General features: G+C 39.5%; 5 protein-coding genes across 5 annotated transcripts; 2 read left to right on the top strand and 3 right to left on the bottom strand.

Annotated features, from left to right (window-relative positions):
* Window positions 1-4,229: 4,229 nt before the first annotated feature.
* Window positions 4,230-7,265, bottom strand: LOC131967757 (ecto-ADP-ribosyltransferase 5-like). The gene is made up of 3 exons (XM_059328697.1): window positions 7,200-7,265; window positions 5,659-5,775; window positions 4,230-5,550 (listed from the first exon to the last, which is right to left on the bottom strand). The coding sequence occupies exons 1-3, from the start codon at window positions 7,263-7,265 to the stop codon at window positions 4,531-4,533; spliced, it is 1,203 nt and encodes a 400-aa protein (XP_059184680.1). The 3' UTR covers window positions 4,230-4,530.
* Window positions 7,266-23,660: 16,395 nt separating this feature from the next.
* On the bottom strand, window positions 23,661-30,454 carry LOC131967756 (NLR family CARD domain-containing protein 3-like). The gene is made up of 8 exons (XM_059328696.1): window positions 30,342-30,454; window positions 28,501-28,579; window positions 28,021-28,246; window positions 25,996-27,793; window positions 25,555-25,728; window positions 25,186-25,359; window positions 24,558-24,604; window positions 23,661-24,353 (listed from the first exon to the last, which is right to left on the bottom strand). The coding sequence occupies exons 1-8, from the start codon at window positions 30,407-30,409 to the stop codon at window positions 23,767-23,769; spliced, it is 3,153 nt and encodes a 1,050-aa protein (XP_059184679.1). The 5' UTR covers window positions 30,410-30,454; the 3' UTR covers window positions 23,661-23,766.
* Window positions 30,455-44,643: 14,189 nt separating this feature from the next.
* Window positions 44,644-46,758, top strand: LOC131967767 (complement C1q-like protein 2). Its single transcript, XM_059328710.1, has 4 exons — window positions 44,644-45,007; window positions 46,010-46,093; window positions 46,172-46,297; window positions 46,377-46,758. Exons 1-4 carry the CDS (start codon window positions 44,824-44,826, stop codon window positions 46,655-46,657), a joined length of 675 nt encoding a protein of 224 aa, XP_059184693.1. The 5' UTR covers window positions 44,644-44,823; the 3' UTR covers window positions 46,658-46,758.
* Window positions 46,759-48,038: 1,280 nt separating this feature from the next.
* Window positions 48,039-56,780, top strand: LOC131967768 (uncharacterized). Its single transcript, XM_059328712.1, has 6 exons — window positions 48,039-48,188; window positions 48,667-49,129; window positions 50,400-50,556; window positions 53,227-53,270; window positions 53,423-53,464; window positions 56,575-56,780. Exons 2-6 carry the CDS (start codon window positions 48,917-48,919, stop codon window positions 56,752-56,754), a joined length of 636 nt encoding a protein of 211 aa, XP_059184695.1. The 5' UTR covers window positions 48,039-48,188; window positions 48,667-48,916; the 3' UTR covers window positions 56,755-56,780.
* Window positions 56,781-61,432: 4,652 nt separating this feature from the next.
* Window positions 61,433-63,055, bottom strand: LOC131967765 (uncharacterized). The gene has a single exon (XM_059328708.1). The coding sequence runs from the start codon at window positions 63,053-63,055 to the stop codon at window positions 62,177-62,179; it is 879 nt and encodes a 292-aa protein (XP_059184691.1). The 3' UTR covers window positions 61,433-62,176.
* Window positions 63,056-72,089: the final 9,034 nt, after the last annotated feature.

The following is a 72,089-nucleotide window of genomic DNA, read 5'->3' as shown; positions in this document are numbered from 1 at the left end:
TGGATTTATGTGGTTTGAATTCCTGTTTGAAAAGGCTCTCAAAAACCGAATTGTAATTTTATTTATTATTAATAAAGGATAATACTATCTGACAGAAAAGTCCAATATTGAAAAAAATCTACCAGTCAAAATATGAAGCTGGTCATGGTGAATAGGTCGGATTCACACACTAGAATTCAAGACAAAAATTACGATTAATTAAGATAAAGAATAATAAAAAATAAAAATCTACAGCAGGACAACAGAAAACAAAAGATCTACATTGTTGGTCCTCCTGGTTAGTCAGCCAAGTTGTGCTGTAAGGTCTTGTTTGGTGTCTCAAATTTAACATGTTTAATGTTAGCATGCTACAGACAAATCAAGTGACATTTGTCTTTGAATTAATTTTGGAATATTGTTTGGACAAAAACAAGCAATTTGATAACATGGGGAGATTGGGAAATTAAAATGGATATTTTTCCTCTTATCTATTGCTTTATGTACTAAAAAACAAAAAAAAGTTAGATAAATTGATAATGGAATGACTTGCAGGCCTGTGCACTGAACCTTGCAATTTTAATGTCACATGCACATTTCATATGACGTGTCTGATCACAGTACAATCTCCAAACAACAGGAAGACTGCAGCCATTCATCATTAACAAGCAGTTGCACTTCCTCTTGTACATGACTAAACAAGAAACTTTATCAGACAACACTGTTTCTGCTGAATCACCTCCATGCGGTCAGATATTGCTGCTGTTGATTAAAGGGTATGATTTTTTCTTAATGACAGGCAGAGTGTGACATCCTGGCAGCTAAAGAGGAACAGCTGACCTCTCAGGTTTCACTCTGTGTCTGCAGCTCTGTTGTGGTAAACAGCTGATTTTTAGAAGTTTTCCTCAGTTCTTGCAAAACTGCTGGGTATTTAGTATCATTTAACACCAGCATGATAAAGGGATACGTCAGCATTTTGAGCAGCCACTTAGCTTGGCTTAGCATCACATGAAGACTGGAAACAGGGAAATCACACTCTGGTTTTTGAATGGGTTGAAACAAACAAATGACACGGTTAATTAGTGAGATTTAGAGGTGCTGGTGCAACCCGTTCTCATTCATTTCATTATGACAAAGTTTTATTTTTTTCAAACCTTGGAAATCTGCCCTAACAGACTTAGATTCCCACAGCCCTTTGAGTGCGAGATGTGAAAAAATAAAACTTTGTCATAGAGCTAAACCAAATACATCACCGGAAAGGTCTTGGCCTGGAGAGTAACATATATCAATTTCAGATGAGATATTGACCTTTGAACCTTAACCCTGGGGCATATTTAAATGATTATAACTAAGAGACAAAAAGGGTTACAGACATGAGACCTACTGTTATAGAAAGGTGTTGACATGGACTATAATGTGAGCATAGTCACTAAGGGGTGGGAGTGGGGGGGCTTTAGGATATGCTGAAAAAACAACAAATCCCCCATTGAACAAGACAATATTTAAATTCTGATGCCAAAAATGTGATTGACATCCCCTCAAACTACAACTCCCTAGACCTCTCGTTTTGTAGTTCTTCCATATTAGGGTTGTGAAAACCTATTTCTACCCAATATATCGAATATCACACACTGTCTAATAAATAATTACACTGTATGTATATTATCTATGCTAAAAAAAAGACAACAATGTTTGTTTAATGAAGATATTTTAACTAAAACAGGAGAGCAGAGTCGTGGCCATTTACAGTGAAGCGCGATTCAATGAGATCACACAGCACATCCGCGAGGATAGGACCACATCCGGTATGATCGCGGTAGATTACAAAATAAAACAGATTTCAAAATAAAACACAGCGGATCGTCTTTTTCTGGCGAGATCTTTGCCACAAAGTGATTATGTACATTCACTGAGTGAATATTACGAACATAAAACATATATTTCTCGCTAGAAATGTAATCAAAATCCATTTTTATGCAGAAACAAAGTCAAAATATTTATTTTTTTTCACTAAAAATGAGAGAAATGTCCGCCAGTGGAATGCCGTAAAACAAACGAATAAAAGTTTATTTCTCAGAATCGAAGGAGAAAAAAATGATACTGAGAGCCACAACATGAAGCTATTTTATTGTTGAATTATCAGTGAGACTTTGATGTGTTTGTGTTGAGAAATGTTGACGATGTCATTAAAAGAAATCCTTAAAATAGGGAGAGAAATACTTCCGTGCACAGGGTCCTCGGTTCTCCATTCAGATTGTCGCTGGCAGCATAATGGAGGGCCGTGGTCGGGATATTATTGGAGTGAATAGACGGCTGTAAGCCTCTGCTCTAAGCGTTTCTCATCGCCGCCAGCGGGTTTATATTGGAGTCAATTGAGAACCCAGAGCGTTCCCCACAGACGTGGAAGGGTACCCTTTGCCTCAGTATGATACGTCTAGGGGTGTGACAAATCGTCGGTATATTACGCTTTGGGAATGAGAACGGGTTGGTCCAAAGGTGAATCACCCACAGCACCTCTAAATCTCACTAATTAACCGTGTCATTTGTTTGTTTCAACCCATTCAAAAACCAGAGTGTGATTTCCCTGTTTCCAGTCTTCATGTGATGCTAAGCCAAGCTAAGTGGCTGCTCAAAATGCTGACGTATCCCTTTATCATGCTGGTGTTAAATGATACTAAATACCCAGCAGTTTTGCAAGAACTTGAAATGAGGAAAACTTCTAAAAATCAGCTGTTTACCACAACAGAGCTGCAGACACAGAGTGAAACCTGAGGTCAGCTGTTCCTCTTTAGCTGCCAGGATGTCACACTCTGCCTGTCATTAAGTGAATGGATTTTTAAAAATGTGATCACTGAATGCATTTAGTGTGAAAAAAAAAAGATTCACATTGTGTTTCAGTGACTCTGTGAAGAGTTTTAACAATGTGACTTCAGGTTTGACCAAAGCATGTAAGAAAAAAAGGCTGTGAAACATTTGAAATGGTTTAAAAACAGGATTTGGACTTGAAGGGTTCAGGTTTGTTGATTGGAAGTAAACACAACCAGAGAAAAAAGTCTGGTGTCAATGCAACAGGCCTTTTATTTAGGTCACATGTAAAGTAATGCAGTGCTGGACTCTCTGCTCTCTGTAATAATCCTCATGTCATCTTCAAGGCCCCGCCCCGTACAGCACAACGGGTTCTATTGGTCAGTCAGCCATGACGGACAGGCCAACAGCTGTCTCTGCCTGGTTTGATGATTGTGATACACAAAGCCTCAACTAGATCAAATAGAGCGTGTAGCCACATCTTGCTTCTGTGGGAACACAAACTGTGCTCTCACAGGCCCGACGGAAAGAGATTATATGCGTAGTGGCTAAATGAGCTATCTGCCTTATTATAATAACCAAATTATAACAGACTGAACTCTGATCAGAGTCATTCAAAGTTCCTGAACTCAAAAGCAGGGTATCATTTCATGTTTATTAGGACAATAAGTAAACGCTCCGTGTACTTTTTGCTCTTTGAATTTTTCTTTTAATAGGCAGAAATTGATTGATTTTAATTTCTAAATACAGAAAATAGAACAGAAAAATTTGTAAAATGTCGGTTTATGTCCCTTCATGATTTTTTTGTCTCCTTGTAGATGTTTATGGTTCTCTGTGTTCTCTGTGCACATGCTGGTATAAGCTCTTTCTCCAGGTTTCTTGCTGTACAATTAAAAAAAAAAATGCAAGAAAACTGACTAAAATCCCCAATTTACTTACATCCCAAATGAAATACATATATAAAATACATATATGAATGACTATGCCTCGTAAATTTGCAGTTCTGGTATATAACAATTGTTCTCAATAAAAACTTATTTTCGTTAATTGATTCATATCTGTGCTTTGTTTCAACCTGTTCCACTATATCCACCCACAGCCTGAGAGGCACAAACTCTTCTTTGTTTTAAAATAAAATTCTCCTCTATAATTCTAGCCTCCTCCCTGTCACAAAACATTCTCCAATGTTACCCCCTTGCTTTGAACACGATTATTGCAGTTCTAAATGTATTCTGTCTGTTCAGAGACGTGTGTGTGTTCTTGGTGGTTGCAGTGAGTTTAATGCAGACAGTTTAAAGAGTTTTGAAAAAAAAATCTTCATGATAAATGATAAAATACTGTAAATGTAAAAGCATTGAACAAAGATGCAACTTGAGGAACACGAGGGTGTTTATTTATTCTCTCAAATACAGTTTTCATATAGTAACATGTTAGGACACATTAAAATTTAAATACAGTTCACAATAAAACAATGTATTACTTTTATTGTATACAACTCAACAAATAGTTTATATTCATTCAAACATTTAAAAGAGATCCACTATGACAATGACACAATTTTAAGTTAAATTTTTAGCACTTTCTATTCTAGAACCTTTCAAGTCAATTTGACATTGCTGAATTGTTCAAATATCACTGTCAACAATTACATATTTACATTAATATTGATTAAACATAATTCTCTGAACTTAAAATGATGCACCCTAAATGTTATCTTACATGTTAACTGTGTGTAAAACGTGAGAGTGCTTATTTTTTAAAAAGAGCACAGTTCAGATTGGAAACAGACTTCTTTGTACTATTCAGTGTGTAGACGACCTCACATTTAAGATCCGGCTGCTGAGATCTCTTCTTTATCCCGACGACTTTAAAGACCTCGTAAGGAGGAATCAGCACTTCATTTTCGCTTGGAATCAAAGAATACCTAGAGATCTCTGCTCCCATGCAGGTGTAGATCTCAAAACATGACTTGTCTCCAAATCCTGTGAGGCTGGTATCCAGTGAGGTTGAAGCGAAAGAGCCGAAGCGAATCTCTTTGTTGACAACATCTTGGTGAAAGTAGATGTTGGTTCTCCGGTAGACAGTGAGACACTCATGAGACAGAGCTTGAATGGCGCTGGTCAGGTAAAAGTGAAGTGCATGAAACCCGAACGAGGTCTTGTACTGAGGGCCCTGGCTTCTAACTGCATTATTAAAGTCTTTATACAGATATACTCTGTCAGCGGTGTAAGCCTTAATAGCTACTAGCTGTTCTGTGTTCAGTGGGTGGAGTGCTCGCCTCAATCTCCTGTTGTGCAGCTCCATCTTTTCATCCCAGACTTTCTTGAATTTGCTGTTATTGTCCTTCTCTTTCTGCAGGTACTGTGGCGCTACCTTGGACATTTCTTCGTTGCAGCCTTTGTACATGTCGTCAACAGAGTTTGGAGCCATGTCCAGAATGCCAGATACAGCTCCAGCTCCAGCTCCAGCTCCAACTCCAGCTCCATCTACAGTTCCAGCTCCAGCTCTAGCTCCAACTCCAGCTCCAACTACAGCTCCAATTACAGCTGCAGCTCCAATTACAAGAGATTCAACTCTGCTTCGAGATATGGCTCCAACCCTAGGTCGAACTGAAAATACAGCTCGAGAAATACTTCTTCGAATTATGTATCCAATCACAGCTCCAACCACAGCTCCAATCACAGCTCCAGCTCCAATCACAGCTCCAGCTCCAATCAGAACTACAACCACAGCTCCAGCTCCAGCTCCAGCTCCAAGTCTAGCAGGGTCCTTCAAAGAAAAAACGGACAATTTACGAACACATTATATTTTTTTACGGTTACAGGCATTTTTGAATTTGCTGTTTTTGTTTCTCTCATTGTCCAGGTATTGCATCACCACCTTGTACATTTCGTCATCCATGTCGTAATACATGTCGTCAACAGAGCCATTCGGAGCCATGTCCAGATGAACGGTACTGTTCGGTCCAGTCACAGCTCCAGCACCAGTAGCTTTCTACAAAGAAAAAACAGACAACATGAGAACACATTACCTTGTTTTATGGTTATCTTACTCACAAATGTCAGTGCACAGCAGTCACAACTAGAAAATTTCCTCTGGGGAAATTCTGAAAGGGCCACGGGGGCTACTGCCGGTGTGTGTACACTATGATGAGACTCTTCAGAGAAACAATTAATACTAGTAATGTTATGATACTATATAATATACAAGGAGCACACCTACAACAAGCATTCCTTTACAAGTATTTATTTATACAGCAACCTATGCCCTTTAACCTCAAAATGTGTGTGTGTGTGTGCGCGTGTGTGTGTGCGCGTGTGTTTGAAGCATGTGTATCTGGAGGAGTGTGTGCGCTTACGCGTGTGTGTGTGTGTATCTGTAACTGTAATCACAGCAAAGATCAAAGGCAATCAGAACAAAGCAATCTACAGAATTAACTGACACCTGAATGTTCGCAGCCAGAGATAGACAGACTGGAATTTCTGGTCTCGAACAGAAAGCATTTTTGGCAAAACCATAACACCTATCATTGATCAGACTTCACCTTGAGCGTCCTGAGTTCTTCCTGAACGTCTACATATGGGTTTTTTTTAAGAAAAATGAAAAAAAATAGCTTTGTTAGAGCGATCTAAAAAAACTGTTCCATCTTACTTTTTCAGAAATCTTCCTGCGTTTTTAATATGGGAGCCAATGAGGCTGTTGGTGGTGTTGGTGGATCATCTCTGCGTCCTACGCCCGAACTATAACTCTGACAGCTTTACCAGAGGATTGTCAGGGAGAAGACTAAATTTCCTACGTTTCTATGTATAAATTATTTCTGTAGAGTGGAATTTGCGGCCTGGAGCGCAGTTTTCAAATTTATTTTTTGACAGTTTTACCTCTCCCTCTACACTCTGGGCGATGACATCACACACTCTGACACGAACATTCCGTGCAATACACACCCATTATAACCTCAGAATTTCTCCAAAAATGATCATGGTCATTGAACAGGGATTGATAAAAAACTATATGACCTATCGAAACGTGGATTAATACACCGATACACAAGACTTGTGTCTACTGTTTAAAGTTTAAATGGAGTCTCTAGGTGAAATAATGCCAGAGGAGTAGACGTTTGAAAATTTCCAATTGTTGTTCTTTTTCGCTCATTTCTTTCGGCCGTCCCATTCATTTCAATGCAAAATATTGGGTGATTTCGTATTCAGTAGAGAAAAGTAATAGCACACCAATCCTGATCAAACTTGATCAAATTTGATATATAAGTATGTTAGTAGTGGAACGAAATTGCATCCGGAAGAGGAAGAAGAAAAAATCCACAGTATAACAGTAGTGCTCAGATATTGCTGTATGGAACCAATGCTCGGTGCGATTGCCCCGAGGCCCTAATGAAGCAAACCATCCAGTATAAACTCTACCATTTCATTTCCTGCAGAGACTCCATAAGTGAGCAGCACTGCTGCCCAAACCACCAGCTTCATCATCTTCCACCAAGAACCCTGGAGACACAGCTGTTAGATCAAATACTCTGAGAACCTGTGGAGTCGAACAGAAGGATAACATGAACTGGGTAGAGAGCACTTACTGTATATAGGCCGAAATTAAGGAAGTGAAAGATATTAAGGAGGCTGTTTTAGGAGATAAACGTGACCATATACTGCGAAACACACCAGCGAGGGAAGAGAACCAAAAAGTCTCTTCTGTGTCCAGAAAAGTTGTAACTGGATCTATGGACGGATAATTACTGAATGCACCAACACAGGGGCCCAAACTGTAAGCGTAGGGAGACACAAAATAACCACAAGGAAACATAAGACTTCAAGGAGACACAAAACAACTAAAGAGAGGAGCAGAACAGCTGCAGAGAGACACAAACAGACTCACAAGAGCTATCAAAGAGAAAGGGCTCAAAATGAGTAAAAAGAGACACAAAATGAATGCAAAAACAATGAAAATGGCCACAAAGAAACATAAGACCTGAAATTAAAACTCACAAATTAAAAATAGATCTTTTCCTCTTACCTGTGGTGCTGCTTATCAGTCTAGATTATATTTGTGTGAGATGCCAAGTGTCAGGGATGTCGACCATAGAGATGTCTGTCTTCTCTGGAAACTTGTTGTGAGCAGTTTCATGTGAAAATCACACCTCAACATACAGTGGGGTGTGTCGAAACAAAGTTAAGATAAGATATTTGTCCCAACAGCTAAAAATCCACTTCTTTTGGCCGTCAAAAAGTTCATCAAAAATGCTCAAAAATTAATAATGCATTTTGATCAATGTTGTTGTTAATTATTGACGTATCAAAGGGTCTAATAATCCCCCCCAAAAAAATCCAGTTTGCACTTAGTATATAGAAAATATTTCATATTTTGTGTTTTTTTCATTTAAAACAGGTGGATTTACTTTTCTAAAAGGGCATTAAAGGGTTAAAATTATTAAAGAAATACATGTAAATTGTATAGTTATGATCAGGACTGAAGTTGGACAAAAGATTTAATGCATTGAAAGTGAAAAAAAATTTTTATATATAATATTTTTATAGCACTTTTTAAGAGGTGAACATTTTTTGCACCTAAGGTAATACGTGGGGTACTTTCTGAAAGGGTGCACAAGGGTTAAGGAAGTGAAAGATATTAAGGAGGCTGTTTTAGGAGATAAACGTGACCATATACTGCGAAACACACCAGCGAGGGAAGAGAACCAAAAAGTCTCTTCTGTGTCCAGAAAAGTTGGACCTGGATCTATGGACGGATAATTACTGAATGCACCAACACAGGGGCCCAAACTGTAAGCGTAGGGAGACACAAAATGACCACAAGGAAACATAAGTCTTCAGAGAGACACAAAACAACTAAAGAGAGGAGCAGAACAGCTGCAGAGAGACACAAACAGACTCACAAGAGTTATCAAAGAGAAAGGGCTCAAAATGAGTAAAAAGAGACACAAAATGAATGCAAAAACAATGAAAATGGCCACAAAGAAACACGAGACCTGAAATTAAAACTCACAAATTAAAAATAGATCTTTTCCTCTTACCTGTGGTGCTGTTTATCAGTCTAGATTATATTTGTGTGAGATGCCGAGTGTCAGGGATGTCGACCACAGAGATGTCTGTCTTCTCTGGACACTTGTGGTGAGCAGTTTCCTGTGAAAATCACACCTCAATAAAGAAGAAGACGGTCAATGAGGATTTACAGTAAACACTTTACTCTGCTGTAAGTCATTTTAATTTGCAGTAGAGTAAAGCATTTAGCTGTCATTAATTACTGTATTGTCAAATATACAAAAAGAAAAAGGAGCCGAGGAATCACTGTACCGTTTTTTACAGCCTCTATGACCCGTTGTTCAATACTTTTATCGCTTTTTCAAAACTCTTCACACAGTTACCAACATCAGCCTGTGTGGGCGACACAATTAACACAATTCTGCTTCTTTTGACACAAAATACACACATTTTACACATTTAAAATGAGTTTTAACTCCTTTAACACACAAGCTCAAGCAAGACCAAACACTAGATGTTAACTGGTGAGTTTTCAACTGTTGTTTTCACAGTTTGTCTAAACAGAAAACCTCATGTTCAAACTAATGGATTGAAGATTACATTGATCAGCTTCTGCTCCTTTTTCTTTTTGTCTATTTGACAATACAGTAATGAATGACAGCTGATTTTGTTCCTCTTTACTCTACTGTAAGTCATTTTCATTTGCAGTACAGTAAAGTGTTTACTGTAAATCATTTACTGTCTTCTTCTTTATAAACATTGTGTAAAGCTGCTCTGACACGGCTCAAACACTTTCTGTACTGAGAGTTGGACAAAAAAAAAAGAAGGAAAAAAAGTAGATTTGACTCATGCAAAGTGATGTAGTTTGTGTTCTTCATCAGTGTTTTTTATGACTCTGTGCTGTGACTGACTCAATGTTTCTGTTGAAGACAACGTGTGTCAGTGTTTTGGTAGATCTGGTCAACTATTTTAAATGCAGGTTTTATTCATATATATATATATATATATATATATATATATATATATATATATATATATATATATTAAACATGATAGGCAAAAAGTGGAAGAGCAAAAAAAATGTTAGTCATTATTGTTATTATTATTATTTATTTTATTTTTTTTATTACTACTAGTACTACTACTACTTATTTTATATGCATATATTAAACATGATATACTTGACAATATTAAGTATGAAATGCAGAAAATGCAGAGGAGCAGCAGCTGAAGGTGTTTTCATTTACAGGTCGAGTCTTCCCTCTGCTGGTGGAAAATGAGTATCGCCTCTTCAGAAACCTTTTTAAACTCAATAAAAGAGGTAATGAAGTCATGTAAGAGGCATATAAGATGAAATGGTATGAAGAATAAAATGATATAGAATAAATAAAAACATAATGCATGGTGAAATGAGGCAAGATGATTATGATAAAGTGGTAACACTTTATAATGAGTACACACTATTAAGCATTAGTTAAGCATTACAGTTTTTCACAACCGCTATGACCCGTTTGTCAGAACCTTAAAAACTTTTTCAAAACTGTTAACGCACATCACACCTGATACACTCAATCCCCCAAACAGTTAATTTCATGGTCAAAATCACGCAGTGTAACTAAACACAGACACACACTTCCAAAATACAATAATACACTAACACAATTCACCAGATCTACCAAAACACTGACACAAGTTGTCTTCCAACAGAAACATTTAGTCAGTCACAGCACCGTGTCATAAAAAACACTGACAACTGATGGAAGAACACAAACCGAATCACTTTGCATGTTTCTTATCTACTTTTTTTCCTTTTTCTTTTACAATCAACAGATTATTGTATTGATCACACATTTAAATTAACCCTGTGGAGTCTCCAAAAGCTCCAAAGCATGACTTCTTCATCATCCAGACTAGAAAACAAAGCAGCGTGGAGCCCTACTGTAAATTTACCTCTAAAGTTCTGGCTGTAAACTCCATGAGGCCAGTTTCAGTTTGATGATGATATACCAAGTAAATCTGGAGACAAGCTCAAATAGATTTAGTATCAAATGATAGAACTGGATGGAACCCTCTTACGTATATGTTGTATTTGCGACCTTTGTTCACATTTGCAACATTTACTGTAAAATTCTTTATTGAGCATGATAGTGTTTTGAAAGTAAAAAAAGATTCAAAATCACATTTTATGTTGGACTGAATGACTAAAAAAGACACAAAATGACTTACAAAGACATGAAAAGACATGAAAATGATTCAAAAATGGACAAAATAGCCTCCATAGAGACAATGTTTGTGATGATGTTCTTCATTTTTCATTTGTTGGCCATGAATTTTGGTCCTTTTTTGTACAACACTCAGTACAGAAAGTGAACGAGCCATGTCAGAGCAGCTTTGCAGAATGTTTACGTATGAAAGAAGAAGATAGTGAATGACAGGATTTGCAGTAAACACTTTACTGTATTGCAAATGAAAATGACTTACAGTAGAGTAAAGAGGTAAAAAAAAAATCAGCTGTCATTCATTACTGTATTGCCAAATAGACAAAAAGAAAAAGGAGCAGAAGCTGATCAATGTAATCTTCAATTCATTAGTTTTGAACATGAGGTTTTCTGTTTTGACAAACCGTGTGAATGCAATTGAAAATTTACCAGTCAACATCTACTGTTTTGGTCTTGATTGAGCTTGTGTGTAAAAGGAGTTAAAACTAATTTTAAATGTGTAGAATGTGTGTATTTTGTGTCAAAAGAAGAAGAATTGTGTTAATTGTATCGTCCACACAGGCTGATGTTGTGGTAACTGTGTGAAGAGTTTTGAAAAAGCGATAAAAGTATTGAACAACGGGTCATAGTGGTTGTGAAAAACTGTAATAAATACTCAATTCATCATTTATAAGGCATTTTTCTGACATTACCACACATTAGTATGTAGTTTATAAACAAAGTTAAAATGTTTTATTCATCATTGATAAGCACATTAGTTATGGATTAGTAAATACTGAATCCATCATTTATAAAGCATGTGTCTGCCGTAAATACTCATTACTATGTGGTTTATAATCACAATTATAAATGTTTTACTCTTCATTAATAAGTTCATCTATAATGTCCTAATGATTGTATTTTCATATTTTATATATGATGGATTCAGCATTTCTAAATCAAGTATTACATCACTTACTAACCCGTTATTTAGGATTTGTCAGTAGTTTGTAATATCATTTAAAAAGTGTATGTAAATGATGAACAAAGTATTTAGATGTACATTTCTGCACTTCCACTATTCAGACATGTATGAATGATTAGTGACTGTGTTAGCAGATGCTCCATAAAAAACTCTCAAATTAATTTTCAATGGATGCCCTATGAACAGTTATTAATGCAGGAATTCATGAATTGAGGCTGTTATGAAGCACTTCCTACTCGTTAATGAAGTATTGTGTGTGAGCTCATCTACAGTGAGCACTATCTATGGCTTATAAAGCATTTATAAATGAGGTTTGTTTTTTTTCCTCCCTCATCTTTTCCTGGATCCTGCCCACCAATCTACTCTTTTGACCGCACATCATGATCGCTCCATCTTTCAGTCCCACAGGTTTATTCCAAGGCAGCCCCATTCATTTACATACCTGGATACCTCTTAAAGAGATCTTTTCCTGTAGTTGTGCCATGCATAGATCAGAATCCCAAAAGCTCCTCTGTTACACACAGACTTTAGTCCACTCCATGGATGAAAATCGACAGCTGGGCAGTATCAGAAGTGTGGCTGCTCTCATCCACAGCAAGGGAGAGTGCCATGAAATCTTTCCTCTTTTCCAACAGCTGTTGTACATTTGTAGCAAGCTCACATGTACGATCTGCAACAGTGTTCCTGCTCAGGCTCACATTTGAAAATACTTGCCTTTTATCAGGGCACATGAGCTCGCAAACTTTCACCATGCAGTTTTTGACAATTCATTCTCGGTAAAGGGCCGGTGCTGATGTAACGAAGATAAAACTGGCCTTTACAGCAGTATCACTTTGTGATTTGGCTTTTTTGAACATAGCCTGCTGTGACACTTGACTTTTTTTCAACTGTTCTACACACGCTTTGCTCTTGTATTTCTCTGACTCAGTATACAGTAGCACACACTTTTTCAATCCAGTATTTTTCTTTTAATAACACTTTCCTTAATTACAAATTACACAACTTCTGAAAGGAACTTAATATTTATCAGAAGAAAACTATATTCACCCATCTCCGCATCCACTTGCATGGACCTCCAAGTACTCTATGGGGTATTGAAGCCCACACACTGGACAAGTAGCCTAAATTCAAACACAGAAAGACAAAATTTTTTTTTTTTATTTCCTATCCGATTGCATTACAATTGTACCTTAATTGAGCGGTATTGGATGTTTTCTTACCGATTCTGCGACTTGTGTGGACCCTGATGCTGACTCTGATGCTGGTGCAGTATCTGCTATGGTCATCACACCAGGGAGAGGCTAAAATTATATCAGGGGACACACAGATGAAATCATTCCTTAAAAAAGGAGAGAACCTTTTAAACCTGATCTTGAGGGTTACTTACCTCTTCATGCACAAAGCAGTCATCCCCCGATGAATGCTCCACACACGTCTTTTCATGCACTGCCAGTATTTGTAGAGGCATACTTGCCCCGCAGACCCTGCACTCAGCCTTTGGCATCTTACTAAATTCACATGCATCTAAAGGTAAAGGTGAGACATCCACCTCATCCTGGAGTGGAAGAATGTAAATGAGTTTTTCCCTCCTCCCGAGGAATTTTTCAAATATTGGGCATTGTAGCCCTCAGCCTGTGGTGGAATAACTCGTTTTCTTCGTCCAGATCCCCCTGAAAAAAAAAGTGTGAATGAATGAAGAGTAAAATAACAAGTTATTAATTTAGGGCATAGCTTTATTATGTAGACAATACCTAGAGCCTACTGTGGGAATATGGGCTCATTGAACGAGCTATCCGGTCCCTATAGAACCAAAGTGAGAGCCTGAAAGACACCCAGTCATGGATGGAACCAAACTTTCTGTCAATGAATATAAACAAGACTGAGATCATCTTGGTGTTATTCTGGACTCAAGTTTACCAAACAGATAAGCTCCACAGTCAAAACCAGTTTCTTCCAGCTACGGCTGCTGTCTAAAGTTAAGACTTATCTCCTCACGAATGACTTTAGCGAGTCATCCACACATTCATCACATCACGCCTAGACGACTGTAACCCTTTGTTTGTTGGTCTTGACCAGTCAGCAGTGCGCCGCCTACAGGTTGTCCAAAACACAGCCGCCCGCCTGCTGACTGGGAAGAAACGGCGTCATCACATTACCCCCATCCTGCATCTTTGCACTGGCTACCTGTACATTTTAGGATCCAGTTTAAGGTTTTATTAGTTGTTTTTAAGTGCTTTAATGGTCTGGCACCGTCTTATTTATCAGAGCTTTTAAAACCCCACAGTACTTCCAGAGCATTAGGTGGTCTAACCAGCTGCTCCTGGTCGTACCGCGGTCCAGACTCTGGTCCTGGTCCTGGTCCAGACTCTGCTCCTGCTCCTGGTCCAGACTCTGGTCCTGGTCCGGGTCCAGACTCTGTACTGTTTGGGACAGAGTCTTCTCTGTGGACCAGCCTAGCTCTCCAGGTCAGAGCTGCTCAGTCTGTTGAGCACTTTAAAACATTATTAAAAACCTGTTTTTTCTCCTTGGCGTTCAGTCCCAGCGAGGCAAGAATCCTTGGCTTTCTTTTACTTTTTTACCCTTTTATTTAAATTTTTTATGTCTAACTCTCTTTTGGATTGAGTTTTTATTACTATTTTATTGTTTTACTGTAACTATTTGTGTATGATTTTATTTTAATAACTGTACAGCACTTTGGTCAACTTGTTGTTTTTAAATCAAGTCAAGTCAAGTCAAATTTATTTATATAGCGCATTTACAGACGGCTGAGCCGCACCAAAGTGCTTCATATAAAAGTGCAAAAAGTGCAATAAAATACAGAATTGACAAAGGTAAAAAGAGACTAAAACAAAACAAAACAAAACAAAACAAAACAAAACAATACAAACAAAACAACAAAAAAAAACTTTAATTGTAGGCAAGAGAAAAGAGGTGGGTTTTTAAGTGAGACTTAAAAACATTTAGGGACTGCGCTGCACGGATGTGGAGGGGGAGGCAGTTCCAGAGTCTGGGGGCTGCTACTGAGAAGGCCCTGTCCCCCTTGTCTTTAGTCTGGACCTGGGCACCTCCAACAGCAGCTGGTCAGCTGACCGTAGAGCTCTGGAGGGGGTGTGGTGGTGCAGGAGGTCAGACAGGTATGTAGGGGCCAGACCATGGAGGGATTTGTAGACAGTTAGAAGTAGTTTATAGTTGATGCGGTGACGGATGGGGAGCCAGTGGAGTGATGCGAGGACCAGGGTGATGTGATCATGTTTTTTAGTGCAGGTGAGGAGTCTGGCGGCTGAGTTTTGGACCAACTGCAGGCGGCGAAGCTGCAATTGATCCATGCCGGTGTAGAGGGCGTTACAGTAGTCCAGTTGTGATGTGATGAAGGCATGGATAGTTTTCTCCAGGTCACTCTGAGGCAGGTAAGCTTTAGTCTTGGCTAGAGTTCTAAGGTGGAAAAAGCTTCTCCTCACCACTGCACTAACCTGCTGTTCAAACTTAAAAGCACTGTCAAAAATAACGCCAAGGTTTTTGACAGAAGGCCGGATGTTGGAGGCTAGAGGGCCTAGGGCATCAGTGGAGAAGGCCGGAGAGGTTTTTCCAAAAATAATGATCTCCGTCTTGCTCTCATTAAGGTTGAGGAAGTTTGCACCCATCCATGATCTGACGTCAGCCAGACAATCAAGCAATGGCTGGAGTGCAGCCTGCCCATCAACCTTAAGAGGCAGATATAGCTGGACGTCGTCGGCAAAGCAGTGGAAGGAGATGTTATGTTTGACCAGGATGTCCCCTAGGGGTAAAATATATAACAGGAAGAGGATGGGACCTAGTATAGAGCCCTGAGGGACCCCACAGGTGAGGGGGGCAACAGAGGAGAAGAAATCCCCAAGCAGGACAGAGAAGCTCCTGTCGGCCAGGTAGGACTGGAAGAACTTCAGGGCTGTGCCTTTGATGCCAACTTGGTGCTCAAGCCGCGACAGCAGGATCCTGTGATCCACCGTGTCGAAGGCTGCTGTGAGATCGAGGAGCACTAGGATCACAGGACTCCCTGAGTCAACGACTAGGAGCAGGTCGTTTAGCACTCTCAGCAGTGCAGTCTCTGTGCTGTGGGCTGTTCTGAAGCCAGACTGGAATTTTTCATAGATGTTGTTATTGGTTAGAAAGGCTTTCAGCTGGATGTAGACTTCTCGCTCGAGGAGTTTAGACAGGAAGGGTAGTTTGGAAATTGGTCTGAAGTTTGAGAGAATGGAGGGGTCGAGGTTGGGTTTCTTTAGTAGTGGCTGCACCACGGCGAACTTGAAGGCAGCCGGGACACAACCAGTGGAGAGGATGGAATTAAACAACAGTAGAAGGAAGGGGGCAACTGTGTTGAAAACTGTAGCATCCTTAAGTAGACGGGGGGGTAGACAGTCAGAGGGGCAGTTAGAAGGCTGCAGGTGTCTGACTGCATCGGAGAGGGAGGATAGGGTAATGGGCTCAAACTGCTCGAAGACAGCCGGCTGGGGAAGGGGGGGAGGCGGGGGGAGGGGGCTGGCAGAGGTATCAGAGGGCCTGAGTGCTGCGATCTTGTCAATGAAGAATTTTTGAAAGCTTTCACAGAGGGCAGGTGAGGGCACAACAGGGGATTCATTACGGGGATTTATGAGAGAATTTAGAGTATTGAAGAGAAACTGAGGTTTGTGACTGTTACTGGAGACCAGGGTGGAAATGTACTGTGATTTGGCAGTTTTAACGGCTCGTTGGTAGTCCACTAGGCGACTTCGGAGGATTTGGAGGGACACGTGGAGGCGGTCCTTCTGCCACTTGCGCTCAGCCTGCCTACAGGAGCGTCTGAGGACACGCGTTGCATCATTGAGCCATGGTGTTAACTGGGCTTTTGCTTGTTTGGGTTTGAGAGGGGCAACAGAGTCCAGAATGTCAGTGCAAGCTGATGAGAATGCAGAATGAAGCTGATCAGCACTACACTCAGAGATAATGTCCAGTTGTGGCCAATACAGGGGTGAATCATTGAAAGCGGCTGAAAACTGCCCAGCAGTGGAAGAGTTAATTGTGCGTGAGGTCCGTTTGGTGACACTAGGGTTACTACCTGGGTGTGGGACTGATACAGTGAACAGAATTGGGAAATGGTCAGAGAAAGACATGGCACAGATTTCAGTCACCGAGGCAGAAACACCATAAGACAGCACAAGATCAAGTGTGTGACCCTTTTCGTGTGTTGGGCCGGTGACTGCTTGCTTAAGACTAAATGAATCTAGAAGGTTCAAAAAGTCCCGGGTCAGAGGTTGAGACTCGCAGCAAACATGGACATTAAAGTCACCACAAATTATTAAGTGGTCATACTTCACCAATAGCCCAGACAAAAAATCAGCAAAGTCATTGATGAAATCTTTGTTGAATTTAGGAGGGCGATACACCACTGCACACAATATGGGAGAAGACATAATTAATTCAAAGAGCTGTAGTTCAAAGCTAGCAAAACCAGCGTGTGGAATCTGCCGACAGTGAAAAAACGACTTGTAAACAGAAGCAATGCCTCCGCCTCTCCCAGTCGCACGGGGAGAATTCAGGAAGTTACAGTCCGGTGGGAGAAGTTCAGAGAACGGCGTGTTATCACCGGTAGAGAGCCAGGTCTCACACAGAAATAGAAAGTCCAACTCCCGAGAGATAAAGAAGTCGTTCAGCATGAACGTTTTGCTCGCTAGTGACCGCACGTTAATTAACGCCAACCGGAGGGTTAGCTCGTCGCTAGCCGCTGGTCCGGTGAGCCTCAACAGGCGAAGGCTAGAGTGGTCAACACCACGACTGCACCTACCGAGGGATCGCCGGCCGGTCGAGCCAGGAGTGGAGATTTGAGTACGTCGCGGTCCGGTCGGCGCTGTCGGGACGGCTGGAGGGGCTGGAGACAACGATGGTGGAGGCAGTGGAGCAGCATCGCGGTCGAGGACGGCTTCAGCAGGAGTAGCAGGCGAGACACAGGCAACAGGACGCAGACATCGCGCCAGACGCCGGGCGGCAGCTCGGTGTGAGGGCAGCTGGATCTTGATCTTCACCAGCAGACCTCCCCTCCTTCCTCGTCTCCTGGAACGCTTTTTGCGAGAAGGGACCACAGACTGGCGGCGCAGGTAAGCTGGGATACCTGACAGCTCAGGAGGGGGAGAACTGGTCCAGTCTCCTTGATCGGTTCTGGTTGCCCGAGCCACAGGGAATTTTAGGTCGCGGATGTTAAGCAGGGCTTGGCGATCGTAGCACAGAATGGCAGAAACATCCAGATAGACACTTAGAAACAGGGCTATAACAAACAATAGACAGAGCGTCCGTGGAAGACGAATCGCCGAACAGACTGGCGCCATCTTGACAATTATGGGTATTTGCTTCCCTCCTCTCGAGGGAAGCAATGTAAATGTGCTCCATAAATAAACTTTGACTTGACTTTGACTTAGAATTTTCGGTAGATTGCAGCTTAAGGTACTTCCTGGTTTGCCTGCTGCCAACTCAGTGTCATCAGAGTGATCCTGATGATCAAACATTACATCACTCCAGCAGAGTGACATGGAAACAAGTATATATATATATATATATATATATATATATACACATATATATATATATATATATACATATAAAAGACAACACCCAGTCAGTGTCACAGAAGCTCCTGATCACATGATGTAGCTCTGCTATCTGTCCACTAGGTGGCGCCAGCTAACCATCTGGTGAACTCGATGGCTGTTATCAGAGTTACAGATCATCAACACAGCTGAAATTTCTTATAAATATATTAACTTGTGGTATTTGTTTTTGATGCACTGTGAACTGTTAACATCACAATGTCAAAGTAAATGTAAGTCCTTTTTTATGTTTCATTTACTTTCATTTGTTTTATTCAATGACACATGATCAAAGCTTAATCTCTCCATCACTTATTTCAACAACAAAAACAAATCGTAAACAAAAAACAGGATTTTACTCTGATAAATGAGGGCCACTGTCTTTTTGAACCAAACAAGCGTACGTCAGAAAGTGAGCGTAAAGTGGGCGTACGATTTCTCTACTCAAGCCTCGGTATTTATCAATGTGGACGTGAGCGGAGGGTACGATCAGATCTCAGTCTGCTCTCAGCTTGTGGACGCAAATTAGAGTCAGCGTGAAGTCCACACGTCTGAGTCTGAGAATTGATCTGAGACTATAGTATTGATGCCTGGAGCTGATAAAACTCTAAACATGCTTTGGCTTGTCACCATTAAAAACCAAAACACCACAGACTACATCATTTATCATTATAACATAATTTAAAATAAATACACCCTGCGATCGTGAATTTTTTTTTATCAGAATACCAGCCGAGGATATTAAATGTTGCTGTCTTCTGTTGTTTACCGTTATTATTATTATTATTATTATTATTATTATTATTATTATCCTGCTGGACACGGAGCGTCAGCGTCTCCTTCACCAGCGGTTCTGACCCAATAGAAACATTTCCAATCAGCCACACGCTCCTCTGACTAGGACAGAATTATTACTAAATGTAAAGAGGTGAATAATATATCTCCATCACAATAATAGCAATATTTGGATATTATATAGATTGTTAGGCTTTATATATCACAATGTATAAATTAATTACTCAAACCTCACCAGGAGTTGAATGCTCCACTGCTACTCTGCTGACAGCACCACTGATTTCCTTCTTTTTCACTTTTTCTGCTGCCAAACTAAACCAGTTTGTTGTTGCAGCTGTTGGACGTCAGCGTTTCACTTTCTGACTGAGAAATTCCTCTTCTTTTGGATTAAAACTTACTTTAAAACATTGTTTACCTCTTTCAACCAAAAAGCTGTGAAAACTTTTAAGTCCGTACTCCAAATGTCAAATATTCATCAAACTTGTTTGAGTTTATAACTATAAGTACTTTTATTTCATGAACCTCTATCGCTGCGTATTTCTGTAATATGTCTATTTCCTCCTGTTGTTATTTGTAACGGTGCATTTTGCTAATAAAACTGACTTTAGGGGGGAAAATCCTCTTTTTGTCCGTATTGTGTCCTTCAATGTAAACTCTGGAGGTGAGCCTTCTGAATCGGTAATAATTATATCTATATTATATATATTAGGGCATGACATTTAAATGACGCTTGTTTCGAGCCGCCACATTTATCAACAGACGATCATTCTTACACTGTGATTGGTGAGATATGATCGTTTGATAAATCACACGTGGACCCTGTCGTAAGACGGAATCTACGCTCAGATCTGCTCGATTGATAAATGAGGGCCACTGTGATTAAGCAACTCACAGCCAAAACCAATTAAATATATGAAGGGAAGAAAAGTCCATTAGTTCCTTGCACTTTTTAATTCCAATGGAAGTTTTCAAAACAAAGCATCTGTTCTTCAGCAGTCACATTTATTATAAAGTTCAAAGTAATTTCACTGAAATGTATTGTGTTGTACAAGCTTAATATGTGTGCACCATATGTGGATGATAACAGGTGGCTTTTGGCTGTTCTTCAATGGAACAACCTTTTGTTGTTTTTAATGCTCTCTGTCATCATTCATTTTAAATGTCAGAGATAATCTCACAGCACGGCTGTTTCTGTTGCTTTGCCAGAAACAGCCATCACCGATTAATAATGATTTTGTGTGCTTGCTTGCAAAAGCACACTAACTACTATTCACCGGGCTTATTCTTATTTTGTGTGCTTGCTTGCAAAAGCACACTAACTACTATTCACCGGGCTTATGTCTTATTATTATTCTTCCGTACTGATTCGTACTATTATTATTCTTCGCACATACACAAAAAAGGTATCAAACCGACCGGCTCGCCCATGACAAGTGTGCTATGACTTTTATAAGGGTTCCGACAAACGGTTTTCAAATTATTGGGAAAAAACACGTCAAAAAATCCCCCCAATGTAACCCTATGGAGAGTCTAGAGTGGTGATGTCATCAAACAGAGTGAAGAGGGAGAGAACGAATTGTCAAAAAATAAATTTGAAAACTGTGCTCCAGGCCGCAAATTTCACTCTACAGAAATAATTTATACATAGAAACGTAGGAAAATTTGTCCTCTCACACACAATCCTCTGGTAAAGCTGTCAGAGTTATAGTTTGGGCGCAGGACGCACAGATGCACAAACAAAACACATCAACTGCCTCATTGGCTCCCATATTAAAAATGCAGGAAGATTTCTCCCAAAAAATTTTTTTACAGTTTTTTAAAATCGCTCTAACAAAGCTATTTTTTCATCTTTCTTTAAAAAAAATATATGTAGACGTTGAGGAAGAACTCAGGACGCTCAAAGTGAAGTCGGATCAATGATAGGTATTATAGTTTTGCCAAAAATGCTTTCTGTTCGAGGCCAGAATTTTCAGTTTGTCGACCTCTGTCTGCTCACTGTGACGGAACTGTCAGTTAATTTCAGTTGATTGCTCTGCTCTTATTGGTCGACTCCACCTGGCCACCTGGTTGCTTAGCTACAAATGCCTCCCCCCTCCCTCCTCCAACACAGACATTTTAACTGATAACTGTCAGTTTACTCTAAGTGAACAGACCTAATAACTTGACCATACATTGTCCAATCTTCCTCAAACTTGCCAAGCATGATGATGGCTCATCACTGACCACTTATACATAACAATGTTTCATAAATTCCCGCCATTTTTGATTAGCCACGCCCCCTTTCATAACTAATGACATTTCTCCTAGTTACTTGGATGAGGTGTCTGTGAACTCAGGACAGAGTCCCTGTTTAACTGCTGATTCAAGCCACGCCCCCTTTGAGTGACCACGCCCCCTTTTACTAACTTGTGAACCGTTTGTCCTACAGACTTGTATGAGGTGTCTGTGAACTCAGGACAGAGTCCCTGTTTGACTGTTGATTTGAGCCACGAGAATGATGGTCCAGAGGCAAGCACACAATCACTCCATCTGGCCACCTGGTTGCTTAGCTACCAAAGCCTCCCCCCTCCCACCTCCAACACAGACATTCTAACTGATAACTGTCAGTTTACTCTAAGTAAACAGACTTCATAAAACATGAGACCTTATAACTTGACCATACATTGTCCAATCTGCCTCAAACTTGTCATGCATGATGATGGTTCATCACTTTTCAGTTCTACATAACAATAATTCATAAATTCCCGCCCTTTTTATTAGCCACGCCCCCTTTTACTAACTAATGAACCGTTTGTCCTAGAAACTTGTATAAGGTGTCAGATTACTCAGCATAGAGTCCCTGTTTAACTGGTGATTGATTACCCCGCCCCTTTTGATTAGCCACGCCCCTTTTACTAACTAGTGAACCGTTTGTCCTAGAGACTTGTATGAGGTGTCAGTGTACTCAGCAGAAAGTCCCTGTTTAATCCCTGCCCCTTTTGATAAGCCACGAGAGTCACGGTCCAGAGGCAAGCACACAATCAAAATTTCTTTAGAAATTTTCTAGTTTTTCTTCCGTTTCTTCCGTGTCATTTTTCGGTCGACTACTCCTCCCAGAGTTTTGGTCGCACATACACAAAAAAGGTATCAAACCGACCGGCTCGCCCATGACAAGTGTGCTATGACTTTTCTAAGGGTTTCGACAAACGGTTTTCAAATTATTGGGCAAAAACACGTCAAAAAATCCCCCCAATGTAACCCTATGGAGAGTCTAGAGTGGAGAAGTCATCAAACAGAGTGTAGAGGGAGAGAAAGAATTGTCAAAAAATAAATTTGAAAACTGCGCTCCAGGCCGCAAATTTCACTCTACAGAAATAATTTATACATAGAAACGTAGGAAAATTTGTCCTCTCACTCACAATCCTCTGGTAAAGCTGTCAGAGTTATAGTTTGGGCGCAGGACGCACAGATGCTCAAACAAAATGCACCAACTGCCGCATCGGCTCCCATATTAAAAATGAAGGAAGATTTCTCAAAAAAAAAATTTAACAGTTTTTTTAAATCGCTCTAACAAAGCTATTTTTTCATTTTTCTTAAAAAAAAACATATGTAGATGTTCAGGAAGAACTCAGGACGCTCAAAGTGAAGTCGGATCAATGATAGGTATTATGGTTTTGCCGAAAATGCTTTCTGTTCGAGGCCAGAATTTCAAGTTTGTCGACCTCTGTCTGCTCACTTTGATGGAACTGTCTCCATCGTCAGTTAATTTCAGTTGATTGCTCTGCTCTGATTGGTCGACTCCACCTGGCCACGTGGTTGCTTAGCTACCAAAGCCCCCCCCTCCTCCAACACAGACATTCTAACTGATAACTGTCAGTTTACTCTAAGTAAACAGACTTTATAAAACATGAGACCTTATAACTTGACCATACATTGTCCAATCTGCCTCAAACTTGTCATGCATGATGATGGTTCATCACTTTTCAGTTCTACATAACAATAATTCATAAATTCCCGCCCTTTTTATTAGCCACGCCCCCTTTTACTAACTAATGAACCGTTTGTCCTAGAAACTTGTATAAGATGTCAGATTACTCAGCATAGAGTCCGTTTAACTGGTGATTGATAACCCCGCCCCTTTTGATAAGCCACGCCCATTTTACTAACTAGTGAACCGTTTGTCCTAGAGACTTGTATGAGGTGTGAGTGCACTCAGCAGAAAGTCCCTGTTTAATCCGTGCCCCTTTTGATAAGCCACGAGAGTCACGGTCCAGAGGCAAGCACACAATCAAAATTTCTTTAGGAATTTTCTAGTTTCATCTGCAACTCAGCAGCTCTATAAGGACTGCAGCAGCCATGGTGGGGATTACTCTCTACAGTTACAGAGTCATTACAGTAAGTTCTGCTCTCAGGAAATATTTTCACCGATTCTAAAACACATACATATCAGCAGTGTGTGTCTTTATCCAGCGGACTCTCTCCAACGGCTCACACAGAGTAACTGAAGATGTGGACATAAGATCAAACCCAAACCCAAACGCAGGGTAAAGAGGTTGAGTGAATGTGGTGTTGAAGGTGTGGAGGTGGATCAGTGAGTCAGAGGAGACTCTGTAGAAGGACAGAGTACCAGCAGGACAGTCCACATACACTGCTACTCTGTTGGAGGAAGGCCACTGAGAGATGGGTGTTACTGTGTTATTGTGACAGACAGAGTAACGTTTTGAGCAGTACAGACTCCAGGACTGATCATTCCATCCGAGTCTGCAGTCACAGCCCTTTCCTCTTCTGTTGATTCCTCTGTAAGTCACTGCAATTACAACCTTTCCTTTCCACTCGACCTCCCAGTAGCAGCGACCAGTCAGACCATCTCCACACAGCAGCTGCCAGCAGAAGTCAAATCTCTCTGGATGATCAGGGTATGGTTGACACATTTGTGACCTTGTCACCTTGCTGTTGTTTTCAGACAGTTTGAGGAATCTGTTTACTGTGTTTCTGTCCAGTTTCAGTTCACAGACATCTGATGGAGGGAAAAAGACAGCACAGATTAAGTTTATCATGTTACACAACTGATATGTTTATTGTTTATTTAATATTGTCAGATGGACCATAAATATCTGCAAGAATATTGTATGTACACTTTTTGTTTCATGAATCTCATTTCAGTAATGTTTTCAATTATTTGTTACAGCCGTCAAATAAAAATAACTGAATCCACACTCACATTTTCTCAGACCAAATTTCATCCTCTTTTCACTGCAATTATTCACCCTGGAAGGGAAGAACACAGACAAAATCCAGTCACTGTTTGTGATTATACCCCAAAAACATTTATCTATAATTTGTGTATAACAGGATATAACATATTTGTGACACAAGGTACAGCAAACCAAATTAATAAAGTATTGTTTTTATTTTTTTTTGTAAGGTGGCGACTTCTAGTGGCCATAGAAATTATGACTGAAGCCAAGGAGGAAGTCAGATGACATAGTATAATGAGCGATAAAGTCAGTGTAGGGAGGAGGTCAGAGTGAACGGATGGTGTTTGTATCCCTTGTAAAACTAAAAGGTAATGTTGCTATTTTAGGTTCTTTCTGTAAGTCAGTTTGTAAACAAAACTACATAACTTCCCACGTCACATTCATAACAGCATAACATAGTTAGATGCTTCTTTTAACCCAAGCAATGACCTTTTTTCAAAAACTCAACCAATTATTTATTATTTTTCACAGTGATCACCACATCGAACTGTCACAAAAATATATCATATGAACCATTCATGAGTCCTAACTGCTATTCAGCTGCTGTTGACCAGCTAATGAGCAGAGGAACAGTCTGTTCTGTGTCTATACCTGAGAGTGTCAAGCCTCCAGTGTGGACCCTCATGTAGATCAGACAGCTGCTCCACTCCTGCGTCTCCTGGATGATTGAAGCTCAGGTCCAGCTCTCTCAGATGGGAAGGGTTGGAGCTCAGAGCTGAAGCCAGAGAAGAACAGCCTTTCTCTGTGATAAGACAACCTGACAGACTGCAAGGACACATACACAGCCAATAAGTATTCAAATAACTTTCTTTTTTGAGCCATGCTCAGGTGACAAGAAAGGTAACCTGTTAAATATAGTCTAACTATACTTGCTCAAACACTTACTGCACATACAAATGAATTCTATTTCATGGGTCTGAGTCAACTGATAAAATGTTTTGGTCATGCAAGCATCTTGACCTGAGAGTTTCCAGTTTACAGTGTGGACTTCCCAAACCAGAAGACAGCTGCTTCACGCCTGAATCCAGCAGGTCGTTGTCACTCAGGTCCAGGTCTCTCAGACGGGAGGACTGGGAGCTGAGGACTGAGGACAGAGCTTTGCAGCTTCTCTCTGAGAGGTTACAGGACGTCAGCCTATAGAAGAATTGACCAAAATCAAGAGAAAAATAAAAAATATTTCTTTCTCCAGTATGTGATGTTAAATATAAAAGGTCTAAGGCCCAAACCAGTTGTGTAGGCCCAGACCAACAGTTTATGGCCCTTTGTTAAAACACATATACACATAAAACACATATATATATATATACATACAGTTGAAACCAGAAGTTTACATACACTATACAAAAAGACACATATGCTTTTTTTCTCACTGTCTGACTGAACCAATATTCATCCACTCACAGAGCTTTGTTGGAGGCTTTGACCACTGGCAGCAGCCTCAGAAGAGCCTCCTCTGAAGCTGAGTATTTCTTCAGGTCAAACACGTCCAGATCTGTTTCTGATGACAGTAAGATGAAGACCAGAGCTGACCACTGAGCAGGAGACAGTTCATCTGTGGAGAGACTTCCTGATCTCAGGGAGTGTTGGATCTCCTTCACTAGAGAACGATCATTCAGTTCATTCAGACAGTGGAACAGGTTGATGCTTTTCTCTGCTGAGAGATCCTCACTGATCTTCTTCTTTATGTATTCGACTGTTTCCTGATTGGTCTGTGAGATACTTCCTGTCTGTGTCAGCAGGCCTTGTAGGAGTCTTTGATTGGTCTGCAGAGAAAGACCCAGGAGGAAGCGAAGCAACAAGTCCAGGTGTCCATTTGGACTCTGTAAGGCCTTGTCAACAGCACTCTGGTAGAGATGTTTTAGTTCAGGTTTGTCACTGAAGACAGATAGTCGGTAGGTTGATTGTTCTTGTGCCATCAGATTGACTCCAGAGTTGATGAAGGTCAGATGGACATGAAGAGCAGCCAGAAACTCCTGAACACTCAGATGGACGAAGCAGAACACCCTGTCCTGGTACAGTCCTCTCTCCTCTCTAAAGACCTGTGTGAACACTCCTGAGTACACTGAGGCTGCTGTGATGTCGAAGCCACACTCTGTCAGGTCTGAGTCATAGAAGATCAGGTTTCCTTTCTGCAGCTGATCAAAAGCCAGTTTTCCCAGAGACTCAATCATCTTCCTGCTCTCTGGACTCCACTGTGGATCTGTCTCAGCTCCTCCATCATACTTGATGATCTTCACTTTGGACTGAACCACCAGGAAGTGGATGTACATCTCAGTCAGGGTCTTGGGCAGCTCTCCTCCCTCTCTGGTTTTCATCACATCCAGAACTGTAGCAGAGATCCAGCAGAAGACTGGGATGTGGCACATGATGTGGAGGCTTCGTGATGTCTTGATGTGGGAGATGATTCTGCCGGCCTGCTCCTCATCTCTGAATCTCTTCCTGAAGTACTCCTCCTTCTGAGGGTCAGTGAACCCTCTAACCTCTGTCACCATGTCAACACAGTCAGCAGGGATCTGATTGGCTGCTGCAGGTCGTGTGGTTATCCAGAGGCGAGCAGAGGGAAGCAGTTTCCCCCTGATGAGGTTTGTCAGCAGCACATCCACTGAGGTGGACTCTGTGACATCAGTCAGGATCTCAGTGTTGTGGAAGTCCAGAGGAAGTCGACACTCATCCAGACCGTCAAAGATCAACACAACGTGGAACTCTTCAAACCTGCAGATTCCTGCTTTCTTGGTTTCTTGGTTTGGAAAGAAGTGGTGAACAAGTTCCACCAAGCTGAACTTTTTCTCTTTCAGCACATTCAGCTCTCTGAAGGTGAATGGGAATATGAAGTGGATGTCCTGGTTGGTTTTGTCTTCAGCCCAGTCCAGAGTGAACTTCTGTGTTAAGACTGTTTTCCCAATGCCAGCCACTCCCTTTGTCAGCACTGTTCTGATTGGTTCATCTCTTCCAGGTGGGGTTTTAAAGATGTCTTCTTGTCTGATTCTTGTTTCTGGTCTGTCTGGTTTCCTGGATGCTGTTTCAATCTGTCTGACCTCATGTTCCTGATTGACCTCTGCAGTCCCTCCCTCTGTGATGTAGAGCTCTGTGTAGATCTGGTTCAGAAGGGTCGGGTTTCCTGCTTTAGCGATCCCATCAAACACACACTGGAACTTCTTCTGAAGGTTTGACTTGAGTTTAGATGGGCACAACTGAGTTTCTGGTTGAAAAAAAGAGAAAACATACAAATGGATGCTACAGAAAATGTTATTGATAATAAGATTCATAAATGAATTATCAGTTAGCCTGAACAGCTTGTCAGTGCAGCCTTGAGGAATTAATAGCTCCTGTGCAGCACATTCAAACTAGCGTGTGGAAATGTAATCATCTCCCATTTTGCCTCCATTTCCTGTTTCCTTCATATTTAATCAGTTAAAATCCTCTTACTGGTCTGCAGAGAGTCAGCCAGCTCCTCCTGCTTCATTCTCCTCAGGAAGTTCAGGGTGATCTTCAGAAATGCCTCTCTGCTGCTCCTTCTCTGCTCTTCATCCTCACCGTCCAACACTTGCTTAACCTCCTGACTCCCTACCCATTCTGGGTAATCTGGACTCAGAACCTGCTGCCACCACTTAAGTTGGTTTTTCACAAAACTGACAATATTGTCCTCAAGCAGCTGAAACAGAATAATATGAACAGCCATGGAAAAAATGATTAGACTTGTAATTAGCTCGTAAGAGTTTAATTTAAGAGCTGATATCTAGCCATTTACCATGGTTTTCTTGATAATGATTTTGGTTATATTTGTGTAAAGGCATTAGATCAGCTGTCAAAGACTGAGCTTAATAGTGCAGCATGGAGATCTTCGGCAGCTACTGACCTGTACTGATGACAGGTCAGTAGCAGCAGCTGTAAGTGCACATAACTCACCATAAATATGGAGTCCAGATCGTTTTGAGGTTGTTGCGTTGACTGATCACTGGGAATATTTGCATTCTCCTGATGAACTCTGTGGAGTTTGAAAATACATTCAGAATCTAACACATGTACATAAACCTTGTTTAAGAAGTTGTGTTCTACAACGAAAAGTTTCAATTTTATTATGGGCACCTGTATGGATGTGTGTGTGAATGGGTGAATGAGCGCAGTCTGTAGTGTAAAGTGCTTTGAGTGGTCGCAAAGCGACTAGAAAAGTGCTGTATAAGTGCAGGTCCATTTACCATTATTTAATTATTTATTTTGTTGAGATGGAAGGTATTGCATTATTAGCAAACTAGCAAAATGTTCTCTTGTAAGCAGTGATGAATGTCTAGAATGAAGCTGTAGTGTGCTGCTATTGACAATAAAAATCTTAGTTCAAAGTATGAGGTCTCCATGTTATTGTTTAATTTCCTTCATAAGTACACAACTCATTAGCAATTGCTTTGTACTGAAAATCTAGCCCTTATTTTCCTATCAGAATTGCATAGTAACAGCAAACCTTATAGGGGAATCTATCTAAATGCAGATGGCTTGATTATTATTTGGCCATTATATTGTGTAATCAACATTTACTTCAATATTCATTCATTCATTATCCTTAACCGCTCATCCGCACTCAGGACGCGGGGAGCTGGAGCTGATCCCCGCTGACATTGGGCGAGAGGCGGGGTCCACCCTGGACAGGTCGGCAGACTATCACAGGGCTGACATATAGATACAGACAATCACACTCTCAATCACACCTTTGGGCTACTTAGAGTCACCAATTAAACCTAAGTGCATATTTTCGGATTGTGGGAGGAAGCCGGAGTACCCAGAGAGAAACCACACTGACACGGGAAGAACATGCAAGACATTGCTAACCACGACACCACCGACCCAACTTCAATATGATGACGTTAAATTTCTTGACTATTACTGCTTTAACTCTCCTGTAAATGCTGTTATAATTTTTGGGTGAGTTGGGTTGAAACTACTACTATCACCATCACCGTAGACCACTACTACCAACACCAGCACCGTAGACCACTACTACCATCACCAGCACCGTAGACCACTACTACCATCACCAGCACAGTAGACCACTACTACTATCACCATCACCGTAGACCACTACTACCATCACCAGCACCATAGACCACTACTACCATCACCAGCACCGTAGACCACTACTACCATCACCAGCACCGTAGACCACTACTACCATCACCATCACCGTAGACCACTACTACCATCACCATCACCGTAGACCACTACTACCATCACCATCACCGTAGACCACTACTACCATCACCAGCACAGTAGACCACTACTACTATCACCATCACCGTAGACCACTACTACTATCCCCATCACTATAGACCACTACTACCATCACCAGCACCATAGACCACTGCTACCATCACCAGCACCGTAGACCACTACTACCATCACCAGCACCGTAGACCACTATTACCATCACCAGCAAGGTAGTGACCACTACTGCTATTAGCATCACCGCTGATTACTACTGCTATTAGCATCATCATCACCATCACCGTAGACCACTACTATCCCCCCTCACATTGTATCTACTGTATTAATAATATCTGCTGCATGTCTGTCTGTGCTTGGAGGGGGATCCCTCCTCTACCAATGTTTCATAGTGACATCATGATGACTCACTGTGTTTCAGAGGAGTGTTGCCATTTAGAAATTGTTACAGAGAAGATACATTATCCAGAATATAGGTGAAATGTTGATATGTGATGTTTTTACAGTGATAACAACAAGCTAAGATAAATGATTACTTTTGAGCTTCAGACTGGGGTCCATCTCTGAAGGTAAGAGATTTATCCATAGACCAGGCACTCTTCATGGACACACAGCTGGGTTCATCTTGGATTCTGACAATCACACAAAATGCAAAGTTACACAGAAAACATGTTGGAAATATTTTGACACTTTAATGTTTTATCATGGATAACTGTGATATAAATCATTACTTTTGGTCTCCATACTTGAACCAAAGGGGTTCAGACATAGACCAGTCACTCTTGAAGGACACACAGCTGGGTTCAGGTCCAGGTTCAGGTCCAGGTCCAGGTCCAGGTCCAGGTGAGTCTGGTCTGTTCAACACAAACACACACAGAGCATGAACAATGATGATAGAGTGATCTGAGTGCTGAAGAGTCCTGGACAGTTAGAGATCCTCATCTCACCTCTGAGCTTTGGTCTGGCTCTCATGTTCCCCACTCAGAGTGGTTTTAGAGGGACAGACCCCCTCCTCTCTGTCCTCACACTGATCCATAGTGGTTTTAGAGGGACGGTCTCTGTCCTCACACTGATCCATAGTGGTTTTAGAGGGACGGTCTCTGTCCTCACACTGATCCAGAGTGGTTTTAGAGGGACGGTCTCTGTCCTCACACTGATCCATAGTGGTTTTAGAGGGACGGTCTCTGTCCTCACACTGATCCATAGTAGAGTCCTCACCTTCACACAAACACAACAACATGCTCAGTCATGACAACAAGCTGCTCATCACAGGACACATTAGTGCTTATTACTGTAGATAAATAACTTCTTGTCAGCCGTTTCTATCGTGTTAATGACGTATCATCACACTTCCAGGGAACATTACTTCTATTTAAATATGAATTGTATGAATTCAAGCAGAACTGAAACTGAAGAGGCTGTATTACACAATGTAAAATGCTGCAACATGCTCCTTGCCTTTTTATTTTTTACTAAATTCCATTCCACAATTACAAGGGGCCCAACCTTTGAAATATACCTCAATAGCCAAATCTTTCTAATTATTATTATTGTTATTCTTATTACCTAGGCCTCAGCTTTGAATTTGGTAAAACATTTTCCAAAAGAAACATATTTTATATATTTTTAATTTATAAATAAATTTGATTTTGCTCTAAACAAACATTTAATTATCTTCTAAGTATTAAAGTTAATTCTTTAATAAAGGTTCCAGTCCATCAGGACCAAAACTTCAACATTTTTCTTTGATCTGCAGCTGACCTCATCAACAAAGCCGGATATCTCCATCGACTCATAACTGATGAGCTGCCATAAACCTGAAAAGTTTTATTCAGCCTAACAGTGCTTTTGTTGTTATATTGTATACATCTGTTATGTTACAGTATCTTCTTTATATTTTTATTGTCTATCTTTATATTGTATTTTATATTATTTACTGTTGCAGTACTTTTCCTCTCATTGATAGTTAATGTTAATTGTATTCTGATTGTGATACTGACCTTGACATGGCTGAAAGCTCTGAAACATTCTTGTAAAGGGATGTTAAAATGGGATTAAATTGTCAAATCAGCAAAGATTTAACAAATTACAGCTTGAGGTGTATTTGTATATCTTTGTGTTCTGTACCGAATTAATTCAAACCAACATTATGTTCCCATTTACTTTTTCAGCCAAATGCCATTTTCATTTATTCTATCTTTATTTTATCAAGATATTAAGGATAATTATGAAATCAAATTATGAATTATATCTTGAAGTGATGTCAATTTCATCCCCAGCAGATATCTACTAATTAAACCAGGCTTGCTCATCCGGTTATAGCTAGCATGTGCATTTACAAAACTTATCGATGGGACATCATCATTACAATCTGACAGTAACAAGAGTATAACTGTTGTTTTATCTGTAACTTCACACAAACCTTAAAGATATTTGGCCAAGTTTTAAAAGGTTTCAACAGTCTCCCAGCTGACAACATGTGAGCCTGTGGACTTTATACCCTGAGGAAGTGTTACTGTCGGGACATGTCGGCTACCACCGCTTGTCCAATGGATCATTTCAACTATTTTCATTTCAACAAGAAAAAAACAGCCAGGGAAGTGAGATAACTACACTTAAGTTGGAACAGTTCCCCTGCGATCGCTACAAGAGAATGAAAACAGATATAAATGTCTACTACAAAAAGATTTATAGACTTCATAAACAAAAACTTACTTGTTTAGATGATCATTTCTGTGTTGGGAAGCAGAACACTGACTTTTGAACCAAGCTGCTTCTTAGATAAAGATAAATAAATAGCTCCACCTTTGAAGGCTGGTATTCATATTTGTCTTTAAAAAATGATTAGATGGCATTACATTTTAGGAAGTGAAACTAACATGAAGCAACCAGACAGAAAGAGGAAACTGCAGCGGGAAGCATTCCCTGTTGTGCTGCTTCTCATAAGAACACATAAAAAATGTGTTAAAACATATAAATATGTTTTAATATTAATACTGAGCAGAATAAGAAGAAATATTAATACATACACTGTCCACACAGAAACAATTATCGCATATACTGTCCACAAAAACCGTTCTCACAAACACTGTCCTCATAAACACTGTCCTCTCAAACACTGTCCTCTCAAACACTGTCCTCTCAAACACTGTCCTCTCAAACACTGTCCTCATAAACACTGTCCTCATAAACACTGTCCTCATAAACACTGTCCTCTCAAACACTGTCCTCTCAAACACTGTCCTCTCAAACACTGTCCTCTCAAACACTGTCCTCATAAACACTGTCCTCATAAACACTGTCCTCTCAAAAACTGTCCTCATAAACACTTCTTACAACCACTGTTTTCAAACATATATATTGTCCAAAAAAATTCTCACACACACTGTGCTACTACATCTATCCTCACAAAAACAGTCATTTTTTATACTGTCCTCATAAACACACAGTCCTCTCAAACACTGACCTTCTATAAGTTGTAGTCTCATGCTAAATGAAAACAGAAATGGAACAGCTCCAGGATCAGCTCCAACAGTCAGAGTTGCTCCGCTGGAAGCCGGTGTCTCATGTTCGCTGGACTTTGTCGAGGAAAATCTGTGACAAATACTGGACGACAAGAGTTCTTAGAGAAACAGTCTGGTGCTGGATTTAATGAAAAGGTTTCAAAATACAGATACAATTTGACAAGATACAAAACAGGTTCTTGATCAAAGCAGCACAAGTTAATTTCCAACCTGTGTTCTTTATGCCTCAGACAGTCAGGGATCAAAGAACAGGAGTCAAGTCTGCCCAGTTTATCAACCACCAGTACCACCAGTATCACCAGTACATGACAACAGGAAGTACAGAAGTTGACCAGGCACAGAGAGCCTCGGTGTGTGTGTGTGTGTGTGTGTGTGTGTGTTGTTGTTTCCTATAGGTGTGTGTGTGTTGTTGTTTCCTATAGGTGTGTGTGTTGTTGTTTCCTATAGGTGTGTGTGTGTTGTTTCCTATAGGTGTGTGTGTGTTCCTGTGTCCTATAGGTGTGTGTGTGTTGTTGTTTCCTATAGGTGTGTGTGTGTTGTTTCCTATAGGTGTGTGTGTGTTGTTTCCTATAGGTGTGTGTGTTGTTGTTTCCTATAGGTGTGTGTGTGTTCCTGTGTCCTATAGGTGTGTGTGTGTTCCTGTGTCCTATAGGTGTGTGTGTTCCTGTGTGTGTGCTGTAGCTGTGTGTGTCTCTGTTGTTGGTGCGTAGGCTGAGAGCAGCACTAATGAACCCTCAGATATCTCTGCTCTCTCTATTAGTATTAATATTTACAGCATGTATACACTAATAATCATAATAATACATTTTATTTATAGAGCGCTTCACAAGGTACTCAAAGACACTTTACAGTTAAAACACAGTAAAAAATGCAATTACTAATAAAAAACGAACAATTAAAATCAGCAACATTGCTCATCCATTAAAAGCAGTTTTGAACAGGTGGGTTTTGACAAGCAATGTGCCAGAACAAAACACAAATATGAAAACACATTAAACATTGGAAGAGAATCATTAAAAAAAATGAAAACACTTTTAACAGTTTAAAAAAAGGTTGGTGACCCCTGATCTGGACTGAGATCTACTTCAAGGGTACTTAGTAGTGATGTGCGGGCCGACCCGACCCGACCTGACCCAACCTGACCCGTGGGTTACGGGTCGGGTCAAGAAATGTTCGCTTCATTGGCGGGCGGGTGAGGGGGGTCATTAAGGATTAAATATGTCCAACACAGCCTACTTCTTAACAACACTGGTCCTTTCTCAGTTCTCTTAGGCAGCGTTCAGACTGCAGGCGAATCTGATCCAAATCAGATTCCTACTCAAATCTGATTTTTAGGGCTGACTGTCCACACTGTTTTAAGCAAGTGTCCAAATCGGATGTGGCTCTGTTCAGACTGGGCCACATTATGATCTGACAGGTTGCTGTAGTAACGGCGTCAGAGCGTCTGACGTTATATAATTGCGACGGCGACAAGAACAACAACAACAAACATGATGGAGGCAGGTCACCTCAGTATATTGGCCTCATCACTGTCCAGTAGATTTTCAGGATTTCATGTAATTTGTGACTGTTCAGACTTCAAAAGAGCCATCCAGTTCCAATCTGGATGGGCTAAAAATGTGATTTTGGCCGGCAGTCTGAATGAGGCCCTATATGCATCTTCATTTCCCTCACTTGCATCGTTTCCTTCGGAGAGACAAACGGAAACAAAGTGAGGAGGGAGGCGCCATAGAATAAGGAACATGAAGAAGGACCATTGTTAGGTCGCAGGTGGATTTACCTGACGTCACAAAAGCGGCAAGCAGTGGCCACAAAAAGAATACAGAGTTCAAAGAAAAGAAGGCCAAGCTGCTAAATGTCATGTTTGGGACAATTTCTGTGAGGTAGTCAGTGCAGTAGACGACAGCAGCGTTGGCTAGTTGAAGCGCGATTCCTGTGATAAGCTATACAGGCACAGAGCCACCAGACGGGTATTTAATATCGGCTGGGCGGGGCGGGTTGTGAAAATAGATGGGGTTGTGCGGTCGGGATGGAGCCGGTCACATGATTAAATAAATGAGGGACCCGTGGACCGGTGCATCACTAGTACTGAGTCATACAAAGGGCTACGTGTTCATTTTCAGTACAGTGTTTCAATATGATCATTGATTTTTTCAAGACCTCCCTGTACGAGAAGGGAAAGTTCTTGCTCTCACAAAAAAATTTGCAGCTGTAAATGAAGCTTCAGTTTCTTTTTGTCACTTTTTCACCCTCTCAAAGACTGTTTACTGTTGTTGTTTACCCAAAGCTACCTTTACCTCAGATGCTGTTTCTGACAGCAGTGCGCTGCTAGGTGGGTCGTTAGCATGGAAGCTGGTGTGACTGTATGTACTGGAGTGTCTCTCCACATTGTGCTGCTTTCCCAATCATTGTGAAAATGCTACATTTTCTTTTACTTTTCTGCCATGTTTTTCTTTATTTTGGGGTTAAAAAACACATATAGCTCCCCCTGGTAGCTGCGCCCCTCAGCTGGTCTCAGCAGAGTAAGATGGAGGTAATGATTTTGGTTTTCATCAAGAAAACCATGTTAACTGTCTAGATATCTCATACGAGTTTGATTTTAGAGCTGATATTTTTGTTGTTATCATTATATTTGTCCAAACAAATGCACTATGTTGGCTACCTTTGGTCCAGATATTGAAAGGAAAACATCAATATCAGTCATTCTAGTTTCATTCTAGTATGAGTCAGTCTGGGATTTGTTAACTTTGGTATTTAGACTTTTCTTTTCTAAGTCATATTGGATTTGTTAGAGTGTACCATGGAACGACCCTTCTGACCTCTTGTCCAATCCTCCTGGGCCAATCAACTGATCTGACTGTGAGGTCTGTAGTTAGTAGTCAGCCATTGAAACTCTCCAGCAAGCCTTCGACAAACTACAACATTCTCTCCTCAATCTAGAATTAGTTCTCAATTCAGACAAAACCAAATACATGATATTCTCCAGAGCCATAAAACCACCACTTTAACAGGTCACAGCACTGAAAGGGTTTCACAACACAAATATCTGGGCGTCTGGTTAGATCAAAAACTCACATTCAAATTTCATATTGACATACTTACAAGTAAATTAAAACAAAAAATTGGATACTTATACAGAAACAAAAGAAACTTCCCTCTGTTCTGTAGGAAACGGATCATTCAGGCTCTTTTTATCAGTTCTGGATTATTCTGATGTTTTCTATGGACATGCCTCTGCCTCCACTCTCACCTCACTGGACTCTGTTTATCACTGGTGACAGTTACTGCACCCATCATTGACTCCTATACAACAAGGTGGGATGGCACCTTTATCTGTGAGACGAGACATGCACTGGTTCCTCTTCATTTATAAAGTCTTGACACCTTACCTCAGCACTTTATTAAACTGGTCAATGTTCCTCGGACTAATACTGAATTTGGAAAAACTGCTTTCAGTTTTTCTGCTGCATCGACCTGGAACATCTGACAACATTCACTCAAACTCAACACAATTATAACTATGGACCAGTTTAAAACTATGATAACCAACAACTCTGCCTTTCACTCTAACTGTTTTTAATGTTTCTGCATGTGTTTTGTCTGTACTCACGGTTATGTGCAGATTTGTGCACAAATTGGAAGTGAAGTAACTCTTCCAATGAATTTTATAGAAAATACTTAATCCTTTACATCCAGGTGCAGAGTTATTGTTAAGTGCCTTCAAACATGCTTCACTACATCATAAATTTAGTAAATGTAACTGAAATATGATGTTAACCATATTATATGGAAAACTGAGTAGAAATCACTAAACAAACTGAGTAAATATATATTAATAGATATAAATATCTATCTAATATAACCAAATTTCATGTTTCTATCACCTATTATCCTTGTTAACCCTCTGGAGTCCATCTATTTATTGAAAATACACATGTTTTATTTACAGTAATAACTTTATTTATATATGATATGTAAACAAGCTGAGAAAGCCAGTTAAAGTTCAATCATAGGAGCTTTCATAGTGTGACATTTATGTTTCTAGAACATTTTTAAAATGAGAATTTTCTTTCCACAATGAAAACTATTACTATTTTAATTTACATGCAAATAGACTGTTTTGTAGTTTTACTATTTATTTTTTCTGCTGTTTTTTTTTGTGTATAAATGGGGAAAAAAATAAATTAAATGGTACCTTTTCCATAGAAACCTGTGTCTTTTGTTTGTATTTTGGGTTCCTGGCAGCTTTATACTTTGTTAATTAAAATAAAATGTAAAATCTGACTGATAGCCAAGTTTGTGTGTAGAAAAAGGAGCCATGATGTGATGTAAGGACAGACTGGAAGATGCTGAACACAGACAGACATTAATGCAGAGGAAGTTGACACATTTGAACCAAAATCTCCTGGACTTCAGAGGGTTAATGTAGGAAATTTAATCTAAAAACAGTTGGTCACATTATGCCATATTAATAAATTTGTCGTGCCATCTAAGGAAGGTTAAATACCTCAGATCAATGGGATATCTGCTTATTTATTGTCTGATCAGATATTTCTTCTTAGTCAGCAGTTTTTATTTTAGACTGTTTCACTTGTTTGATATAAAGATTCCACAGCTTTTGCCTTATTTCAAGAATTTTAAGAGAAATATTCTACATACAGAGAAAAATCTTTGTAGCTGTATCAAGAAAATGACCAAAAAAGGCCACAAATTGACCAAAAGGAAAGCCAGAAATTGACCTAAAAAAGACACAAAATGATCAAAAATAGACGCAAAATGACCAAAAAGACACAAATTGACCAAAAAGACACAAAATGACCAAAAAAAAGACACAAAATATAAAAAAATAAAATAAAAAAAATATTTTTCAACATATTGAGAAAATAGGTCACGTGTATTTCATTAGAATCAAGAAAGAGTCACTTGTTTTCAGTTAGAATACACTAATTCTAAGGTATTTGTGGTTCATTGAGATTAGATATTTTTACTGATTTTGGAAAGTCTTGACAAGACACATTTTATTGTTCCATTGGCAGATAACTTTGCCATTTTTAAGCAAAATACACCTAATTTTTGTACTTTTTTCCTTGTTTTAAAGAGCTGACAGTGTAATATCAGGCCTGAAAAAACTCTGAGAAGTGAAACAGATTCCAGTTTGGATCTATTTATTCGGGCTGGAATACTTTCTGAATGTTAAAGCATCAGATCCTCTAAAGAGCTACAGACACTCTCACTGTCCTGTTATTGGAAACCACACACACACACACACACACACACACACACACACACACACACACAGCAGACCAGACGCCTCTTAAGATTTAATGAAGGTTTAGGTTTCTCTATGCGAGGCTCATTAGGCAAACAGTAAATACCTGAGATACACTGTAAAAATAAAACCGTTGTTTTTATGGTAAAAAACAGCAGCTGGTTGCCAGAACTTTACCGTAATAAATACGGTAAAATGATATTAACACTGTTGATTTCATGTTTCAGATTGCCATTTTATTCCATTTTTTACTGTTTAAATAAAAAGTTTTTCCATCAAAAGAAACGCTGTTCTGCCATATGATTGACAAGAAAATACTTTATAAATGCTGCATAAATTAAAGATTGTACCATTAAATATTACAGTATATTTCTGTTTGAGATATCGTGTTTAGTACATTTAAAAATAAGTGCAAAAATGACAGTGATGCTTGTATTTATATATTACAGTATATTTTTGTTACAAACATGGTGCCAGAGTATTTTACAATGGAGTAATTTATTTATTTTTTTAAAACTGTAAAAAAAATATTGTAATTTTGTGTCTTTTTTTATTCATTTTACATCCTTTTTTTAAAGTAATTTTTTGTCTTTTTTGAATTCATTTTTCTGTCAGTCTTTTCAGAAATTTTGTTTCTTTTTTTATTCATTTTACGTCCTTTTTTTTTTTTTTTTTAGTAATTTAGTGTTGTTTAATCACTTTGCATCCTTTATTAATTTTGTGTCTTTTGTTACAAACACGGTGCCAGAGTATTTTACAGTGTAGTAATCTATTTTTCAAATAAATTTTAAAAAATCCTGTTTTGTCTGATATAAACATTGACCGTGTTTCATTGTTACTGAAACTGAATTAACTCATTTATCATTTTACATCTTTTACTGTCGAGGTTTAAGACATTTTTGACAGTGTGACTCTGCAGCTTCAGTTAGTTTCTGGTGTTTTCAGTAGAAAGGCAGCAGGTCACCTGACAGCAGCTACCTGTGTTCAGAGCAGAGAAACACCTTGGAGCCTCATTAAATAATAGAGAGGAGCTCATTTTTCACATCCAAAATGATTCTATTACATGGTTGATGGTTCCTGCTGACACGTGATCACACCTTTACTCTGCTGCTGGTGGTCATATATATATATATATATATATATATATATATATATACAGACTGGTTCATACAGTCATGGAAAACATATCAAATAACATCCCTTTCTTGTTCATTTTAATGTCTGGTTCAACTAAAGGTACATTTGTTTGGAGAAATATAATGAAAACAACAAAGAGTTTAATTTAACAGCAGATATCTGGAAATTAAACATGGCTTTATTGATAATAACCAAAATCATTAACAATTGTTTATTTTTATTTTCTTCATTATACGTCTTTTTTGTTCATTTTGTGTCTTTTTATTGGTTATTATACGTCTTTTTTGTTCAATTTGTGTCTTTTTTGTTCAATTTGTGTCTTTTTTTGGTCATTTTCTTGATACAGCTACAAAGATTTTTCTCTGTATGTAGAATATTTCTCTTAAAATTCTTGAAATAAGGCAAAGTGAAAACAGTCTAAAATAAAAACTGCTGACTAAGGAGAAATATCTGATCAGACAATAAATAAGCAGATATCCCATTGATCTGAGCTTTTTTTGTTCATTTTGTCTTTTTTGGTCAATAAGTTATTGTTTTCTTCAATGCATTTTAATGTCTGGTTCAACTAAAGGTTCATTTGTTTGGACAAATATAATGATAACAAATTAAACTTTCATCAGATATTTTTATTAAGAGCTGATATCTAGACATTTAACATGGTTTTATTGATAATAACCAAAATCATTATCAATTGTGTCTTTTTATTTTTGGTCATTATACCTTTTTTGTTCATTTTGTGTCTTTTTATTGATCATTTTACGTCTCTTTTGGCCATTTTGTTTCTTTTTTGGTCAAGTAGTTATTGTTGTCTTCAATGCATTTTAATGTCTGGTTCAACTAAAGGTTCATTTGTTTGGACAAATATAATAACAACAAAAATAGCTGATAAGAGTTTACGAGCTGATATCTAGACATTTAACATGGTTAAGTATGTGAAGAGGTAAAAATCGATTTTTTTATTGAGGGGGTCATTTTTAGACATCCCATAATATGGTGTTTTTCTGTCATTTCTGGCCACATTATGCTCTAATGTGTATCAACAGACTATAATTGATCCATTTCTGTTCATAAATGATGTTATTTTACTCTCAGTGAAGAATCCAAATCTAACATGAAGAGGTGAAATGAGGAGAAGCTCTAGTTGTATGTTTTATTCTAAATATATTTGAGTTTATCTCAGCTTTGACTTGTTCTATCTTCATCAAACACAAAGTGTGTGTCAGCAGGAAACACGCTGCTGAAGGTTTTACAGCTGGACGTCCTCCAGAATACTGTCAATGATTGTTTGATAGAATCAGCAGTGGAAACAAACCTTCACTCATTTCTACCTTTAATCTCACCTGCACAACTTGATGCTTCTTTTCTGTTTCCTCTGGAAAATAAAACAACTAAATAACAACAAGGAAGGAGAAAGTGGATTCTAATGTATAAAATGTTTGATAAAATAAAGTTTATCCAGCAGTGGAAATAAAAGGAGGGTTTCTACCTCGGAATCACTTAATGTTTGACTATCTGACCTTTGACCCCTGACTACAGATTTTATTGTCCAAACTGTGTGTTGCTGCTGAGGTGGAGGCAGCAGAGGTAGATGTGGTAGATGGCCCAGGGGGGATTTAGAAACTTCAACAGCTCATCTGAAGAGAGGAGGATGTGACACCATTGAGTATTACAGTCTAATAATAAAAACATATGATTCCAGGAATAAAATGAAATAAAATGAAATAATATAAATGAAAAACCAAAGAGATATATGTATGATGTTGACTGATATGCAAATTAGATTAGATTCAATTTATTGTCATCATTACAGTGAAATGCTGAATAGCAGAATGCAAAGTAGTAATATATACTAGAAAATTTCCTCTGGGTAAATAGTGAAAGGGCCACTACTGCCGGTGTGTGTACACTATGATGAGACTCTTCAGAGATTTATAACAATTAATACTAGTAATGTTATGATACTATATAATATACAAGGAGCACACCTACAACAAGCATTCCTTTACAAGTATTTATTTATACAGCAACCTATGACCTTTAACCTCAAAATGTGTGTGTGTGTGTGTGTGTGTGTGTGTGTGTGTATATGTGCATGTGTGTGTGTGTGTTTGAAGCATGTGTATCTGGAGGAGTGTGCGCGCTTATGCGCATGTGTGTATTGTAATGTATTGTATCCTTTGGATCCCCATTAGTCTTCATAGAGATGAAGACTATTCTTCCTGGGGTCCACATTAAATCAAACAATTTTTACACAATTACATCATTACAGCATTTACACAGATAATAACATGAAGTCATTCATCCTAACATGATTATAATGTATATTAACATGATTATAATATAAATTAAGTAGTACAAGGTATGATTATAAAAAGAGTTACATGATTATAGAAGAGTATACGAGGTAAGCATAAATTTTACCATGACGTTCAATGCAGATGTATTAACATATTTGAGTTCAACTTAACATGATTTCATATTTTATATTTTCATAGAAGACTATTGCAGCATAAGATTATGACTAAACACTGCTTCTCTCAGTTTCAGTTTAAAGCTCGATGCACCACTGGTTATGAACAAGTGTTCCAGTGAGCTACAGCTCTATACATAACTGACCTTTTTAGTGCATTGGTTCTAGGTAAAGGCAAGGTGAAGGTGTTTCCTGAGGCCTGTCTAGTACTATGACTATGTTTCACATTTGTTGGCTGAAGTTGTAAGAATAAAGAAAGAGGTTTATGTGAGATATAAGTCTTTCTCAAAAACATTATCAGACTATAAGCCAGTCTCTCCTCCACCAGCATCCATGTGAGTCTCTTGTGCATACTCCTAACACTTTCTCTAAAAGAGCACTGCAGAGCGAGGCGTGCTGCCCTGTTTTGAGTGAGCTGCAGTTTAGAAAGGTCTTTCTTTGAGGCGCTGGACCAAACTGTTGGACAGTAATCCAGATGAGACAGAACTAAGGAATTAATTAATAGTTTAACAGTTGATTCATTCAGCAGGTAGGTAATTCTTCTGATGTTAGAGATATTGTAACTCATTTTGGACACTATATTGTTGATATGATAGAGTTTCATCCACTGTTACTCCCAACAGTTTGGCTTCTTTGACCTGTTCTATAGCACTGCCTTGGATAGAAAGACACAGTTTGGGTTCAGATCTCATTACATGCTTAGAGCCAATAACCATACATTTAGTTTTCAAGACATTCAGCTTTAGTTTATTCTCTAAAACCCACTCAGAAGCTAGCATTAATTCATGTTGCAGTAACTTTTCTACAGATGTAATGTTCTCTGCAGAGACATGCAATGTTGTGTCATCAGCGTAAATAACAGCACGTGCACACTTTAATGCATACGGCATGTCATTGACAAATATTGAGTATAGTAGCGGTCCAAGGCTGCTCCCCTGTGGAACCCCACTATTCAGCGTTGCAGTACTTGAGAGTGTGCCATTAAACATGACACATTGTTTTCGGTTCGACAGATAACTTTTTAATAATTTGAGTGCTGAATCATTTAATTTATAAGCTGACAGCTTTCTGAGTAACAACTCATGATCTATAATGTCGAAAGCTGCGCTAAAATCTAACAGCACTGCACCTACAATTAATTTCTTATCAATATTTTTTAACCAATCATCATCATGTGTGTGTGTATCTGTAACTGTAATCACATCAAAGATCAAAGGCAATCAGAGCAGAGCAATCAACAGAATTAACTGCCGCTGTAGAATGTTCCTGAACAGTGACAGCAGCCAGAGGTGGACAGACTGGAATTTCTGGCCTCGAACAGAAAGCATTTTTGGCAAAACCATAATACCTATCATTGATCCGACTTCACCTTGAGCATCCTGAGTTCTTCCTGAATGTCTACATATGGGTTTTTTTTAAGAAAAATGAAAAAATAGCTTTGTTAGAGCGATCTAAAAAAAACTGTTACATCTCCCTTTTTCAGAAATCTTCCTGCGTTTTTAGTATGGGAGCCAATGAGGCTGTTGGTGGTGTTGGTGGATCATCTGTGCGTCCTACACCCAAACTATAACTCTGACAGCTTTACCAGAGGATTGTGAGGGAGTTTTTCACAATTTACGTTGCGAAAAATTCGTATTCCGTAGAGAAAAGTAATAGCACACCAATCCCGATCAAACCGCACGTTTTGATATATAATTTGTCCTGCAACTCTTCAAGTTGTAGGACTAGTAGCGGGACGAAATTGCGTCCGGAAGAGGAAGAAGAAGAAATCCACAGTATAACAGTAGTGCAGCACTGGTCCCTACAGCTATTGCTGTATGGGACCAGTGCTGGGGTGATTGCCCCTTGGCCCTAAATATATGATATGAGAATGTTATGTTATGATTATCTTTGACCCAATCAAAGCAGTGCTGATATTCAAAACAGCATTCCCTCTCATGTGATATTGCTTAATTAACATTAATGATGTGCACTTTAACAACTGTAATATATAAAGGTGTGGAAAAGTGACTATTAGCAGCAGGGCAAACGTTAGCTAACCAGGATAATTCGAGGATACTTCGACATGTAGGCTGCCATGGTCAGGGATCGAACCACCAACCCTCTGATCAGTACTCGACCGATCTACCAACTGAGCCACAGCCGCCCTTAGTATTAGCCTATAGGGCCGATGCCACGGGCCGCCTCGGGTTGTGACAGAGGAGAGTTTTTCTAGACAATGAGGTCAGTAGTGAGACAGAGTGAAGAGAAGCTGATAAGCATCAGTAACACTAAAAGGCCTCAGCGTGACGACAAGTGTGTGTCTGTGTGTGTATTCAATCATAAAATAAGTTGATATCAAAAGATAGAGCACAGAAACACACAGCAGCATTAAATAACATGAAGGGAATGAATGAGGGTCATTTTAGACCAGCTGGGACTGCATGAGAGGCGTTCATGGTCAAAGTGTTCCAGCAGCCTGCAGCAGCTGGTATCTTCTCACCTGCACACAGATCATATCGGGTCATCTGAGGCCAAACTAGAACACGTCATCCCAAACAGGATCCTTGGAGTCTGGAGAGGATATAAGGCGGGCCGACTGGACCTCTGCACCTTTGTGAAGACGTGTGAACTGAACAATGAGGGCTGTTGGTTTGCTGCTGCTGCTGCTGGCTCTGTGTGGGTCAGGAGCTCAGGGGGAGCTTCAGGAGACGGAGACCACAAAGACAACCACACCTGACATCTGGGCGGAGGTGAGGGCTCTGAGAGACATGGTGGTGGAGTTCAACCTGCATGTGGAGCTGCTGCAGAAAGAGAACTCAGGTACACTGCAGAAACACACAGAAAAACACACAAAATGACAAAAAACACACAGAAAAACACACAAAATGACAAAATGCACCCAAAAAAAATGTTTTAAAACAAAAAAAACATAATAAAACACACTCAAAACACAGAAAAACACACCGTACATAAACATAAACATTTTTTTTTACGAAAACCACACAAAAAAGTTACAAAAACCACACAAAAAAGTTACAAAAACACACAACAAAAAACAGACAAAAAACAGATTTATAAAAACAGATAGATAGATAGATAGATAGATAGATAGATAGATAGATAGATAGATAGATAGATAGATAGATAGATAGATAGATAGATAGATAGATTTAATTTAAATAAAATACAGTAGAATAAAATAGTGAGGTAGAATAACTAAAAACAACAATATAAAAAACAGAGAATAGAACAAGGACACTGAAGAGTTAAAATAAGATCAGTTGGTAGGTAGATGATGGTAATTATACTGATGATATGATGGAAATAATGTTATAGTGACTAGACAGTATATAATATATAAAAATAATAGTTATAGTAATATGATAAAAAATATACATATAATAATAATAATAATAAAAGTAAAGCCAGTATAATAATAATAGTAGTATATCACAGTATATAGTAATAACTGTAATGGCAGCAACAGTATATAACAATAATAATAATAATAATAATAACATAGCAATATGCTATATATTTAGCCTGTGCAGGGTGTGCATACCTACATAACATAATATATAATATGTAAACATGTATTGTATGAGGTACTATGGATAAGTACCTCATACAACCCAACATCATTAAATCCAAACTATCTCTTATTGATTATGATATATACATATATATATATACAAGATAAGATATAATATGATATATTGTACCAGCATTATATATGCATGAGGCTCAACCTGCTGTAAATAATGTGTTGTGCATGTTAACAGCGTGCTGCTCTGTAATTCACTGTCATTGCATCAACTCCAGAGCTGCAGACCAGACTGAGCAGCAGTGAGAGTGAACTTCTCATCAGCAAGTTCAGGATCGAGACGCTGGAGAGAGAAAATACAGGTGATGGTTGTACACACACACACACACACACACACACTACATATAGAATGACTTACACTGACTTTGTTCTGTTCTCAGAGAGGAAGGTGGCCTTTTACACAGCTCTGACTGATGACGGATATGTTGGACCGTTCACCTCAGCCACCACACTGAAATACAGCAAAGTCTTCACCAACATCGGCAATGCTTACAATCCATCTACAGGTAATTTACTGCAGCTCACATCAACATGTTTACTCATGTTAATCTACATTTGTTACAGTTTTCATTTTCTGCTCTGCAGGTTACTTCACAGCTCCAGTCAGAGGGGTCTACTACTTCCAGTTCACTTCGTCTGGTTACCAAACAGGTTGGATGGGTGTCTCTGTGTTCAAGAACAACCAGTGGATCATGTATAATCATGAGAATAAGAAAGAGACAGGTTATGACTACATAACTAACTCTGTTGTCTTGGAGCTGATGGCAGGAGATGAAATCCACCTTGTTCTCCAAAAAGGCTTTTCTCTCTATGACAGTTCACGCAACCACAACACCTTCAGTGGCTCCCTCCTCTTTACACTGTGAGGATCCTTCAGCTGCTGTCTGACTCCTTATTGGCTACACCAGGGGCACACAGCAAAACCAGGAGTGTTAATTCAACTCACAGTTTAATACAGAGTGTTAAATGTCACACTTTTTCTGAGTTTATATAGTTCTCAGGGATTCTGAGTTAATCATCATAGCTTACTAAAGTCTACGGCCTGGTGCCTAAACTTCTACATTTTGCCAACTTCATGTCATGTTTTGTGTTTCCCTTTCAATTCTAAAACTCCTGAGACATTTCTTTGGTTCTATTAGTAATAATGGTAGTCTAATTTAGACTCAGTAGGCTGTTTTATCTTCATTGTAAGGTCTAAAATAAGGTTTGTGTCTCCATTCCAACATTTTGTCACTTTTTCTGGCCAACAATGGCTCTTTAGTTAGTAAAGGTTGCCCTAACCCTGGGCTACACTGTGATTTACTGCATGTACCAAATAATGAGATTCTGCATCTGACTTCTCTGTTGTGTCATCACATGAAAGCAGCATTGAAATAAATCTATGAAGCATTCAGAAAACAATGTTTAATCCCTGTGATTGTCCACTTTGTTCTCCCTGACGGTTCCTCTCCTCCTTCTCTGTCTCCCTCTACCTCTTCTGTGTGTTCAGACACCAGCTTTATGAATATCATACTTCATATCTGAAATATAGGCATTATTCTCATTTTAGACTCAGTTTAAATCAAGTGTGCTGCAGACTTAATATACTGTTAATATAAGGTGATACATAAATTACGAGAATAAAGTTGAAAAAATATTTAATTAATTCATTTTATTATTCATAATTTATTCTCGTAATACATTCAATATTTATGACTTAAATCTTGTAATTATTATTTTTCTTCTAAATGTGGCCCTAAAACTCCCAACACTACTACTAATAACAGCTCTTTGTTGTTGTTTTTTTTTTAACATTTTCATTATTTATTATTGATTATGGAAAAAGGAAAAAATCTAAAATACTAAAAAAGTCAAGTCAAAGTTTATTTATAGACATTTAAAAACAACCTCAGTTGTGTCGTTGTTATTAAAATACAATTAAAATCATAAACAAATATAGTTTGAATAAAAACAAACAAAACAATAAAATATTAAAAACAGTAAAACAATAAAATTCTAAAAACAGTAAAACAATAAAATACTAAAAACAGTAAAATAATAAAATAGTAATAAAAACTCAATCTAATAACAAAGTTAGAATTAAAAATAAAATAAAATAATGAGCGGACATTAACAGGAACAGGAAATGACAAAAAAAAAAAAAAACTCTCCTCCCATGTGACCTCGGTTGTCGGAGGACCGCATTTGAAACAGCTGTGCTCGACCAATCAGCTGCTCGGTGAGTTCAGAAACCAGCCAATCAGCTGCTCGGTGAGTTCAGAAACCAGCCAATCAGCGAGCAGGGAGCTAGGATTTAAACGGAGCCTCAGCAGCTGTAAGTTAAACGTCTTTACCTTCACACACTGACGGACCGTTGGAGCAGCAGCAGCAGAAAACATGGCTCTACGAGTTGCCAGAGTACGTACTCTAATGTTTTATATTACTATTTATTACCCGAGACACAGATATATAAGAAGAAATGTCTCTTTATTGCATTCTGTTACAGGAAGTGGACGACCCCGAACTTTACCGTAATTACTGGAGACGCAACAGAAAATTTAAATTCCTTCATTCAGATACACATTGCAAACCTTTCAATATTAATATAGGAACGACTGGGTAGTAAATTAGGCCTATTATATGTAGGCCAATCAGAATTACGTTATCAGATTACAAGAGTAGTGTTACATATTTGATAACACCTTTTCCCCCCAGTTCTCCACTCAGCAGTGGCCCTGGTGAGAGAAAAAAGAATGGTCTAGAACATGCGAAATGCCTATTATAGCGATTGAAAATGTTTTGAGATGTTTACAAAGAAAAAAATATATTTATTCTAAATTATATTTATATATTTTGTATTTGGTAACTACATTAACTTTCTCTGTTCTCTCTGCAGATACATCCAACCAACACGCAACGACACACAACCCATACTACACCCACAACACAAAACCAACGGCACTTTTAAGAGCCAATTTCTGTCTGTCTCTCTCCAACCATCTCTTTATCTTTACCTCTGTCTATCTCTTAACCTGTTTGTCTATCTAGCCCCGTCTGTATTTCTAACAATCTCTCTATCTCTCTATCTATCTATCTATCTATCTATCTCTGTCTACTGATCTGTGTTTGTCGTGTAGTTTGTCAGAATGCCAGGGGGGTCTACAAAAAAGACTTGTCCATATTGTCAGGGCATTTTATTTTGTGCTCAAAAGAAATGTTCCCATTGTAAAATGGATCAGCCTGTGAAGCAGCGCCTCAAGAAGAAGCTTCAGAGGTTTGACGAGAAGCGAGAGGAATGGGTGTTGGGCCGTAAGAAGAACCACAACCTTGCATCCATCAAGGATGAGGCCCTTGTCATGGTATGTACAATTTTGTATATGATATTGAACTTTCCAGATTATATTGGAAATTAATTCAATGGTACCATAAGTTTTTGATAAATCATTCTATAGCAAGGTTAGAAACATACATGCTGTTATTTCTGTGTCTATGTCACATTAGTAACCAATAACTTTGAAGCAATAATTTATTGTGTTCCTGTAAGAGCATAATTGAATGTACTGTTTTATATTATACTAGTTATATTTCTATAAAAATAACCATTAGTTATCATATGTCCCCATTCACAAACTCCTAAATATCATTTGATAAATATGAATATTTTTGGGCTACACGGTGATCTAGTGGTTAGCACTTTAGCCTCACAGCAAGAGGTTCGCCAGTTTGACTCCGGCCTGCAGCTCTTCTGTGTGCATGTTCTCCCCGTGTCAGCGTGGGTTCTCACCGAATTCTCCGCCTTCCTCCCACAGTCCAAAAACATGTAGCTTAGGTTTAATTGGTGACTCTAAATTGTCAGTGGGTGTGAATGAGAGCTGAATGGTTGTCTGTCTCTGTATGTCAGACTTGTGATACTCTGGAGACCTGTCCAGGGTGGACCTCACCTCCCAATGTCAGCTGGGATAGGCTCTAGCCCCCTGCGACCCGAGTGCGGATAAGTGGAGAAGGATAATGAATGAATTATTTATATATATTATATATAGCTATATATTATTATTATATATATATATATATATATATATATTATCTGTCACAGCAAAATTGGAACACACAGCAAATCTTAGTGATACCCAGGTATTCTTTGACCGGTGAAATTACAGCCTCAACCAACAGCAAATATAACTCTGGTACCAGTAAACTGACAAAGAAAAATAAAATACAGGCAGGGTCTGTTCTGATACAGATACACACCTCTAGTGGTTTATAAGCTTGGTTTAAGCCTTATGCCTTATTTCAGGCATAGAGCAGTTTTAAATTCATATAATACATTCACACATTTCCTCCTAGACAACTTTTCAGGCTCACAAATATTTTCTTGCTTTAAACCCTGTTCAATTGATGGTTGAGAGAGATTTTAGGGAAATCCAACTCAGATTTGTTTTGCTGTTTGTTAATATATAGTTGGTTTATGCTTCTACTATGAGTCTTTCCTGTTAACACATACATCATCATACAAAAGCTAAACCCACCATGAAGTCATGTTGTATTTCCTCAATAATTAATATGCTGAGATACTTCTACTGTTGCTTTTCCATTTAAAAAAAAAGAAAATTCATATTTTTGTCATTACAGCTTGAGAAACTCAGTGCAGCTGGTTACAAGCCACTGCTGCTTCTAGTCAAGGACAAGAAGAAGAAGTGTGAAATCTTAACCCCTCGCGGCCCACTTGACGCCTTTGCCCAGGACTGCCTTGAAAGAATAGGCTCAGTGTATGAGTACTTTTGTGAAGGTGAGAAGCATGCACAGTATTTTTTTTAAGTAAGATTTCAGATTTAGTGTTGGGCATGTAAAAGATTGGATCAATGTTTATATCCTAAAAACGTGGTTCACCCTTAAAACTCAAATTAAATCATCAACTCACCTCCTCGACAGTAAAAAATTTAGGAAAGGTTCCCATTTTAATATAATATCAACACAGTTAGTACAACACTGGATCAATTATTTTTAAAACAATTGAAGTTCAAGCAGCGAAAGTTAAATGACATTGTGCAAATACTGCTAACTAACTGAATGAGCTGAATACTGATTATAACGCATACACATTTTTGTAGTAACATATGCTAATTATACATGAAATTTGCAAAGTACAGAGTCAATGAATGAAATAAGTAAAAATCTTAATATACTCTACACAAATGAAACATTTAGGATGGTGCACAAATGTAGAGCTTTAGATGCAGATGGGCCATTAACAAAAGTATCTCAAAGAAAAAGAAAAATGGATATATCACAAATGACACTTCTACTCACTTTGAGGCATAAAACCCAAAGTTTTTTAGCACGCACTGTGAACGAATTAGTTTGACCCCGTCTGTAAACAGGCTTGGTGTCATTCTTTGAATAGATATTATGAGTATGCTTTGACTCTCAAAACAATATATTCTATTTGTTACAGTTATACAAAGTTAAATATAGATATGATAATATTTAGTACATCAAGGTTCTGGTCAAGAAGAATGGGACTACAATGATTGTCAGAGATGAACACTTCAGGTACTGTTAAAGCTCATGGGCCATCTCATTGTTTTAAGTAAAAAAAACACAACACTCTGTTTAACAGAAAGGAACAAGGAATCCAGTGAAAATACTTTTACACTGCACCTCACACCGTGTGACCCACCGGAGGACAGAAGCAATGGGGAAAGGGCGAGGACCATAGAAGGTCAAGTGGAGCAGGAGGAGAGCACCACTGAGGGGCAGGTGGAGCAGGAGGTGGAGCAGCAGAGCACCACTAAAGCCTGATTTCCACCGGGCGTTACTGCAGGGTAACGTCAGCGTCGCGTATGACGTTGCAAATAGGTAACACTCTAATCAATGAGAGCATTTCCACCGGGCGCGTAGCGTAACGTTACTGCAGCGTCTCTCCGCGAGCATTAGGTAGGACTTCTATTTCTCCGCGAGACGCTGCCAAACCGCGTAAATCTCAACAGAGCAGATCACCAGACAGGAAGTCCCACTCAGAATCAGCGTAAAACACTTCTGCCCCTTTCAAAATAAAACACAATACGCAGTTCATGCAGCCTAAAACTACTTCACATCAACGTTATGTTATGACCGGGGCACCAGATCGGCAATCAATCAATCAATCAATCAATCAAAGGGTCTCAGAGGATCGGCGACACGGAAGACAAGAGACTGATTGTTGAAGTGGAACATCATACAATCATTTATGACATAACATATTGTTTTTATAAGGATAGATGGTCAGATCAACACATCTTTCACCTCAGAGAAGCAAAGTAAGTTGGTTTTTGTTTTTGTTGTTTACTTTATACACACAGTTTATCCATAGACTGTAGAAATAGAGTTTAGAGTTCATCACGGGATCTTGCGGTCTCCCGTATGGTCAGGATTATCGCGTGATCTCATTATCTCGTGTGTATACGGCCGGCTCGCTAAGGTGACGTGCTGCTGCTGTAACGCGCCCGGTGGAAATCCCCAGTGAGGGGAAAGGTAATCCGGACCGTGCTTGACCCATAGGTTATGTTGCTCAGATTCCAATGATGTTTCCCCATAATATGTTAATAATTCATTTATTTATATTTCTTTGGGCCAATAATTAAAATGACTACTCATAAACAGTTAATTAACAAGTGATTAATCTAAAGTGATAGATTAATCAATAATTCCTGCTATAAATTGCATCTGTGTTGTTGTGTTTGCAATTTAGTTCTGAAGTTCTTACTTTCCGTATTTCCAAAATTTGTCAAAAAATGATGTGTAGGGGCGTCCCAGTTGCTCACACTGGTAGAGCGCTTACCATGTATGCTGTGTGCTGCGGCGGAGCTGGGTTCGAATCCGGCCTGAGCTCCCTTTGCCGCATGTCTTCCCCTCTATCACCCCCTTTCTATCTATCACTATAAATAAAGCAACAAAATGCCAAAAAAAATAATCTAAAAAAAAAAAAAAAAAAAAAAATGATGTGTACCATTTTGTGCATCTGCATTATACACTACTGTATGTGTATAGTTTTGTTTTTTGTTGGGTTTTTTTTTTTTATCAGTGAAGCAAACTTTGAGGCACAGTGACAGAAGAGCGTTCAGAGCATGAATAAACAGAAAGATGATTGTCACAAAACTTAAGTGATAAACATCATAGTGTGTATATCCTTGTGGAGTCAAGACAGGCAGTGTCCATGTCTATGAACACTTTAGTTGAAGGCACAACATGTATTAGTCTATTGGATTGCTGTAAAATTTGAGGAGCACATGCTGTCAAGAAATTGGGATTTTTACATACATTACAGCACATAAACGAGAAAAATACCTAGAGTTAATGGGTCAACATCAGTTCAGTCTTACTACATATGCTGCAGCATTTGTGAGATGTTACATTATTTAAAATAATAAATTAAATCATAATGTGGTTTTTGTGTAATTTTTCTTCTCCAAACCCACAGCTGTCTCCAGAGGGTCAGTCAGAGTGGCAAAAAGAAAAAGTCAGGTATGTAAATGTTGTAGGGTAATTAAAAATATATTTTTTAATGAATTGTATTGGTATGATGATAACTCCATGTATTGCCATAGCTATTTTTTCTTGTTTGTTTTTCTGAGTGGACATGCTATATGACCAGACTGTAATTTTACACCCTACAGAGGCACCAAGGCATCTGCCTCCGAGGAAAAAGCCACAAAAGTGTAAGTTAAGTTATTCCTGTTTTTAACCTGGGTGGCACAGACAGATTTGTTTTATGCATGTAAAGGCATGAAATGATCTGACTATCGCCAGTCAGATAATAAAAAGGGTGTTGGTTTATATGTGTTACCCTACTCTCAAAAGTGCGTGTAAAGGCTATCTTTTGACATTGATATACCCCTGTTACCCCTGTTTGCTTTTTAGAACTGCTTCTAACAGATCATTAGTCCGAATAGACAACCTAAATATATTCAGTCTTAGTTGATAAGGCGATGAAAGCCATGCAGTATAGGATGCAGCAGTGGAGTATTTTCAGTTGTCAGCTGTGGCTCAGTAGTTTTATGGTGATTCCAGCAAGAGTCCCACATTGGTGAATAGTTAGACCAAACTTAACTTGTACCGTGGAGCTGCTCTCAGTTCCAGTGTGTGACGGTCCTCGTCTAGTGTTGAGGTGCTGATGATGTGGTTGACAGTTGTTTCTTCCATGTGTCCCTGAAGGTACCATCAGCAGATTGCGGATTGGGAGCACCTGAACCAGGTGCTCAGGATAAAAATCCAGAGTCAACGCGGCTCTGCCTCTCTCTGGACTCTCTCTGGGCTGCATCCTGCAGCATTTTGTCTTTGTTTGGTTTCTGCTTTGTTTCCACTTTACAACATTTACACTTCACATTGCTCACACATCCACATTTACATTACTGATGTTACTGACTTACACACTTCATATTTGTACTTATTACCTCGGTTGTTTAAGTTGATTTAATAAATTCATTTAATTTCTAGACATCCTTTGTCTAGAAATATTTGTTCCCGTTTTGTGCGCGATTATTTGTAAATCTTTGGTAAATTTGGTATTTGGTTACAGTATATCACCAGGCAATAGGGTGTTTGCTTAGAGTTTCTGTAGATCATTTTCTGGGGGATATTTTTAACCCTAGGGTCTAGTGTTATTGTGGTAACTCACACTTAGTATTTGGTGTGCGTAAAGTTGTCAGTAGCGCTAGTGGTGCGCTCTGGTATAGACCCTTTGTTCTCCGGTTTACCTGTGCATGTGCAGGCCGGTAAAAGTTTGTTTGCTCTTCTGGGAGAGTGTAGAGGAACGGACGCTTTGGATGAGTGCATTTTGGGGTAAGTAAACTTATTCAGAATGATTGTGTAGTGTTTCTTACCTGAATTTGGCCATTTAAGTATTTGTTTGAGTGCTGGTTGTTTTGTGCGGCTATCAGCTGATCGGATAAACACTCGCAGGTTGCTTGTGCGCAGTCTTGAAAAATGGTGAGGAGTATTCCTTTGTAGGCTGTAGCAACGTTATCCTTTGGGTTCGTTGAGCGGGGGTGTAGTGTTGTGGTGAACGTGGCTGAAGCTTTGCTTGGGAGCATGTCTGTGGTTTCGGGAGGGTTGCTGGCTCGCTAGTCGCCTTCCTGAGCCAGCGGTCAATAGTGCATAAATACCCACCACAACTAACCACATGAAGACTAGGGAGGAGTTTAGTTAGCCGGTTGGTTTTAGATAGCGGGGAAACTCCAAACTGGATGGAGGTTTGTTCCTCTCTGGTGCGCACGAGTGAACGGCGTTGTGGCTATCTGATCCATTGATGTGCGTAAAAGTTTGATGTTGGCCTGGTTTGTGTGCTACATGTTTTGTGATGGCTGAGGTTGAAGCGTTTATTTCAGACCCATCTCACGAGTCCCTGGATGAATGTACGAAAGAGCAGTTGTTGCGGATTGCTGCACATTATTCAGTGGAGGTCGAAGGTGACAAACGTCTCACAGAAGCGCTCCGTGGCTCCTGATGTTGGTGCGCAAGGTCAGTACTTTGATGCAGCTACGTTTGGCATGACGCATTCAAAGAAAATTGGACATTTTAAATCTGTCCCTAACGCAAATCCTAATTTTGACAACGCAGATATTTGTTAATATTGTAAAGAGAAAGGACATTGGAAAGCAGATTGTGCCGTGTTAAAGGCTAAAACCAGGGGAGTGGAAGCTGTGAGACCTGGTGCATTTGCCGCGCCTGTTAAAGATTGTGTTTCTGAGTTGCTTACCCCTCACACTTGTGAATCACAGGTTTTGGAGGCTTATGCTCCTTTCATTCGTGATGGATCAGTGTCACTGGTGGGAAGTGATGTGGAAGTCACTTCCCTGGTTCAGGGTGAGGTAGCTGTGGGTGTGCGACCAGCGTTGCCTATTGAAGGAATACACCTTATTTTAGGGAATGGCTTGGCTGGAAGCAGAGTTTGGATCGACACTCCTCCCTCACCTGTAGTCACACTTTGTCCTTCTGATTTGGTCTCTGAGAAGAATCCTAATGCGTTGCAGGAGGTTTCTCCGTCCTGTGCGGTTACGCGCGCTATGTGTAAAACACAGATTGAGGTGTCACCTGACAGACAAAGATGGAACCTCAAAAACCACCTCAGTACTGTTACTAAGCTTCCTTTGTCACTGTCTCATAGTGAGGTTGTTCAAGAGCAGGGTAATGACGTCTTTTTGAAGGAAATATTTGAGCGTGTTTTGCCTGCCTCGGAGATAAGTAATGTAGCAACTGGTTACTTTTTACATAATGGTTTGCTGGTCAGAAAATGGGTTCCTGTGAGTGAGGATGGGGTAAGAAATGATGTTTTCCAGATAGTGGTTCCGACAAAGTTGCGTTCCCTCGTCTTGAAAGTGGCACATGATGAGTGTGGACATTTTGGTGTCCGGAAAACATACCTGTGTGAATGGTGAGCAGAGAATGTCATTGCAGATGCACTGTCTCGTGCTCCTCTGTAGTGAATTATTGTTGGTGTGATTTCCCATATTTGATATGGCCTTTTGTATTATTGTTCATCTGTTCCTGCTGCGCCTGTCTTCTTAATTTGCTCCTCAGGTACCGGGGTTGCTAACAATGGGTGGGGGGAGGTTACAGTTGAAGAATCCAGCATAAAGGTCATGTATTATTTCATTTTGTTGATTTTTTTTTTTTTTTTTTTTTTTTGTACCTGCGTGGTATGGTGATGGTGTGCCGGTGATCCTTGTGGGACACCGACTTTTTAAGGGGGGGGGGTGTGACGGTCCCCGTCTAGTGTTGAGGTGCTGATGATGTGGTTGACAGTTGTTTCTCCCATGTGTCCCTGAAGGTACCATCAGCAGATTGCGGAAGGATAAAAACCCAGAGTCAACGCGGCTCTGGTTCTCTCTGGACTCTCTCTGGGCTGCATCCTGCCAGCAGCATTTTGTCTTTGTTTGGTTTCTGCTTGGTTTCCACTTTACAACATTTACACTTAACATTGCTCACACATCCACATTTACATTACTGATGTTACTGACTTACACACGTCATATTTGTACTTATTACCTCGGTTGTTTAAGTTGATTTAATAAATTGTCACTTTTCTGCCTTGCAAGTTTGGTCACTGCTTACGTCTTCATAGCTGTATTTATTTGGATCCTAATCTAACAATGAGTGAAATGTGTTTTTGATGTCTACAGATTGCTCCTACCACACTGGCCTACAGGCTTTCCCCATCAGGAGCATAATAAAAGAAAGAGTGAGAAAGGTTAGATAGGCATATAAGAAATGCATATAGTGGGCTGTAGGATTTCTAAACTTCCTTGTGTGTTTGCAATGTATACCATACTTGTCAGCTAGATACTTTATGAGTAGGGTCTTTCTGAATTACAGATTAAAATGCAGTTTGTACTGAAAATTTCATGATCCGATAATGTAAATACCAACTATTACTTATTGTACCGAAGAAACTCAGTGACTTTAACTTAAAAAAGTAGACTCATCCTAATAATAAAATCTTCATCCCTTGTACTCTCAAGAGGGAGAACAAACACATTACATTTTACAACTGTCCACTTCACAGGCTATCCTACCACTTGTTTCATGTCTTTCACTTGTGCTTCAGTTAAAGCAAAAAATTGAAATATCTGCATAGATGGAAAATAAAAGCAGTCATAATTAACATTATATTTAACAGCTATAAAAGACACATTCATAAAATGTTGTTTGCTTGATGCATGTAGGCTTTAAGTTTATTGGAAAGATTCAACAAGGACCAGTAACAGCAACATTTCCTTCTGTTTTCAGTGGCGAGCAGTGGCCCGATTCCTGGCAGCCAAAGAATTCACTTCTAAATAATGTTTAAAAATAAAATGTATAATTTGAACTCCACTTTTGTTTCTGCATATTTATTATTTATCTTCTGCATTTGAGGGGTCATGTCTCAGCTTTCTCTTATGAGGTGAGAAACCCTGCAATTGGGTTGACACAGAGTTTAACCACAGGATTGGCCTTAATAAAAATGTACTTAATCCTTCCTTTTCAGAAGTTCTTCAGCAACATGTTTTTAGTTTTCTGAAATATGTTGTACTATATGTTATTATATTACACTTTACATGTAATTAATATAAATAATTCCATGTTCCTCTGTTGGTGCCTTTAACCTTACCTCAGTCAGTGTTGGGATGTTACTGATTACATTTAGTCAAGTACTCTACATAAGTTGACAAACCTCAATATTACAGTTTACAGTCATGTAATTATTAGAGATGAAACATTTTCAAGATTTTCAAGTAATATAATACTGTGAAAGGAGTCATTCTCCTGTGTTCTTCAACTCAAAGCCTACAACTACACCTGAAATTCTTCATTTTCTAACAGTTCATTACTTCTAAAATAATTCACTTAAAAATATAAATAGTCTAACAATTTGGGGTAACATTTAATTTAATATTAAGACAATCCTTATCTGGATTACCATGGTTATAACTACTACCTGATGGAGACACGAAACAACTGGATCAAGTTCTTCATCCAGCGCTTCGTCACGCCCCTCATTGTGAACGTCAGTGAGAAGGGGGAGCCCCCGCCTGTAGCCCTGAAGTATTTTACACACACACACACACACACACTGTAGCAACTTTCCATTTTACAATCACAGGTTGTAAAATGCAGTTTGTTAACGGAGATAGTGGCATTTAGATTCAGGTTAAGGCCGACCAGCTGCAATTTGAAATGGGATGAAGCCCATCCATGGCAGACAATGTAAAACCAACCTGTTCCCGTTTTTAGTGGAAAAAAAATCAATATTTTGACTTTGTTTCTGCATAAAAATGGATTTTGATTACATTTCTAGCGAGAAATATATGTTTTATTTTCTAAATATTCACTCAGTGAATGTACATAATCACTTTGTGGTGAAGATCTCGCCAGAAAAAGACGATCCGCTGTGTTTTATTTTGAAATCTGTTTTATTTTGTAATCTACCAAATGTGCTGTGTGATCCTACTGGATGTGGTCCGATCCTCGCGGATGTGCTGTGCGATCTCATTGAATCGCGCTTCACTGTAAATGGCCTGGACTCTGCTCTCCTGTTTTAGTTAAAATATCTTGATTAAACAAACATTGTTGTCTTTTTTAGCATAGATAATATACATACAGTATAATTATTTATTAGACAGTGTGTGACATTCGATATATTGGGTAGAAATAGGTTTTCCCTAATACGGAAGAACTACAAAACGTCATTGGAGTCGACATAAACTGAAGAGAGGTCAAATCAAATCAAATCAATCAGCAGCAGGTGATGATGCGCCACCATTGGCCAGTAGTGATGGTGAGTGGACCAGGAGAGGAACATTCCCATCTGGGGCCGAACCAGATCCACGGCAGTGAGACCAGCAGGAGTGATGGAGCAGGACCACAGCTCCACACCCTGTGAAGACAGAGCAGAGAAAAGTGCGAGTACTCTGTCCCAATAATACATGACACAAGCTTTTATTTTCCCAGAGAGAAAGAGGGCTCCGGTGTATCGTGTCCCCCGACACATTGGGCCTATAGCGGCATAACTAGGGGCTGGTTCAAGGCCTCGGCCAGCCCTAACTATAGGCTTTGTCAAAGGACTTTAGGAACCACAAGTAACATAGAATTTTGGGAGCGTAGTGCTCTAGAAGGGTAATATGGCATTATGAGGTCTTTATTACGTAGGTGAAAAAATGCAGTCCTTGAAGTTTGTTATATGGGAGTTAAATGACAGATTCCTTATGGTGGTATTGGAGGCCAGGGTAATGCCATCGATGCTAATTAAGTCTTTAGATAAGGAGTTTCGGAGGTGTTCGGGTCCCAGTACAATCACTTCCGTTTTTTCCTAGTTTAACATTAGGAAGTTGTGGACCATCCAGGTTTTTATGTCTTTAAGGCATGCATTAAGTTTGGCTAGCTGATCAGTTTCACCTGGCTTGATTGATATATATAACTGAGTGTCATCAACATAACAATGAAAGTTAATTGAATGTTTTCTAATTATATTACCTAGAGGGAGTGTTAGAAAGTGCCAGTTCATCTCCTCCTCTCCACTAGGAGGAGGCACCCAGTGGTGGCTCAGGGTTGTGGTACCTCCCACCTTATAAATATAGGTCAGAAGATCACTTCCTCCTCTTTGTCCCAAGACACTGGAGTTCAAGTCAAAAGACACATGGCAAACACCTGACAAACACTAATGTATGAATTGTTTGGCAAAATATTGTAATTTGTTCTCTCTTTTGTTTAGAACCATGGCAATCATCCTACAAGCATCCCCTTTTCCCTATTTATCCACAAAAGATAAATAAAGCAAATTAAACTAAAGCAACCCTGATTCCTGGTGGTTTGTGGCTCCAGTCAGAACTTTTAATATCCTACAGGGAGCATATAAAGGGTGAATAAAATTTGTCCAAGCACAGAACCCTGTGGAACACCGTGGTTAACATCAGTGCGCACGGAGGATTCATTATTCACATGAACAAACTGGAAACGGTCTAATAAGTACAATTTAAACCAGCCCAGTGCCGTTCCTCTAATGCCAATTCCATGTTCCAGTCTCTGTAATAGGATACAATGGTCAATTGTATCAAATGCAGCACTCAGATCTAGTAAGACAAGGACAGAGACAAGTCCATTATCAGAAGAAATTAAAAGGTCATTTGTAATTTTTACCAATGCTGTTTCTGTGAAGTTCTTATGATGAGTTCTAAATCCTGACTGGAAGTCCTCATATAGACTATTGTGTTGAAGAAAATCACAAAGCTGATTTGCGACTGCTTTCTCCAGGATCTTAGAGAGGAAGGGGAGGTTAGATATTGGTCTATAGTTTGCTAAAACGCCAGGATCTAAATTAACCTTTTTGAGAAGAGGTTTAATTACAGCTACTTTAAGTGTTTGTGGCACATAGCCTGTTAATAATGACAAGTTGATTGCATTTAAGAAAGAAGTACCCGTTAAAGGTAGAACCTCTTTAAGCAGCCTTGTTGGTATGGGGTCTAGGAGACAGGTTGACGGTTTCGATGAGGAAATCATTGAGGTTAGTTGTTGGAAAGTGATGGGAGCGAAGTGATCTAAATATTTATCAGGGTTTGTACCCGTTTCTAAGGCTCCAGGGTTTAAGGATGCCTCAGTACCAGTTAATGGCAGGAGGTAGTGAATTTTATTTCTAATAGTTATAATTTTCTCATTGAAAAAGCTCATAAAATCATTACTAGTGAGGGCAATAGGAATACATGGTTCAATAGAGCTGTGACTCTCTGTCAGCCTGGCTACAGTGCTGAAAAGGAATCTTGGGTTGTTCTTATTTTTCTCAATTAATGACGAATAATAGGCTGATCTGGCTTTACGGAGGATTTTCTTATATGTTTTAAGACTGTCCTGCCAGGTTAAAAGAAATTCATCCAGCTTAGTTGTACGCCATTTCCTTTCGAGCTTTCGTGAAATTTGCTTCAGTTCACGGGTTTGAGAATTGTACCATGGAGTTAACTTTTTCTGTTTTATTATTTTCTTTTTTAGTGGGGCAATAAAATCTAGCGTTGTTCGCAGTGAATCTGCAGTACTGTCGACAAAGTTATCAATTAGGGAGGGACTGAAGTTAACATAGTGCTGTAGCTAAGTTCAAGGAAGTGATTCCACCTGTCTTTAACTCTTTGTCGTGCTCCAACATAATAGAGGACTATCAGATAGACATCTAGTGGAGAAACTATCAGATAGACATCTAGTGGAGAAACTCTTGCTTATTAGCGAGTAGTCCAATAGCAGGACTTCAAAAGTTATTAAATAATGGTCTGATAACACAGGATTTTGTGGGAAAACTATTAAATGTTCAATTTCAACGTCAACATGAATATTAAAATCACCTACAATAATTACCTTATCTGTAATTAGTACTAGGCTTGATAAAAACTCAGAGAATTGTGATAAAAATTCTGAATATGGACCGGGAGGCCGGAAAACTATGACAAATAGGATTGGCTGTTGGTTTTTCCAGGTTGGGTGTGAAAGACTGAGAACAAGGCTTTCAAATGAGTTATATGAGTATTAATATGACTAGGAGGAGTAGATTCATTTAGGCTGACATATTCTTCATCACGCAGCCAGGTTTCAGTTAGTAAATGAGTTAATATCAGATTGCAATATTGACTTACTTTGTCTAATAAACATTAGATCCTTATCATCTAAAGCTTTAAGACATTTTGTCCACATTTAATTATTTTGGGTTTTTGTTTATTTGCAGTTGAAGTTTCAATTTTTATTAGGTTATTTTGGGTAACTCCTCTTCTGTTAGAACCTGGTTTAAATAACTTAGCTTTGGGAGGACGGGGGACAGACACAGTCTCTATGGGATTTTGGGTGGATGACTGCTCAAAGGGAAAGGCAGAGAAGTGTTTTACACTGCGACTCTGCCTCCTGGTCTCAACTCTGATTTGTCACGGGTTTGGACCGCTAATAAACTTGGTCAGGTTGCTAGATATGAGAGCGGCTCCATCCAAAGTGGGATGAACACCATCTCTCCTAATAAGACCAGGTCTCCTCCAGAAAGTTTGCCAATGATTGTCGAGGTGGTGTCCAGCAAACAACGTGGGCTTCGTTAACCAGCGCTGGAGCGATGAAATGCAGCTACACATATCATCGCTGGTCAAATTTGGCAGGGGACCAGAGAAAACTACGGAGTCCGACATTGTTTTGGCATATGCACACACCGATTCCACATTAATTTTTGTGACCTCCGATTGACGTAACCGGGTGTCATTACTGCCGACGTGAATAACCACTTTTCTGTATTTACGTTTATCCTTAGCCAGCAGTTTCAAAACGGATTCAATGTCGCCCGCTCTGGCCCCCGGGATGCACTTAACTATGGTGCCTGGTTTCGCTAACTTCACGTTCCGAAGAATGGAGTCGCCAATGATCAGAGTTGGCTTCTCAGTGGGTGTGTTACTGAGTGGGGAGAATCTGTTGGAGACGTGAAGCGGTTGGTGGTTAACCATCGTGGGCCGCGGCTTCTGACTATTCCCCCTTCGGACATTCACCCAGCCGTCCGGCTGCTCGGGAGGTGTCGGGGAACGGCTAGCTGCGCTATGTCGGCTTGCACCAGCTAAGGGCGACTGGCTAACTGCTGCAGTTAACTTTACCGAATTGGTTTCCATGGTGCAGAGCCGCACTTCTAGTTCACTAAGCCTCGCCTCCAACACAGCTAAAGCACTACACTTATTACAAGTACCATTATCATTAAAGGAGGCTAAGCAGTAACTAAACATTTGACACACCGGGCATGAGAGAGCAGGAGAGTGAGGGGGAGAAGACATGGTTAGCAGCTAGGCTAGGTAGCTAACACAACTGAGTAGTATCAGACGGATAAGATTAGCGACAAAGTCGCTACAAGGAGCAGATAGATACGGGTGCTTAAGTAAAACTAGCGTATGTATAAATGAAGCGGACAGGTATCCGTTATAATGTGTAACTTTTAACAGAGTTAACTGTATTTAGCAAGAGCAGCAAACAAGCACAGCACTACACTACGAGCACACACAGAAACACCGGAAGTGACACAATACGCTCACCTTAGCACGTCCAAGTCCAGGTCTAGGGAGTTGTAGTTTTTTTTAATAAAACAGGGTTTCCCCTAAAATTGGAAGTTGTTAATACTTAATTAGTGGCTTTCCAGGGGTTTGAGGGGATGCCAATCACATTTTTGGCATCAGAATTTAATTATTGTCTTGTTCAATGGGGGATTTTTTATTTTTTTTGGCATATCCTAAAGCCCGACCACTCCCACCCCTTAGTGACTATGCTCACATTATAGTCCATGTCAACACCTTTCTATAACAGTAGGTCTCATGTCTGTAACCCTTTCTGTCTCTTAGTTATAATCATTTAAATATGCCCCAGGGTTAAGGTTCAAAGGTCAATATCTCAAAGCAAGAATATTATAGAACCTTGAAATTGATATATGTTACTCTCCAGGCCAAGACCTTTCCGGTGATGTATTTGGTTTAGCTCTATGACAAAGTTTTATTTTTTCACATCTCGCACTCGGAGCACTCAAAGAGCTGTGGGAATCTAAGTCTGTTAGGGCAGATTTCCAAGGTTTGAAAAAAATTAAATTGTAGTTTTAAATTATATTAGTCAGAATTTTTTAGTTTTTAACTGTGGGTAGCTCTGGAGTTTTAGGGGGTGGGAAACACATTGGTGTATAGGAGCACATTTCTTGTGTTCATATTTAACAGGTGCCCAAAGGTGACCATAGCCACATGACAGCTAAGGTCAAGAGCTTTCGATAACAGCTGTTCCTATGTCTGTAGCTGAATGATAAGCCTTCAAATTGCACCAGGTTTACCAGTTCAAAGGTCAATATTTTAAACCAGGAGGCCACATAACCAGGTTATGGTACTGTGTATTCAAAGAGTGGTGCTGTCGCAAAGCAATCGATAAATCTATACATTCACATACACATCTATACCCACACCTTTTTCAAATTGCATGAGAATCAAATCATGTGTAGATCATTGTTAAGTCAAGCAGGCCACGTATCATCTTCATACTGCCATGATGTTAATCTGCAAGTTGAGAGCTTTCCAATGATGTATTTGGTTTAGTCCTACGCCAAAGTTTTAATTTTCACATTTCATGAACATAGCTTTGCACAGGCATGGCTTTACAGAACCCTTTGAAAGTGAAATAGGCTGACATATTTATTTTAGATTATTTTTGTACTCACTCATTTTTTCTGATTCCTCGTTAAAATTGTTGGACTTGGCCTGTTTTAACCTTATTTCTTGGATGAAATGCAAGACCTGTGTTAGATCTACAGTATGTTAGGGTCAGTGGTGGAAGGTAACTAGCGCTTGCACCTAAGTACAAATTTGAGATATACTTGTATTTCCATTTCATGCAGCTTTATACTTCTACTCCACTAGATTAATCTGACACCTTTAGTAACTCGTTACTTCAAAATAACAAGTTTTCACACACTTCCTGCCCAGTGAAAACCACAAAGTTGATGGTTTTAAATTATCATTTTTTAGAGATTTACATGGTTCTCACAGGACAGTGATGCTACAAGTATATGGACCTTATACCTTATAGACGATGATGCATTGTTGTGGATTAAACTACCAAACAGTATATACTGTAACATCAAACTTAACGAACAGCCTGAGGCACTGCTGAGGTGTAATGGAAGCCCATGTTGCTTTTATAGCAGCCTTCAGGTCATCTGGTGTCTCTCACCTTCCTCTTGACAAAAGCCCATAGACTCCTATGCTACTCCAGCTTTTGGTACCTTTGCCAGTGTGGGCAGGTACCAAGTCCTGCTGGAAAATGAAATCAGCATCTCCAAAGAGCTTGGGGAAGCATGAAGAGCTCTAAAATGTCCTGGTAGATGACTGCGTTACTGTCCCCAAATTCTTGAATGGATTCTGCTTTCTTTATTGAGGATGCCAATGACTGGCTTCTGGACATCTGTCAAGTCAGCAGTCTTCCCCATGATTTTGTAGATCTGGACTGAGAGACAATCACTTGCAAAGGTTTCCTGAGCCTTTGAATGGAGTTAATTAGCTGATTAGGGTGTGACACCAATATTGATTTTTCCACAATATTCACATTTTCTGACACAGAATCTACATTAGAAAAACACATACTACATTATAAGATAGTAGCGCAGAGGCCCCACCCATTCAAATTGGAGGTAACTTAAACAGTGAGAGGTTTTGCTGCAAGGACCAAAGAGGCAGCTGATTTGATCAGATTTTTTGTCATTTGAAACATATACTTTAAAATGGATTGCTAAGTATTTCTACTTACCCTCCTCAGCCACCCTGTTCTTGAGAACCACTGACATGTTCTGCAACCATGTGCAGTGTTGTGCCATCTCCAACACCAAAACATTTTTTTCTTCTCGCAGTCGCTTCGTCAACATCACTTGATCGTGCACCTGCTTCTTAATTATGATGTTACCTAAAAATCAAAAACATTACATGCATACATGAGACTGTTTTGTATAATAGCATTACAAATTGTTTGAAACGATAAACGGGTACTTTGTAGAAAATTGATACATAGGAAAACTGAAAATAAATCCATAAACTAGATGAAAACACTCCATATGCTATTTGGATGACTCAGTTAAAGGCATACCAATTAAAATGTTCCTAAAAAACAATGTTATTAAACGTTTTTACATTCGTATGAAGCATGTAAAACTGACATACCGCTACCATGAACCACCCATGGCCATATTGGGGACACAGTGCTCTGTCCGGTCAGGGAATGCTCCACCATGGCTGTATCTATGTTTGTGGCAGAGGCTTGCACAAGATGGTTGTATCTATTCATCTCCTCAAACAGGATCTTTTTGTCTTCTGCCATCTTCCTTCGAATGCGATGGCGAAGTTTGCTGCTGTCTAGAAAGACATGAAAAAAAGATGCAGGCTTGTAACAGAACAAAAATGCACTGCACACAATCGTCATTTAAAGAACAGAATTTAATAATTCACTAAATTAGCTTAACAGCAACTAGTTTACGTACATACTGTAGTTGTTGGTGGAGAGTTAACAAAATTCTTAAATGCAGCAATTTGATTTCATCAGCCCATCATATAATATAGTCATACCATTCTGACAGTAGAGGGTTTGCCTCCGCTGTGTCACACTCAGGTAACGGCCCTCGATAGACTGCTGAAGGCCGGTGTTTGCGGTGTCCTCAGTGCTATCAGATGTCTTTGGCATCTCTGTAGAAATATAACAAACAATTTCAATGTTTGAATTGGTCTTACATACCAAACCCCTTTAACCCAACCTGATTGTATAACTTAGTATATATGCTTCCTGTAGGAAAACTGGAAGTTACGATAAACACGACATGAATATACATAACATCTAATAGTGACATGTTGTTGGCTGGTGGCAGGTCACCATCTGTTTTAATCCATAGATATAATCCACAGAATTCAGTCAGTCAATAGTATTAGAAAGGGATATAATTTGTTTTCTGTTATTTGGTCATACTTACCATCAGCTGCCCATTCCTTCACATCTGAGGTCCACTGTGACACTGTCTCATCCGAGCACTGTAGCTGGTTTGTAGTTCCCCTAGCCTTGCAGTCTCATCAGTGAGTCTCTGACAGGTCTGATAAAGTGTTAAACAATAGTCTGAATTAAAACAGTACAGGGGGAAAGCCAGCCTGGTAACATAGAAAGTATTAATGGAAGGACACTCAATTGTGCAAAATTCCCTGTATGAATGTGTGTGTGAATGGGTGAATGAGCGTAGTGTGTAGTGTAAAGTGCTTTGGATAAAAACGCTATAAAAGTGCACCCCATTTTTTTTACTGTAGGTATCCTGGTGTTGGACTGGATGAAAGGGCCCCCAGCTCCAATGGCTGTCTTAGAGCTCTTGGCATGCAAGTGTGTAAAGACCTGTAGGCTTCCAGGCTGCTCCTGCCTCGCCAACAACTTGAAGTGCACAGAAATGTGCAAACTTCAAAAATGCACAAATCAGAGGGTGGAGGAGGATGAAGACTATGATGATGGTGATGGTGATGATGATTAGGCCAAAACTAAATAAAAGCTCTTTGAGAAATACCAAAGAATTAGTAGTTATTGACAGTTCTCGCCTGGGCCCATGTTCCACTTTGAGACAGATATTCATCCCTCATAGTAGGATATTATGGGAAGATTACACATTTCCTGAATTGTTACAGTCCTGTAAGTATTTTAGTTTTTGTTATTTGTGTTAGTGCTGTTACTTCATTTCACAGTGCTATAAAAAAGACAACAGTTTAGGCGAAAATAGTTTTAAAATAGTTGTTAAGACAGTTTGACCTTTGACCTGTGACCTTTATATTTTTTTTAGATAGGCCCAAAACTAGGTCTAAATGAAAGCTAGCATTGTACACTTTACAATGATACCAAACATGCCCTCATAACATATGAGTCAGATCTTAAAATGAGCACGAAACAGGATATGCCCCCTGCGTTTAGAGGCCTATTTATTGCAGGGGGTGTATAACTTTATGTGCTGATAACTGTCATAAAGCTACCACTTTGGATGGGCTATCATACCAAAATATCATCTATGGACATGTACCTTTTCAAAAAACATTACTAGATTTTGCCACCTTGAGTGGTACCAAAATGTCAAATTTTGGCCTTTGGCCCATGGACTAGTAGGGTATACTGCATTTTCAATCACTATTTTTCAATTTAGTTTCCAAAAACTCATAAGATTCTTTGGTATAAAGAATAAAACAATACAGGTAATATTAACATTGTCACAGATCAGGTTAAAGCAAGGTCTCTCTTATTCCTCCACACAAAGCAAGTAACACAGGGAACAGAAAGCAGGAAGACAGTCTCGCAACCAGAGTCTGAATGAAACAGAAATACACCAGTCCTGAGCAAAGCTCTGAAGCAGGAAGACGAGCTGGTCCACCAGTAGTAACGAGCCAGCAGGAGAACTCTGTCAACACGGAGCTCCTCAGGGACTCTGGAGACGCCAGCAGGTAATCCTCCACAGAGAAGCAGCTGCCAACATCTGCTCTGTTTTATATCAGTCTTTAACTAGTCTTGGGTTGGATCATATCAACGTGTTTGTGTTACGTCACTGAGACTTGAGATAATATCAATCACCAACCAGTAGATGAGCGGGGAAAAGGTCCCCGGTTCCAGACCGCCCAGTGAAACCAGTAAAACCACTAACACAGGAAAAAGGAACATCACAGTAATGATAGTAAGCTCAGTCCTTAATAAACATGTAGTGATGTCATATATTTAGAGTTTTGGGGGCTGTTTCTTAGTGAAGAGAACAGTAAGGAGAGCCAGTTAAAATGTATAAATAAATGTAGGTCTATCCATAAATACTGTAAAATAATCAACTTTTCATGTGATAAAAACAGAAACCCTTCTTCAGCTTTGTGAGGGGCATTTTGTGGCGTCTTCTCTTTTTGTTGTTGTTTTCAACACAAACCACTGAGTCACACACTAGAGCAGCTGGAGCCAGAAGCTGCTTCTCCTCCATTTTGTAAGTTTTTATTAAGAGCATGATGGGGAAAAAATTGCATGGTAGGTAAAAAATGCTAAAAGAATCTAGTTGTAGTCTTGTAAATAGAGACCCTGAAAGATTGACAGTCTTTGTAGAATCTCAGTGTGCACTGGAGAGTTCTGCATGACACAAAGACAACCTGACATCTGGTCCTGGGCTGGTGAGGCCTAAATGCTGGAGTTGATGAGCTCTGAATGACTCCAGCTGGGTCTGCAGGTGCAGCAGGTCTCCTCTGATGAGGGGCGTGGCCTGCTGCACCAGGACAAACACTCTCACCCATTGGTCTGTTTCCCTGGTCAGTTCAGGACAGATAAAAGGTCTGGATATTGCATCCCTGGTGTTTTTCCGGCCACTGTGAGCTCCAGTTGGGCTAGCATGTCCTCTAAGTTTCCTTCCTTGCTTTAGGAGTGCTTGTTTTTTCTTTCGGTTTGTAAAGTGGAGGACAATCGCCGGCGGTGTAGTTTTGTTCTTACTGGATAATGTGTAGCAAGCTTCAATATCGTCGCAGTCGATAGTAAGTCCTGTACGGCTCAGAAAGTTTACTACCTGTTACTCCAGTGATTCCCTTTCGGCTTCGGTCTCCTCCATTCCCCGGCTGTCAGGCCTTCCCTCAGCTGGAGCCGCCACACCGGCATATGATCTGTGCTTTGTTCTCAGACCACTGATGATTAGGCCGTTCTTCCGGGAATACTGCTCAAGATCGTCCACTCGTTTTTCCAGAAAAGTAATTCTTCTGTCCTTTTCCGTGTTCAGCTGCTTTAATGCCTGGATTTCGGCTACAATGTTCATAATTGTCCTTTGTTGCGCTGCAATCGTAGTAATCTCTGCCTAGAGAAAGTCAAGAGACTTTTTTATCTCCTCAAGCTCGTCAGGGGATACGTGACTCTTCTTAGGCGCCATGATGGTCACTCTTACATTGGAATGAGCTTTTTCATGCAAGATAGATTTATATTTTAAAATTCAAACAACCTGTCATTCATCACAAACTGGTGACAGCTCTCATGGAAATATGAAAAAAGGCAATGTTTGACTTTTTCTCATGTTGTGGTCATTTTAGGAAAAGTCATCGAATTTCAAGTTGAAAAAAGATCATTAAGGAGGTTTTCTCTGCTGTTAAACATCGTGGCGGGTCATTTTTGATCCCCAAGACAACACAAGGGTTAAAGTGCTAGGTAATATTTCTTTGTTATGTTAGGATGTTGTCAAAAACGTAAATAAAACAGACGTCTAATGTAGCAGAAAATGAGAGTATTCAAGTAGCAAACCAGAAATTGATGTAGTAAAGGAGAAAACAGATATCTGTATATTACCTCCACAAGGTTGTGTGTGTTTGGTTTGTTTGTCTGGTTGTCAGCAGGATTACTGATCCATTACAGCCCTGTTTTTCATTCAACCTGGTGTGTTGCAGGTTGTTGTATAGACCAAGGAATTTTGAAGTGGATCTGAATTACAGGTTGTTTACTTTTGTTTATTGTGCGAATGACAGAGGTCTGTATAGGGCTGTGACGGAAACCACATGACTGAATACTGTCATGGGTCGCATACCACGGGGTAGAGCTGGTTACCGCCATCACTCAATGTGTTCCCCCCTATGTTTTATTGTTTGTTTTACATACTGGAGTACATATGGCATACAATCTGAAATTTAAACAAGAGTTGAAAAGAGGTTTCTATGTCTACAACATAAATACGTTACACCCCACTAAGAATTCTTGATTTTTTTATGTATCCTTAAAAAGATGGTAGCTAACAAGTGGCTAAATAAGACCACAGTGGTTGTTGGGGGCAATGACAGGAACGATCTCACTAGTCCTCCTCACAGCCTCTCATCATATATTTCAGTGCTCTTGGAAACTCTTGTAGAGCGTAAATTATGTTAATAAGCAATTTATTAGGCTACAGATTCGCTAGCTGGTCAAATGGCTGGTTAGCTTGTCGGAGAGCGTCTGAAGCTAACAGTAGTGGGGAGGGCATCCCTATGTTCCCCGGGTCCTATGTTCCCTTGTAGTAATAAATACCGGGGAATATAGGACCCTTTTTCTGAAAAAGGGCGCCATGTTCCCCGCAAATGATCAATCTCTACGGTAGACTCTCAGCATGGCCAGCAGGCCTACCGTCACATGGCCACCTTAGCTCAAGCAGCACAAAACTTAAATGTTGCACAGCAGCTACTGGTTACTTTGCAGTTCAATTTCTGGCTTTTTAAATAGGGTTAGGGTTAGGGTTAGGCCTATTTGCCATGGAATTTGGCAGTAATGGTGGAAAAAGTAACAGACCGGGGGACATAGGAGCCTTTTTGGGAAAAGAGGGGAAAAAGGCTCCTATGTTCGTGAACTGGAACAGCCCCCAGGGGGTCCGAAAGGCCATCAGCTCCTGAGACCGCTGGGTCAGGGGCACCTGCCAGTAGCCTTTGCAGAGGTCGATCGTGGTCAGGTATTTTGCCTTCCCCAAACGCTGGATAAGATCGTCAATCCGTGGAGTAGGATATGAATCAAATTTTGAAATTGAGTTCAGGTACCTGAAGTCGATACAGAACTGGATTGTTCCATCCTTTTTTGGGACCAGGACCACAGGATTACGCCACTCACTTTTTGAGGGTTGGATTATCCCCAGAGACAACATAAGGTCCACCTCTTTCCTCAGTGACCCCAGGAGGCTTATCTTCGGCTGCGTGCCAAAGCCCTTATTTCGCATCTATGCGTCCCTCACTTGCGCCGTTCACTTGCGTCTTAGTCCCGCCCACCGGGGATGCATGGAGAGACGCAAGTGAGGGAAGCGAGGAGAGGAGAAACGATTTAAGACAAATGGGACGTCCTTCCCTCCGGAGCGTCACGTGAATCGACGTCCGTTTCTAATGACGGCGGCAGCGGATCACAGCTGGATCAGCTGTCAGTCGCTTTAACAGCTGGAGACATGCACTAATAATATTAATAATAATAATAATAATAATAAGTGTTTTCTCTGTTTAACAAACACCTCCACATGAATAACAACCTCCATTGTGTATTTATACTGTGAACTGTGTCCAGCTCAGGGGCACGGGAATGTCTTTATATAATTTATTAATTATTATTTGCTGCTGTATTAGGACAACTATTAGGGCCAAGTATGAAAAAAAATACGGACCCGGGGGAGGGGGGTAATACTGGTCCATGCCTCACTGGGTCCGTCCGGTGCCACACACACACACAGACACACACACACACAGAGACACACACAGAGACACACACAGAGACACACACACACACTTCAAAAAGATGAATAAAGATTCCATAAACCCGGCTCCATGGCACGCGTAA

Source organism: Centropristis striata, unplaced genomic scaffold (assembly GCF_030273125.1).
Source record: "Centropristis striata isolate RG_2023a ecotype Rhode Island unplaced genomic scaffold, C.striata_1.0 Scaffold_26, whole genome shotgun sequence".
NCBI classification, from domain to species: domain Eukaryota; kingdom Metazoa; phylum Chordata; class Actinopteri; order Perciformes; family Serranidae; genus Centropristis; species Centropristis striata.
This window is presented reverse-complemented; position numbering and strand designations above follow the sequence as displayed.

Coding starts and splice junctions, on each gene's coding strand:
- LOC131967757 (XM_059328697.1), bottom strand. CDS start 7,265: ATGATGAAGCTGGTGGTTTGGGCAGCAGTGCTGCTCACTTATGGAGTC. Junction 5,776..7,199: donor TCTCTGCAGGAAATGAAATG/GTAGAGTTTATA, acceptor TTTTCTTTGTAG/AAAGCTACTGGTGCTGGAGC. Junction 5,551..5,658: donor ATGACGAAATGTACAAGGTG/GTGATGCAATAC, acceptor TTTTCTTTGAAG/GACCCTGCTAGACTTGGAGC.
- LOC131967756 (XM_059328696.1), bottom strand. CDS start 30,409: ATGAAGAGTGCCTGGTCTATGGATAAATCTCTTACCTTCAGAGATGGA. Junction 28,247..28,500: donor ATCTGGACTCCATATTTATG/GTGAGTTATGTG, acceptor ATTCTGTTTCAG/CTGCTTGAGGACAATATTGT. Junction 25,360..25,554: donor TGTAAACTGGAAACTCTCAG/GTCAAGATGCTT, acceptor GTGTCCTTGCAG/TCTGTCAGGTTGTCTTATCA.
- LOC131967767 (XM_059328710.1), top strand. CDS start 44,824: ATGAGGGCTGTTGGTTTGCTGCTGCTGCTGCTGGCTCTGTGTGGGTCA. Junction 45,008..46,009: donor GCTGCAGAAAGAGAACTCAG/GTACACTGCAGA, acceptor CATCAACTCCAG/AGCTGCAGACCAGACTGAGC. Junction 46,298..46,376: donor TGCTTACAATCCATCTACAG/GTAATTTACTGC, acceptor TCTGCTCTGCAG/GTTACTTCACAGCTCCAGTC.
- LOC131967768 (XM_059328712.1), top strand. CDS start 48,917: ATGCCAGGGGGGTCTACAAAAAAGACTTGTCCATATTGTCAGGGCATT. Junction 49,130..50,399: donor AGGATGAGGCCCTTGTCATG/GTATGTACAATT, acceptor TTGTCATTACAG/CTTGAGAAACTCAGTGCAGC. Junction 53,465..56,574: donor GAGGAAAAAGCCACAAAAGT/GTAAGTTAAGTT, acceptor GTGTCCCTGAAG/GTACCATCAGCAGATTGCGG.
- LOC131967765 (XM_059328708.1), bottom strand. CDS start 63,055: ATGTCTTCTCCCCCTCACTCTCCTGCTCTCTCATGCCCGGTGTGTCAA.